This window comes from Thermobia domestica, chromosome 9 (genome assembly GCF_964235325.1).
Source record: "Thermobia domestica chromosome 9, izTheDome1.hap1.1, whole genome shotgun sequence".
Taxonomy (NCBI): Eukaryota; Metazoa; Arthropoda; class Insecta; order Zygentoma; family Lepismatidae; genus Thermobia; species Thermobia domestica.
Window position 1 is genome coordinate 133,668,644 of NC_137462.1, and position 72,089 is coordinate 133,740,732.

General features: G+C 36.6%; 1 protein-coding gene across 1 annotated transcript; it reads left to right on the forward strand.

Moving 5' to 3' along the window:
• Positions 1 to 33,031: 33,031 nt before the first annotated feature.
• On the forward strand, positions 33,032 to 39,404 carry LOC145661026 (uncharacterized). Its single transcript, XM_081726464.1, has 2 exons — positions 33,032 to 33,191; positions 36,658 to 39,404. Exons 1-2 carry the CDS (start codon positions 33,032 to 33,034, stop codon positions 39,402 to 39,404), a joined length of 2,907 nt encoding a protein of 968 aa, XP_081582590.1.
• Positions 39,405 to 72,089: the final 32,685 nt, after the last annotated feature.

Below are 72,089 nucleotides of genomic sequence, written 5' to 3' on the forward strand. Positions count from 1 at the left end.
TCATATTAAATGATATTGTCTAGAGCGGTCTTGTTCACATTTCGATTATATTTTTACCTATTTTAAGATATCACATAATTAATGTAAAATTAGCGGTATTTTAATTTCGCCGGGATGAGGCCTCTTACAGTAATACCAACATCAGTTTTCAACGCTAATGGCGTTGCAGCTATGGTGAAATAGGCGAGAGAACGTGATCAGATCTTCCTCACTATTTGAAGCAGCAATGGTATTACTTTTCATTTGAAGACAAAATAAAGTAGGCAATATATGGAAAACTGAAGATTAATCCTTTAGTGATATTGGAAACGTATTCATATTCATAATTCATTAAGTAAATGATTTTCCAATACAATTTTAGAAACAAAAAAAATGAGCTCCTTCTTAGTTATGTGGTTAGCGTACGCGTCTTTAGCGTGGAAGACCTGGGTTCGATTCCCGGATGGTACTTTTGTGGTTCAGATTGCATGTAAGGTGTAGGTTCACGTCTCAGAAATATATAGAATTTTGCCAATAAAGAGACACTAAACTACAAACTCATTCAACTTTCGTAAAAATTATTCGACTTTAACACTGCATTATCTATATCTCATATTTTCTGTAGAGCGACTCGATTGCTCCTTTTGAGCTTCATTGTGGTTATATAAACGTGCTTTTGGCACGGAGACCCCCGAGCTCGACTCCGCTCATGTGGTTCGGATTCTGCGTCAAGCTGTAGTGAGTGCCGTACCGTGAGGGTGGCGAGCAGGGCAACAGCCCAGGCCGCCGAAGTAAGGGGGCGCAAAATTCAGGAGTTAAAAAAGGAAATTAAAAAGAGAGGAAAAATTACTGGGAATATTCTAGATGAACAGCTGTATTTTCCAATCTAATATTTAATTTGCATGAGCATATATATATAAACTGGAAGGAAAAAAAGTAATAAAAAGTTCTCGAAATCAAGGAAAAGCAGAGTTCATTTTTTTAAATTTTCTTAAGTTTCACGCCAACCATGGTGGTGCTTCCCAGCTGGTTTGTCGACCTCACTCGGTGTACGGGGCCGCCTTTGTATATTCTCGCCCCGGGCGCTTATTTTCAAAGGAAACGGCACTGGCTATAGGTTCACAACTCATGAAAAAAATCTAGCTCTTAGAGCTTCCATAGTAGCTGAACAAGAAGTGTAAGGCTTGTTAAATTGATTTGAAATTGGAAAGAGGAAAGAACTTGAAACTCATAAACTCATGTACTCATCATGAACAGATTGTACCCGTGTTTACAACCTAAGTTTCTCAAAAAAAAAAAAAAAAAAAAAAAAAAAACGTCAAGCCCTAAAAAGCTGTATCAATGAACTTTAGATTTCCTTCAGAGAAACAACATGACCTGATTACTTTAGATACTCGGTCCGTTATGAATTAATATCTTGGAAATATAGCGCTGTGGAATTACAAAAATACGGCATAGAGTTGTACGATCCTTTTTGTAGATGAACGTTAGAAAATTGGTTGCACAAGAAACTGTATAATCTAATCAAAAAGGCAAACATAAAAATATTTCGTCCAACAAATAATATTCTGCACTTGAAACTACGATAAAATATCTCAATTGTAATGTTAATTTCTTTTTAAGGTTTTTGCAATAAGTAGGAAGAGATACCTTGATTAGGGATGCGCACGAGTCCAGTCGGGTCGAGATTTAAGCCTGTCTTGACTCGTCTCGAGAAAATATTGTCTCGACTCGAAAATATGTTTCTGTCTCGACTCGACTCGAATTAAAATATACGAGTTAAAATATACGCACACATCAGCCAGATCATTATGACTACCTACCTAATTGTCAGTATGTTGACCTTTGGCACGGATAACAACGGCGACACGTCTTGGCATGCACGCAATGATCCTTGGTAGATCGCTGAAGAGAGTTGGCACTACATATGCACACACAGGTCACCTAATTCCCGTAAATTCCGGGGAGAGAGCGATGCGCCCTGACGTCACGTTCAATCACATCCCAGATGTGTTCGATTGGGTTCAGATCCGGCGAGTTGGGGGGCCAGAACATCACTTGGAACTCGCTTCTGACCTCCTCGAACCACCCCATCACACTCCTGGCCTTGTGACATGGTGCATTATCTTGTCGAAAAATGCTATTACCGTTGGGAAACATGATCATCATGAAGGGGTGTGCGTAGTCTGCAAGCAGTGTGCGATACGCCTCGGCCGACATGGTGCCTTGCTCGAGCTCCACTAGACACATGGATGCTCAAGTGAATATTCCCCAGATAATAATTAAGCTGCAGCCAGGTTGTCTCCGTCCCGCAGTACAGGTGTACGACGGATTCGCACCCTCCCATCGTCATGATGAAGAAGTTATCGGGATTCATAAGACAATGCAAGCTCTGCCAGTATACCAAGGTCCAGTGGCGATGGTCACGTATTCATTTCAGTCGTATTTGCTAATATCGTGGTGTTAACATTCACACATGAATGGGTCGTCGACTGCGGAGGCTCATTGTTAGGAGTGTTCGGTGCACTGTGTGTTCAGACTAATGTTGTAAAGGCCTCAGATAAAACGGAAATTTTGGGTTAAAAAAAAAAAACAGTTTCTTACGGATTTCCCGAACTTGAAAAAAAAAATGGAAAATTTGGGTAAAATTGAAATTTTCGAATATTTTATTATATTATGCTTTCAAAATTAAAAATATTTTGTATTTACTAGTTTAGAATTAAGATAATTGAGTAGTAATTTTTCTTGTATTAGAATAGGGAAATTCTGTGCACAACTCATCCAAACACTTCAAAGTTAGCACCGTGATCGAACGGAGTTATGGCTACAAAAGAAACTAAAATATAATCCTAGTTAGTTTAATTAGTAGAGACGCATTAAAATTATATTGAGGAATCTTATGAAGTTCCCCGTTGATGACAGAGAAGTGTTAAAATAAGAGGGCCAGAATAATCTTAGTTACTATGTTAAATCAAACATGTATTTTATAGAGATGTCTTCCTTGTTCTATGCAAAATTTCCGGAAATTTTAAATCCATTAGAAAAAAATCATTTGTCTGGAAATATTGGCAAAAACAGGAAAATATAATTTAAAAACTATTTCTTGGCCGGACGCTAGTCATCTTACTTGCTGTAACATGTCTGCAACATATACAGAAGGAAGTCGAAAATCCGAACTAATTGGGACCACAGGTAATTCGGATTTTCGAAAATGACCAAGAAAATGCGATTTAGGCTTACACATACTGTACGGTATGTTCTTCTATCGATACTGTGGTTATGCAGTACATACAGTAATTACAATATTTTACGAAAGGCTACTTACATTTAATGTTTCTGAAGAACTTGCTCGTACACTAAATTACACTGATCTTGTAAGTCACACTTAAACTTATAGGCCTAAGAGAAAATAAAAAATAAAAATATGCATGACAAACAATTACGAATGAATGAACTTTTGTAAAAACACTGACTTCACACAACGTCGACGGACACACTATTGTTTGTTTATCGCTAGCGTTATATTAAGACAAAATGTAAAAAGTTTCTAGAGACCGCGTTCGGATATTTGACGTTGGATTATCGACGTCCTACTGTATATACAATGTATTTCGCTATCGGAAAAATCTTTAAAGCAACAAGATTTAATTCTACTTTTGTTTTCTGATTTCTGGTAAAATCCCTTTTTATTCTTTGTATATTTTTCGAATAATTCAAAAAGAGCGATGATCTTATTTACATATACACACATATACCGCACAATTGAGTAAATTTGAGCAGCGAGAAATAAATTAAAGGGTTGAGTATGTGAAACTTCCGTTCGCTATTATTACAGACTAGCAGAATACCCATTTTCGGCACGGGGAGAAAACGTTTCATTTTGGACACAAAGGGCACTAAAAGTGTCACCAATGAACTTATGGAGCCCCAAAACTATGAACTCGACATTAATATCCATAATTTTAAATTATCTTTACATGTCACCATTCCCCCTTAGAGTACTAATGGGACTGAATTTGGATTTAAACGGCCGGAAGTGTCACTGTTCATCTCAGCGACACCGAAAACTATCGATTCGACACTAATATCTGTCATTTTCCCCTCTTCTCTTCCCTCAAGTTGCACCTTCAAAGTGAAATAAAAAAAAAAAAAACATCCCGAACCTCATCTATGTTGAATATTTTATCGAGATCGGTAAAATTTCCAAAAATTTTGAAGCCATTAATAAAAAATAATTTGTTCGGAAATATTAGCAAAAACCGGAAAATATAATTTAAAAATTATTTCTTCGTCTGATGCTAGTAAACTTACTTGCTGCAACATGTTTGCATTATTATACAATGTATTTTGCTAACAGGAAAAGTACTTAAAACAACAGATTTTAATTTTACTTTTTTAGTTTTCGGATTTCTGGTAAAGTCTTCCCTCTTTGTTATTTGTATGTTTTTTTTAATAACTCAAAAAGAGATATGATCTTATTTACACATACACATATATACGGCGCAAGTGAGTAAATTTGAGCAGCGAGAAATATATTAAAGGGTTGAATATGTGAAACTACCGTTCGTTATTATTACAGACTAGCCGAATAGCTTGTACGGAGAGAATTTGGACATAAAGGGCACTAAAACTGCCACCAATAAACTTATCGCGCCCCAAAACTATTAATTCGACACTAATGTCGATAATTTTCAATTACCTTTACCTGTTCCCGCCCCCTCTTAGTAGTACTAATGGGACTGACTTTGTGGATTTAAACGGCATCTTCTGTTCATCTCAAGGACCCTGAAAAGTATGGATTCGACCGCCATTTTCGTTCATGTATATATCTATCTTCCTTCTCTCTCTCTCTCTCTCTCTCTCTCTCTCTCTCTCTCTCTCTCTCTCTCTATATATATATATATATATATATATATATAGTGTTTTTTTAATAATAAAGGTGCCGGTACGCTGGACCTCACATTCACATCTTGGAATGTTAAAAAGTTGGAAAGTTGGTTGCATACCTTCCAGGGTAATAATAATAATAATAATAATAATAATAATAATAATAATAATAATAATAATAATAATAATAAGCACAATGTATAACACAATTAGCTCCCAACGTTCCGACTTCAAACCCTACACTTTTTGGTAGACCAGCATTTTTATAAAAGATAATTGAAATATAAGCACTTACGCAGCAATTTCTTCGGAAGAAAAATGAAATGAAATCTTAAAGTTTTACGTCCCACGCTTATGCTGGTTAGGCTAAAGGTGACGGTGATAATGAGAAATGAATGAAATGGTGGAATAAAGAAAGTGGAAGGAAACGGGAGAATTGCGAGAAAACCCACGAGCGCGGTGTTTGTCCACCACAAAGTCCACACGGCGCTAGCTGGGATCGAACCAGGGATCCCAAGCACCGGAGGTGAACGCTCTACCACTCAGACACCGCGCTCCCTATTTATTTTGGAAGGGTCAAAGGTATTCTGGGAAGTTCAAGTTCAATTTGAGGATAAATTACATTAAAATTTGTAAACTTGCCCCTAGAATTAGACAAAATTTGCACAAAAATCAGGATTTCGGGGGCTCCGGACCCCCAAATTCCACCCCCTGCGTTCGTCCCTGATAAAAACCATCCAGAACCTCATATATGTTGAAAATTTTATCGAGGTCGGTCTGATGATTCAAGAGTTACTAAATTAAAAACCTTAGTAACTTTCATTTTATTGTAATAGATAATCTGTAGCACTAGAAAACATGTATCAACATGCACGGCAGTGCATGGCAGCCAAGTTCCGCGAAGCAAATGAAAATTGGCCTGCACTGCCGTAAGCATATTATACACGAACAAGAGTTTTGGGTAAAATCGCCGATTTCGAGGCTTTGTAAAAACGATTCTATTAAGGGTAGAAACATGAAATTTAGAATGTAAGAAGATATTCCACAGATGTACTCATATGCCAAATCTCACATTCCTACCTTCAACCATATTTGAGTACTGGACCCCCAAAATATGCAGTTTTCAGGCTCACTGACTCACTGACTCACTCATCAAATTGATTAGGTACTTCCCAATGAGATAGAAACGTGAAACTTTGCATAAAGGTACCCTACAACAATTTGAGTATGGAAAAAGTCCAAAATCTTAGGAATGTTCTATGGGAAATTTTTTATGGGCAAAAAACTGTCCTTAGCCAGGAAAAAAATCGTTTCACTCACTCATTCATCAAATTGATTAGGTACTTCCCAATGAGATAGAAACTTGAAACTTTGCATAAAGGTACCCTATAACGACCTAAGTGTGGAAAAAGTCCGAAATCTGAGGAATGTCCTATGGGAAATCTTTTATGGGCCAGAAACTGTCCTTAGCCAGGAAAGAAATCGTTTCACTCACTCACTCATCAAATTGATTAGGTACTTCCCAATGAGATAGAAACATGAAACTTTGCATAAAGGTACCCCACAATAACTTGAGTATGGAAAAAGTCCGAAATCTGAGGAATGTCCTATGGGAAATTTTTTATAGGCAAAAAACTGTCCTTAGCCAGGAAAAAAATCGTTTCACTCACTCACTCATCAAATTGATTAGGTACTTCCGGATGAGAAAGAAACCTGAAACTTTTCATAAAGGTACCCTATAACAACCTGAGTATGGAAAAAGTCCGAAATCTGAGGAATGTACTATGGGAAATTTTTTATAGGCAAAAAACTGTCATTACCCAGGAAAAAAATCGTTTCACTCACTCACTCATCAAATTGATTAGGTACTTCCCAATGAGGTAGAAACCTGAAACTTTTCATAAAGGTACCCTATAACAACCTAAGTGTGGAAAAAGTCCGAAATCTGAGGAATGTCCTATGGGAAATCTTTTATGGGCCAGAAACTGTCCTTAGCCAGGAAAGAAATCGTTTCACTCACTCACTCATCAAATTGATTAGGTACTTCCCAATGAGATAGAAACGTGAAACATTGCATAAAGGTACCCCATAATAACTTGTGTATGGAAAAAGTCCGAAATCTGAGGAATGTGCTATGGGAAATTTTTTATAGGCAAAAAACTGTCCTTAGCCAGGAAAAAAATCGTTTCACTCACTCACTCATCAAATTGATTAGGTACTTCCCAATGAGGTAAAAACTTGAAACTTTGCATAAAGGTACCCCACAATAACTTGAGTATGGAAAAAGTTCGAAATCTGTGGAATGTGCTATGGGAAATTTTTTATATGCAAAAAACTGTCCTTAGCCAGGAAAAAAATCGTTTCAGTCACTTACTCATCAAATTGATTAGGTACTTCCCAATGAGATAGAAACTTGAAACTTTGCATAAAGGTACCCCACAATAACTTGAGTATGGAAAAAGTTCGAAATCTGTGGAATGTGCTATGGGAAATTTTTATGGGCAAAAAACTGTCCTTAGCCAGGAAAAAAATCGTTTCACTCACTCACTCATCAAATTGATTAGGTACTTCCCAATAAGATAGAAACCTGAAACTTTTCATAAAGGTACCCTATAACAACCTGAGTATGGAAATAGTTCGAAATCTGAGGAATGTGCTATGGGAAATTTTTTATAGGCAAAAAACTGTCCTTACCCAGAAAAAAAAATCGTTTCAGTCACTTACTCATCAAATTGATTAGGTACTTCCCAATGAGATAGAAACTTGAAACTTTGCATAAAGGTACCCCACAATAACTTGAGTATGGAAAAAGTTCGAAATCTGTGGAATGTGCTATGGGAAATTTTTATGGGCAAAAAACTGTCCTTAGCCAGGAAAAAAAATCGTTTCACTCACTCACTCATCAAATTGATTAGGTACTTCCGTATGAGATAGAAACCTAAAACTTTGCATAAAGGTGCCCTATAACGACGTGAGTATGGAAAAAGTCCGAAATCTGAGGAATGTACTATGGGTAATCTTTAATGGGCATAAAACTGTCTTTAGCCATGAAAAGAAAATCGTTTCACTCACTCACTCATCAAATTGATTAGGTACTTCTTAATGAGACAGAGACGTGAAACTCTGCACAAAAGTACCTTATAATGATTTAAGTATGAAAAAGTCTGAAATTTGAGGAATGTTCTACGGGAAAGTTTTTAGAGGTAAAAAAAACTGTCCTTAGTCAAGCAAGAGATCGATTCACTCACTTATTCATGAAAATGATTAGGTACTTTTCAATGGGATGGAGACGTGAAACTTTGCATAAAGGTAGCCTATAACTACTTGAGTATGGAAAAGTCCAAAATCTGTGGAATGTCCTATGGGAATTTTTTTATGTGCAAAAAATGTCCTTAGCCAGGAAAAGAATCGTTTCACTGACTCACTCATCAAATTGATTAGGTACTTCCTAACGAGACAGAGACGTGAAACTGCACAATAGTACATTATAATAACCTGAATATGGAAAAAGTCCGAAATTTAAGGAATGTATAATGGGAAAGTTTTTATAGGCAAAAAACTTTCCTTAGCCAAGCAAGAAATCGTTTCACTCACTCACTTTTCAAATTAATTAGGTACTTCTCAATGGGATAGAGACGTGAAACTTTGCATAAAGGTACATTATAATGACTTGAGTATGGGAAAAGTCCGATATGTGAGGAATGTGCTATGGGAGTTATTTATGGGCGAAAAACTGTCCTTAGTCAAACACAAATCGGTTCATTCTCTCCCTCATCAAATTGATTAGATACTTCCCAATGAGATAGAAACGTGAAACTTTGCATAGAGTTACCCTATAATGACTTGAGCATAGAAAAATTCCGAAATGTGTGGCATGTGTTATAAGAAATTTTTTATTGGCGAAAAACTGTTATTAGCCAAGTAGAAATCGTTTCATTCTCTCAATCATCAAATTGATTAGGTAATTCCCAATGAGGTATAGAGGTGAAACTTTGCATAGAAGCACCGTATAATGACTAGAGTATAGAAAAAGTCCGAAATGTGATTAATGTGCTATGGGATTTTTTTTATGGGCGAGAAACTGTCCTTAACCAAACATAAATATGTTCGTCTTCTCACTCATCAAACTCATTATTTACTTCCCAATGAGATAGAGACGTGAAACTCTACATAAAGGTACTGTACTTTATAATGGCTTAAGTGTGAAAAATTCCGAATATGAGGAATGTGCAATGGGATTTTTTTTATGGGTGAAAAACTATTTTTAGCCAAGCAGATATCGGTTCATTCATTCACTCGTCACATTGATTAAGTACTTGTTTATGAAATATTGACGTAAAAGTCTGTATATTGGTACCTTATAATGACTTGAGTATGGAAAAGGTTTGAAATTTAAGTAATGTATTAAAGAAAATTTTTATGGGTGAAAACTGTCCGTAGCCAAGCAGAAATCGGTTCACTCAATGATTGACTCATTCATAGCATTAATTAGGTACTTCCCAATGAGATAGAAGGATGAATCTCTGCATAAAGGTACCTTATAATGATTTGAGTATGGAAAATGTCCGAAATTTAAGGAAGTGCTATGGAAAAATTTTATGGGTGAAAACTGTCCTTAGTCAAGCAGAAATCGGTTCACTCACTCGCTCATCACATTGATTTTGTATTTCCAATGAGATAACTCGTGAAACTCTGCATAAAGGTATCTTATAATGACCTGAGTATGGAAAAAGTCCGAAATGTGACAAATGTGCTATGGGAATTTTTTTATAGACGAAAAATTGTCCGTAGCCATTAGGTACTTCCCAATGAGATGAAGATGTGAGTGTCTACACGAAGGTAGCTTATAATGGCTTGAATATGAAAAATATCCGAAATTTAAGGAATGTGCTATGGAATTTTCTATGGGTGAAAAATTGAACTTACTCAAACAGAGATCGGTTCATTCACTCACTCATCATTAATTAGGTGCTTCCAAATGAGATAGAGATTTGAAACTCTGCATAATGGTACCTACCTTATGTAATGACCTGTGTAAATAAAGGTTCCAAATTTAAGGAATGTACTATGGGAATTTTTATGGGCGAAAAACTGTCCATAGCCATTCTTCTTAATGAGATAAAGATGCGAAACTCTCCATAAAGGTACACTATAACAGCTTGAAAATGAAATTTGAGAAATTTGCTACGGAAATTTTTTCATTAGCAAAAAAGAAAAAAAAACTGTCCTTACAATCAGAAATCGGGAACGATTCCGTTATTGAACACATCATGTGCATAGTGATAATGTTGTCAATCGTCTGAGTGCCCTCCTCGCTGGTGTATTGGCTATACTTAACATACGTTATCCATATGTTACATACGCACTGCCCTCTTTCCCGCTTAGATGTTACACAATGTCGTTGCAGGATATCTTACATCTAACAGTCTTCCGTACATTACGTACGTCAGCTATAAGTTACATACGGCCATCTGTATGTGAGATCCTGACCGCCTACATACAGTCTTTTCTTTCGTGTGGAAAGTACGTGTGGAAAGTACGTTTATTCGGAATACTTATACGGAAAGTACGTTCAAATATACTTTTTCAGTTATACGTTTAGTGTACGTTAAGTCCAACAACTACGGGATTTAGACATGTAACAAACGTTTTTACGTACGCCATATACAGTTTTTCTCAGTGTGCGAGTAAAATAAGTGAAAGCTAGTAATAAGTAGTTAACCAAGTTAATGAAGCACGTTCTGTGAATCAGTTAACTTTTAAAACCGTGGGCTAAGACACGTACATACTGCCGTAAATTTCGTGGTTGGAAACCCAGACAAGGAAAACCAATATTTTGTCTTTTTTCGGCGAATATTTTTCCTTTATTGCAGTCATTGGTATTAAATAGATATTGAAATTAATCTGATAAGTAAGATAATGTAGAGGTGAGAATGTTTAAAATTAATGAAGTTTTCGAAGAAATGAGAAATCCAGTTGTTCGAATTTATGTGAGACTAGCAACAAAATGTAACCGAAATCGTAAATATATTGGTACCAGAGTTATATTGTAGTTACCACAGTCGTTATGTAAAAATGTTCTTGATACTTCGTGTTTCTATCTGTGAACAGTGTGAGAATCTCTTACGTATCAGCCTTTTCATCAACAGTGAATTTCGTGCCTTTTGCTCTTCATATTTTCTGAATTTGCCCTTCGGCGGTTCGCCCCCACACCCTTGCCTTTGCTCGTCCTACTTCCTCACATCTCTTAAACTTACAATTCCCGAATTTCAAGTTTCTTTTCCTATTTCAACTATCTAAAAGATAAGAGTTTGTATTCCAGGAAAACGAATACGCGACAAAACGTACTAGCGACAAAACGTACCACCGACAAAACGTACCACTTACCCTGAGGGATGCTTGTGAAGGGTTTTCTAAAAACACTTTAAATAATGACAAGCGACAAAACGTACCACTTGACTGGAGGGCTACTTGCGAAGAGTCTTCCAATCAGCCATCAAATAATGACAGGCGACAAAACGTACCACTTGATAGGACGGTATATAAGTATATATATATCGGCCAAAATAAGGTAAAAAGTTGAACAGATTGGTGGTTAGAAAAGTACCGATGCAAGACCAAGACTAAGACTAAGGCTAAGACTAAGACCATGCCTGCAAGATTCTTGCAACACCAAGACCTTACCTGCAATATTCTCGCCAGACCAAGGCCAGCAAGAATCTTGCATATGCAATATTTGAATATTTGCTGATTTCCATCACACTTTATTCAGGCTTTGGACCAGGGACGGATAGGCATTATTAGAGGGGCGCGAGCGCTTTCTCCCACAAGGGCCACCAGCATCTCAATGTCACAAATCAATTTCACAGTTTTCTTTCTACAGTAAGTCAATAGTATTAACAATTGACAATTAAAACCTGATATTCTTTCATCAGTACATTATTCTGAATTGTTCAAAATATTATATGAAGTTCAAGGAGAACGTATACTATATTAAAAAATTAGCAGATGTTTTAGTGTACTAATTTTTGATGCTACTGTATCTCTCACTTTTCCATTCGAAATATTTTTTAATAAATCTTTTTCAATAGATATCAACATAAATGTTTTCAAATGTTTCTGAGACATGGTACTCGTTAGCCTATTTTTAAGGTATTTCAGTTTATTTCAGTTTTGAAAAATTTCTTTCACATGTTATCTGAGTTATGGGCAAAGTCAATAAAAATTTGTATGCTGGAAACTTGGATAAATATTACTGCAAAATTTACAATTCTGCAAAATTAAAAGCAGCACATGGGACAATTTTGCAACACGTTTTGCATTCGCTTTCTTTGTAAACAAATGTATTTTCTCCTAATTCTGAATCACTTGCAACATCAGCAGTCATTTTTTCTCGGTTGTGTTCGTCATCAAGACTGACTTTCAAGGATATCCACGTCCTTCAAAAGTTCAAGAGAATACATTTATAGTATCCTTGGAAACTCCTTTACTGAAGTTTTTCAGAAAATATGTAAGCTTATCAAAAGGCACGTCTGGAAGTTCTGTTACTTGGTTGAAGTGTCTAGGGTCCAAATAATCCATAAAGTACATTGCTTCTTGAATCTTGAAGAAATACTCGAAACTACCATGTCCAATATTGTGTTGAATGCGTCGATGCAGTACCTGGTCATTGGATAGAATCAGCTTCATTTTCATATTTACAGGAAAATCTTTGTCCATCTCTGAAGGCGAATTGTCGACAGGTCAATAGAAAAGAAAAAAGAAATCACGTTCTAAGTCTTCAAATTTGTTATTGGCCCATTCTGCAAAGCTGAATGCTGCATTCTTAACGGATTCAAAATCATCTCTCTACTCTTTCACTTGGAACAGAGTAGTCTGCACCATCCGATAGGACTACACTAGCAGCACCCTCTATTTGGAGATAGTTTGACAGCGAGGTCGTCACTTGAAATATCTTAAGGAATATTTGTGCTGTCCGAGTTGTTTCGAACTTGAGAAGATCTTTTATATATCCTTTCGCTTTACACCTAGCTTTTGCTTTGATATTTTCTGTAGAAGCAATTTTCATAATTATTATGGTCGACTCTATATACAAAGCACTTTCTGGGTTCGAAAAATGACCAAACTTTTTCTGAAAAACAGTGTGTTTTCTACCATCTTGTTTCCGCAATAACTGTAAGACGCCTTTGTTAACATTTGATCTTCCAAATGTTCATTTGCTGATAAGACTCGCATAAATATCGCACAGCGATTCAGCAGAACAATGACACAGAATCAATGCATTTTTTTGTCAGATCACATATGACATGATTGAGTATATGAGCGTAACACCACACGTGTAACTGAGTTTCTTAGTGGTTAAGCGGTTAGCGCATGCGCCTTTGTCGTGGGAGACCTGGGTTCGATTCCTGGCGGGAACTCATGTTGTTCGGATTTCCCGTAAATCAGTATGTCCCGTCTCATATAGCCTCGCTGCTAAAGGGCCGTTAAACTCAAAATCAACTGAATCACATGTGTAACTGATCACAGGTGAATTGTAAAAATCCGAATATTGTCCTTGCATGTTACTTGAGCCATCGGTTGAATTTCAAATACACTTCTTAATATCAACTTCTGCAGAATTTCCAGCAGTAAACCGCAAGGACACTGGCCTGCGGTAGATATGCATTTTACAATGACAACAATACTTTGTTTAACAACCATAAAACAACAGAGCGCTGGCCTGAAACTACTATATCTTGAGTAGTGTCGAATAGAACAGAAAATATTGAAGCTTGAGAGACTTCTTTCGAAATATCTTCTCTGATAAGTGTGTTGATAGCATTCAAAACATAATTCACCGTGTTTAGTAAAAGTTATGCGACCACTATCCTGCTTACTTCCTTGTATATGACTCTTCTCGGTGACCTTATCTAAATTACTTTTAAGCGGAAGATCAAATTTGCTTAAGAAAGAAATAATATCCAAAAAGTTTCCATGATCTACAGCTGTGTCTTTCAGTTTATAGGCTGCTACATTTCCTCTGTAAATGAGTCCTCTTTTACCAATGAGTTTCTGCACTTTGACAACTCGATACATTACCTGTTTGTTCTTTTCAACCTTATACTGCCGTTGTTTTACCTGTTCATGAGGAAGTAATTTCTTAACATTATGTTCTCTTTTGTTAGATATGTAAGCACCCACATTGGTCCAATGTATTTTGGAAGACTCGTGTTCTCTTACTCACTGATAAACGTGTTTAATGTTACGTTTGTCACGTACAGAACCTTTAAGAGAAGTTTCTTCGATCTGGAGAATAATCTGTGAACACGCTGAAAAAAAATGCTTGAAGTGGTACGTTTTGTCGCAGATTAAATATTCGAAATGTTTTAATTAGTCCAAGACAGGTTGTAATTTAAATAAGTGGTACGTTTTGTCGTGGAACAAATAACAGAAATGCTTTAATTAATCCATGACAGGTTGTCATTTATGACAGGTTGTCAAAAGTGGTACGTTTTGTCGCGAAAATTCAAGTGGTACGTTTCGTCGCTGGTACGTTTTGTCGGGACACCCAGGAAAACGCCTATATAAATAACATGGTGATTTCTTAATCTTCCTTTAGACTCCTTAAAAATTAAAAATATTCAATTTTAGCAATTTTCCCGTTGGTTAGTCCCGAGAGGATACAATCGTGCCAAATTTCATCATTCTAACCCTGCCGGAAGTGCCTAAACATTTTGGGGCTTAGAAGACGTCCAATATAAATAACATGGAAAAGTATTTTCTGTTCCCCATAAAACCACTCTAAATTTGGATATTTTCATTTTTACTGACTTACTTAGGTAATACTAACGAAAACGTTGAAGCATACCGAATTTCACATTTGTATTCCAATTTTAAGCACCTAAAATATGAGATTATACCTATTTGTCCAAAGAAAGGCCTATTTAAATAGCATGGGGAATTTCTTCATCTCCCCTTTAGACTCCCTAAAAATTAAAAATATTCACTTTTGGCAATTTTTCTGTCGGTTAGTTCCGAAAAACTACAATCACGTCAAATTTAATGATTGTAGCCCTACAGGAAGTGCCGTATAATTTTGGGGTGTAAAAGGTGTCCCATATAAATACGTACCATGGGAAAGATTTCTCAGTTCCTCAGAAAACCACTCTAAAGTAGGAATTGTTTATTTTTACTGATTTACTTAGGTAATACTAATGAAAACGTACACACATACCGAATTTCAATTTTTTATTTCAATTCCAAGTTGCTAAAACATGAGATTATATGTAAAAAAAAAAAAAAAAAAAATTAAATAACATGGGAAAATTCTTCATCCCCCTTCATCATTTCAACTTTCCACGTCAACCGGAAGCACCCCTTTAATTTATGCCAGTTCATGTAGCTTTATATACAGTTAGGGTATGTTGGTGGCAAATGTTATTAAGTTTACAAGCTATTTGAAAGGTGTATATCATTGGAAGGAAAAACCCAAGGCATATGAAACTGCGCAACATGCGCATCATGTAATGAACTCTGTAATTTCGCAATGTGAAAAGGTAGAGAACAACTAGGTATATTGAAACACCAGCTATGTCTAGTGATGTAGCAGCGAGGATTCAGCATCAAGGGTTTTGGGCCCTGTTGATACTCTTCGTTTTTAGGCAATGAAAAATGAGATGTTAACGATCGTGATTTTGTAGTTCGGGTAAATGAATTGGAATCTCGTTGGGACATAACGCTCTGACAGATATTTGATAGAATAAATCCTCCCCGCTGTTCTAGTGGCTAGCATGTGCGCCTTTCTTGTACAGGTCTTGGATTCGATTCCCGGTGGGAGAGCCCTTGGGAACTAATGTTGTATGTGACACATTATGACTCCTTTAAAAATGTACAATTTTAAATTTAAATTCAGCAATATGCCACAATTGAGAATTCCAATATACGATATTGACATGGTGAACTGCAAAAAGAAGTGAAATATGAACAAAAACACCAGAGGTGCAAAAAGTGCAGCCAAGTTCGTCAGCCTCAAAAAGTGTTGAGATGAGGATGGATGAGCCAAGTTCCTTGGCCACTGCATCTGAAAGGGACACTGGAACTTTGGCGCGAGGTGTCAAGGAAAATGATGTTAAGGAACCTTAGGGATAGTGGTGGTGGACGTGGTGGGTTTGGGACCACCATCAACCTTAGGAATACCAACTTTGCTAATGAGCTAAGGCACATATACAGAATACTGCAGTAAGATTGGTGGTTCGAAACCCAGACAAGGAAAACTTATATTCCTCTACGAAGTGTCAAAGTAAATTATGTTAACGAGCCTTAGGGGTGGTGTTTGTGAGCGTGGTGGATTTGGGGGTCACCACTAGCCTTAGGACTGAAATGTCCCGGCCGTGAAACAAGGAATAGACATCTTAATGTATTCGAATATGTTAGACACCTCGCGCCAAGTTCCAGTGTTTCTTTCAGATGCAGTGGCCAAGGAACTTGGCTCATCCAACCTCATCTCAACACTTTTTGAGGCTGACGAACTTGGCTGCACTTTTTGCACCTCTGGTGTTTTTGTTCATATTTGTCTATATACAGGATTTTGTGCATAAACTTTCTATATTAAAATATTAAATAATAGTAATTATATGTTTTAGTGCATGAGTATTAGTGAAATTTGACTACTGCTCTTTCTCTGAAGAAGTAATTTGGTTAAAATTAACAAAACTTCACCAGACAAAAGAGCATATTGAGAACTGAGTTTTATTCAAGAGACCTATTTGTTGCAACAGAACACTTCATGTTGTTAGGCTTGTATGTAACTGTAATTAATGCATGTAACTGTGTGTAACTTTAACTGTAACTTCTCTAATTAATGCACATCCACGAATAAAGCACATAACAGAAATAAGTGCAAACTATTAATTTTCAACTAGCTGAACTTGCGCTCTCTACACAGCGCAACCGTGTCATGCGAAAACGAACTAAGCGCCAGTTTCATACTTTTAAGAAAATTACATATAAAGGTTGATGTCCAACATAAATGTAGCCGTAACCAAAAGTGAAATTATTTTTTTTTCTTTTTTTCTTTTTCTTTTTTTCTTTTTCTTTTTTTTTTTTTTTTTTTTTTTTTTTTTTTTTTTAGGAAGGTGTTGGCTTTCCTCTCTTTTCGATTGTGCAAAACGTTCTAATGCGTATCAGGAACCAATCGTTGCATTTACGTGGATTTTCAAAATTTGGCGCTTAGTTCATTTTTGCATAACACGGTACAATGAGCATGAATCTCCTTGTCATTCCTCATATCTGTACATGTCCCTTTACAGATACAAGTGAAGAACGCCTTCTTAAAAATTGGCAAGGGGTATCATAAAGGGGAAATTTTTTTGACTACTTTTTTTCAATATCTCGCACCGTTTGCAAGATTTGAGCCCCTTGTGGTTGGAATTTCTAACTCATATATGACCAGTGTTTTCTTTCTTTTTGCATGCATTATGTAATAAGTAAATAAATTACACACACAATTAATTATGTCAGTTAAATACGGAGTTCATTAAAAAAAACTCTCAAACAATGAAGATTCATCTTAGACTTGAGAAATGGCTATCCTTCGTTTTCTTATCATTTGGCCATGAAACAAACACCTGAGAGATATACAATCCCTATATACAACTATGTGAGGTTGGAATATATAACTCGTAGAGTATGAAGCTTTAAAAAATATCAGTACTTCCAGTGTACCCCTAAAAATTTAATAAGGAATTAATGGCCATGTTTTTTAAATATTCATTAGAACTGGACAATTTACACAAAATTTGGAATCAACCCATGAAAATGACACGTTTCTAACACTTGTGGGTTCAATATCTCATTGTCGAAAGGACTGGAGACAAACATATAAACTTTTCTGTGAGGACAAACACATACGCGTAAATCTAGTATTTTAATACAGATAATAATTGGAATAGTTTTATTTTCGAGTGCTATATTTTAATATTCGCAATATTGAAATTTTTGAACTTATATTTTTCACGCGTTTGAAAAAAGATATCATTACTAGTAACATTAACCTAATACAAACATTTTTTATTTTTTCAATTTTTCCAATTTTTCCGGAAAGAAATCGAAAAAATAGAGTTTTTTCCAACAGGTTCAAAATTTCCGGAAATTTTACAACACTAGTGCAGACACACTTGTACTTGGCCCAGTATTAAACTCTGATGTTAGTTCCGACACAGTTCGCTGCCTGTTCTGTTTTACCAGTCTGCTCAGCCTACAACGTCCAACATATGTAAGGAGGTGGAGGACGCCCAACACCTCGACGAGTGGACGTCGTTTCCCCTTGGTTTCGCCACTTCTTGAAGACACTCACCACAGCACTCCTCGAATACCTGACAAGTTCTGCAGTTTCCGAAATTCTCGTGCCGAGTGTTTCTGAATGAGTATTTTCTTTAAAATAATAGTAAAAATTATAGAACGATTTTCGAGACATTCGAGACGAATCGAGAGTTTTATAAGTTGTCTCAACTCGATTTGTGTCTCGACTCGAAAATTCGAGTCGAGAAATACTTTTGCCTCGACTCGTCTCGGATTTTATAAAGTGTCTCGACACGAATCTCGACTAGAATTCGAGTCGAGATTCGAGACATGTCTCGACTCGTGCGCATCCCTAACCTTGATTTTCATAATTTTTTCGACACGAAGATATTACACATCCTTCAACATTGTGAAGCTTTACTACCATCTTAAAAGTTAAAATAGCTGGGAACTTGGAGAAAAGCAATAATGGCGTGATTTTTGGAGGGCTTTGTGGTAATGCAGTGATGTATGATGGTGTTCACGTTCTTCAACCTTGAAAAAAAACACAGGGTATTTAAATCTGCTGTGATTGATGGATGTCAAAAAGGATGTAGATAAGAGGATCAATAAAAATATTTTTATTTTAATTATGTTCTATTTATTAAGAAATTGCTTTAAAAGGCACATTGTTGTTTTTTAAATGACTTTAATGAAATGCCAAATCTTTTATTGCCTATTTTCTTATTCATTTTCTTTCAGTGATGACCCTGATTCTGTAGTTTTACGAGGCTACACAGAAGTTTTGATTTAGTTTACAGCAGATGGAGCTCCTTATCGGCAGAAGCAACTTTTTGAAATCCTTTTGTATTTTTTTTTATAACTTACGATAGCCATAAATAAAACATCAATTATTGCATGGAATTTCAGCGTATTCGTATACCCTGTGACCTGAATAAACATTATATCCAGAAGTACAATATTTTTTTCATTATTCACCAACCCACTCTCAAGGCTAGAAACTTATATATAATGAGAATTATGAAATTCTTTATTCAATTTGAGAAATGCAATAAGCTCTTGGTTCTTGAATAGAATATGCAGAAATCTCAATACAACTAGAGCAGGGATGCAAGTAACCACTCGCCCGAGGCGAGTGGTTCATCGATGCGGGCGAGTATTTAATATTATATCGAAGGTAAGTAAATGATTTCTATTGTGGAATGTAGGCTAGTAGCTTTCGTCTTGGGCTAGTAAAATTTTGTTGCTTATTTGCAACCCTGAACTAGAAGTGTATACCTTTTCCTGATTTTTGAGAAATGTATTGGGTATAGAGTCATGACCCAGAATAATATTAATGCGACCAGTAGTAATAATAAATATATTTGTAATGATGGTAATGAAACTAAGTTCGAGTGGAGGTGAGTTTTTAGGGTATTCAGATATTGTTCAGAATCCTATTTTTGAACATGGCTTCGAAGCAGATCGCCGATTACGTGAACCTTTGTACAGAAGAAGTGCAAGACGGAGAGTAGTCATAAATATACTGTAGAAGTATTATATGTAATTTACCTTTTTAAGATAGTCTTTCTGTGCACTTCAGTAAACAAGCTTCTGAGATGGAATATATAGCTTTAATCAATGAAATTAATTCTCTAACAATTATTTATGGTTCTAATACCGAACTTGTATTTAAATTTATTTTGAAAGTAGAATATATTGTCAGAGGTAAGATCTTACCTTCAGATTTGGTAATCGTTGACTGCCTTCCACATATTAGGGTTTAAAAACAAGAAATGATTCACTCACTAGTCTTATCCGTGGTAAACTGTATGTAGCAGAATCATTCACTGTTTTTTCTTAACAGTAGTTCGCATTTATAACTGTTATTTTTGTTCTAGTCCTGATTCTAACATTATATTATCTTATTCAGTCATAATGAGTAAACTAAATTGACATAATGCAAAATGTCGTTTACTGTATACCTTCTTTTTATAAACTTTATGATCCTTAAAAGGTAGTTGACATTATGTTTAACCTTTCTTCTGTTTCCATAGTAATATACAAATACATCGTCTTGGTGAAATATAAACAACAAAACATACATTGATTTTATAACAAGATATCTTTCCTTTTTCTTCTTCTTCTTTTTAACCTAGCTGGTTAGTGCATATTTTATAGAAAAGATCACACATTTTGCCCAAAGAATACAATTAAAAATACAACATATCGTTGTATTATGGAGCGCGAACATATGGACTTTCTTTTATTTACTTTACAAATAAAAGAAAAGAATCCTGGACCGTTAGGATTTCTACACTAATCGTCAATACTTTGCGGACATTCCTCGTATAAAAAAATCACTTATTACTTACATATCATTATTAATACTTCATTTTACATTAATCTTATAATCATTAATATATTTATATTTTTATAATATATTAATAACATTGATAAGGAATTCCGAATTATAAATCTATAATTAATAAGTCCATTCAGGGCCGTATAATGTTTATTAACAAATTTAAATCATTTGGGCAAATTGAGAAGAACTTGATATAAAATGTATTTTATATATTATGTCAATTATCCTTTGGTCTGATACTCAAGGTCACAATGCCATTTAAGTAGCTGTCGTTATGTCTAACCCGACTACCTTAACAATATTGTAATATTTTGAAGAAGAAATACATACATACATACATACAAAAGCAATTTCATTCCCATCCGTAAATGGGTGGGCCACAGAAGGTTACGCCTTCTCTCTGGCCAGAGGTTTGAGTGATTGTAGATGCAAGAAAAGAGAGATGGAAATCAGGGCAAGTATGAGTTTGGAGTAGAAGATTCAGCCTTAATGGGCTGTATGATTGTTAACTATTGTGGCATAGCAAAAGGCGACAAAATGTAGTGGACGAGTGAGGTGCCAAGAGAATGAGGTTTAAGCAGGGTATATGTGCGGATGGTCTTGATATATGCGGCGAGTTGGATTATAGTCCGCCGTTTGAGCCTCTCTTTCATAGATCGCCAGCAGATGATCGACAGGTGGGTAGATGCGACGAGGAAAGGTAGGAGTCTGATCTAAAAGGTCTACAACGATCGGATGAGCATTTGTAAGGTGGTGGATGATGTATCGGGTTCGGAGACGATAAATGTGAGTAAGGAGAAACGGCATTGTCGTTTGTTTATAGACTAGTGCGGTTGGTGTTCGGGGTGGCAGTGAAAAGGCTATTCGGATGGCTCGGCGTTCTAAGATCTGGAGGCGGTCATAGTAATATTGATTGGCTGAGAGCCAGGCGAGATGTCCGTACGTGATTGCGGGCCGAACAAATACTTTATACGTATAAAGTAGAAGGTTGGAATTTAAGCCCCATGTAGTACCCTTTAAACGGCTCAGTAAATACAATCGCTTACGGATGTTTTGCTCCACAAGTCGTAATTGACATCGCCAGGTTAAGTGGCTATCAAAATGCACGCTGAGGTATTTAATACTAGTGCTAAGAGGTATAGGTGAGCCCATGACGGTGATGTGTAAACGGTCCGGATTTCTAGAATGACAGTATTTATGTTTTTTAGGCCCGAAGAGCGTCATTTGCGTTTTAGCTGGATTTATCTTGAGTTTCCATTTGAGGCACCAGGCGAGCAGAGCGTCTATTGCAAGTTGTAGTTGTGTTGATATGCGATCCACGGACGATCCCAGGGCAAGATAGGCCGTGTCATCAGCATATTGAAAGGCATGTATCGGTGAAGGTGGGAGAGGCATGTCAGAAACATATAGGATATATAAGAGGGGGATAAAAAGGACCCCTGTGGTACTCCAGCCTTTAAGGGAAAGGCAGTAGATTGTGCGTTATTGATCTGGATGAAGGCTCGCCTATGAGACAAAAAATTTGAAATGAGGCGCACATATGGAAAAGGTAAAAGTTTTTGAAGTTTATAAAGCAATCCTTCATGCCATACCGTATCAAATGCCCGTTCAATGTCAGAGGATATCAGGACCGCAGGAAGCAGGAAGATGTTGAAGAAGAAATAACCATATCACAAATATATTCAAATGAAACATATATTAGGATTAAATTATTATTAAATGCAAAAGCAAAATTCAACAATAGGAAATACAATTGACATAGATAGATAAATTATTAGGTTAAATATAAGTTTAGAGATAAAATAACAAAAATTACAACACAATAAGTTAGAATAAATATAAAAAAGATTCTTCGTTTTCTCTATTGAGATTACATACCATCTATCAAACGTCGTTTAAATTTACATTAGTTATAACTTCAGAAGGAACGAAAATCTTTCGGTAGAGCGTTCACCTCCGGTGCTTGGGGTCCCTGGTTCGATCCCAGCTCGCGCCGTGTGGACTTTGTGGTGAACAAACACCGTGCTCGTGGGTTTTCTAGGGGTTCTCCCGTTTCCTCCCACTCTCTTCATTCCACTATTTCACTCATTTCTCATTATCACCTTCTCCTTTAGCGTAACCGGCATAACCGTGGGACGTTAAACTTAAAGATTTCATTTCATTTGCAGAATATATTAAAACTATTAATTGAGAGCAGATTACATTCATGGAAGAGACAAATACGATTTATTTATTTTAAAATGTATCGATATTTTAATTTATCTTTAAAACTAATTTTGTATACGAAAGCAGATTTTTTTTTTTTTTTTTTTTTTTTTTTTTTACAATCTATAATAGGAATAAAAAGGATAATTAAAGTTCGCAGCTGATCTAACCATATTCATTTGTTCAACATTTTGTTAATGCAGTTATCTTCTAAATCGTTTTGTTTAAAAGTGTAGTAAATTAGGGTTCGTTATTCGTTCCAAGGACAGACTATAAATAATTAAGGTAAGAATTATTATTGTGAGGTTTCGATTTCATGTTTATTTCTGAGTGTTAAAATGTGAAACTGGTAGTATGAGGAAAAATTATGACATTTTGTTAGCTTACAGACCCTTTTTCCTTGTGCAAGGACGTTGATTGGATTCTCGTAATGTATCCTTGTTTTAAAAATTAGTTTTATTTCTCTTATAAGTTTCCAGTTGCGCATTTGGTTTTAAATTCAGTTTGCCTTCCTTAGTTTGAGAGTTTATGATTGTAAACTCTTGAGGACGATTGCTCCCTAACGTGTTTGTGAAAGAAATTTTTTGATTTGAGGAATATTTCATTTTTTAGTTAGTAACGTAATTTCAAGATTCTGTTATTTATTAATTAAGCTATTCTTTCATTTTATTTTATTTTATTGTAATTATTTCCAAACTTTCTATAGTACCGTGCTACTCATATAGCCCTTTAGATATATGTACTAGATTTCGATTACAGTTAGGTCACGTGATGAAACAAAACAAAACATAAAAGTACATATTTTGTTATTATATTACATGTAATATTATGTTTTTAATCGTTAAAGTTTGGGGTTTAACCCTATCGGATATAAGCAAGTTAGAATTGTCGGTCGCTAACAGCGAAATTAAATTTCAGATTTTAATATTGAATAAAGGAGGAATACATAGAGAGTTATATTATATTATGGTTGTTCCCCATTAGGGTAGGCCAATTCTAATGAGTATAATTTGTTTATCTTGTAAAGCTAAATCATTTCTGTAAGGACATTTGTGTTGACTGAGTGGTTTTTTGAAGTGTATGTCAATATGTTAAGGCCAAGGTGCGTTAGGTCTTCAGCATGCTCAACTGTAGTTTTAATTTGCTGTGGAGAAAGCTGTGAATGTTACTGCTTCAATTACTGAAACTGTTACAGGTATGTCACCCAAAGGCTTGATTGTTTCCGAATGTCCGGTAATCGAACAAGGTACTGGTACACAAGAACTTGTTCAGAGAAATGTTACCGCAGGTAGTCAAGAGCCTTTAGCTCTTGATAAGACCACCATGATGAAACAATTTGAGTTTCTCAGTGCGAGCATTTCGCAACAAGTGATTCCACACAGTCAACTTGTCTTTCCCCTCATAATGTACACCGGAACTAGGAGAAATGTCATCACCTTCATCAGAAGATTGTTCACTATGGTTGTCATGTTCCATAATAATGTTTTCACCTGCGTCAGAACCTGCAAAATCATCAAATTCTGGCAGCATATCAGAACCAACTTCATTAACATTATCTTCCTCCAGTAATCATTGCCGTATCTGGTCAGCCTTTGGCTTCATTTTAGCCCGAAATCACGTAAGCACACCATCAGAAGGTCGAAAACATACAAATGCGATAGGTAACTTGTGAAGGATTCCTTCACAAACAGAATAAATCCTTTAACTATCAAGGCTCTCAATCATACTATGCACGTGATTGGTCGCTGACAATTTGTCTAATCACTCACAGTATTCGAATCTCCAGTAGGCGGCAGCGCAGGTCAGTAGACAAAAGTTTTAAATATTCAGAAAGGAAATAAAAACAAAAGTGAGGGATTCCCTCACAAATTAGCGAAGGTAGGTTAATAATATGAAATTTAAGTACAACGCAATTATTAATATTTTGTATTAGAAAGTGTATCTATTCCATTCACCCAACATTTTTTTTTTTTTTTGGTATCCATGAATAAGAACAGTTCTTTTAAAGAAAAGTCACGACAGCATCCTTCCTACGGCAGGAAAACTACGATATTCTTGAACTGGGAATCACCACGACGGGGAATAACCAAGGGCCGTTTACAACAAGAACCTTCAATCAGTAGATTTGAAAACAGCTTGTTGAGTGCGTTGTTATTGGAAACAAAAAGTTACAAAAAATTGATAAAAATTAGTAAATATTCTTTAAACATTCTTTAGTCTTTGCAACAAAACTCTTGGTAAAATTGCAACATAATAAATTTAAACATAATCATGTGTGTATACGTGCATATGTGTTAAATGACAGCAAACACAAGTTTTTACAAATTAGTCCATTTTCCATAAGCACACACCAGCTAGCATGTTAGGTTTAATGTGAAAAGGGCAATACATTTACAGAACAAATTCCAGAGAAGATGCTGAGTATGATTCTAATAATGGGTTTTAAGTGTGATTTTTATAGCATGTTCAAATGATATTATATTTTTGTTCATAGCATGTCATTTACGTCCTTTCCTCCATTCCTTCCATTCTACTGTTCAGTCTATGATGTCTTTTATTATGTTCTTGTATTACAAATCCTAAACAAAGACAGTAATACGACAAAAAACATACGCACATATTTTCTTTTCGTTTCTTTTTTTGCTTCATACATTAAAGATTACAGCTCGAGGTAATAACACGCGAATGACAAACGCACTCTAGAAAATAATGTATTTTAGAAATTAGGTATGCGGAATACTTTTATTTTCATACCGGAAGCAAAACTTTCTTCTTGTGTATTTTCCATAGCAACATGTATTTTAAAAGTCATATTGGGTTTAAGCATTACATACTTGTGTGTTAAATTATATCGATTACATGGTTTTAGTTTTGTTGGAAGCATTTCCTGTAAGTTGTAAGATTTCAACATTTTGATTAACAATTCAGTAGATATCAGGAAGGTCGCAGTTTCTATCTAAGGTATACTTATTCTGGATTCATTTTAAAACGCCCGTGTAGCTTTTAAGATAATGGATAAAAGTCAATGAAATTTTGAAACGTAGAATTATCAATAGGAAGGCATTCTCTAACATTCTCCGCAATACCAGCAGATCAACAGTCTTACCAACCCAATACAAAGTTTCATTCTTTTAAATGGCACTTGATCAGGTTACTAACTGTCTCAAACCTCCTTATTAAACCAAAACTCACAATATTGCATTTATTAATCAGTGTTTCAAGCTAAAGACGCTACAGCATTACGAATATCGGTTAACACCCAAAATTTTTGAAGCCTTTACAACAGTAATAACTCAAGACAAAACGCATATATAAGTAGACATGAGAAGTACCTACGTGTCAAGCATGATATAGCGTATTTCAAATAAGTAGGAACAAAGTCATAAGGCGCTTCTAGTGTGTGCGGGGTTCTGGGTTCGACCATTTTTTACCCTAGCGAGGTTGGTATTATTAGACGCTCTTTCACATCTAAATATCAAACATTACACCTTAAATGTCACCATAGACAGAACAGGAATACTTGGTAGAACATTGGGTTTGCTCTAGTGAGGTTTCCATTGTTATAATCCTAGTGTAGATTAATTTTAAGGAATATTTTGGTAACAATACGGCTTTATTGTGTAAAACAGACTACAAATTGATCTCCTAAAACATTGCTCCTCGCTACAACTAATTTTCTTTATCTTTTTGGTAATACATGGATTCCACGTCAATTGAATGATATATCTTTAGAAGCTATGCACAGATATTTTATGGTATCCTCATAAGAATTCTCACAAGGAACGGACATGGATGTGTCATCCGGACATCCGAATCAAACCTAGTCCACTCAGTAAACATACACATACACAAAAACATGTTCATACACAAAAAATTATGTGCCATGGACAACGGAGTAAATTCCTGGGGCCCATTAACCCTGTTAGTACAAAAAATATCGTAGACTCGTAGTGAAATAGCCATTGTATCAACACTGTTCGTAAGAAAGTTGTGGTTTACAATTCAGTCTCTTTAGCATGGAACAAGCTTCCCAGAGGTTTTAAGTATTGGTGCCCTTAACGTACCTAAACTGGTAAAATCGGGATAATGTCAGGAAAATTCCCTCCAAAGATCTCTCCCACCAAATTTGGTCTCCTTCTGGAGTGGCCCCGTTTAAAAGCACATAATCTAAATGTAACTCGAAAAATACTGTAAGGGTTAGGAAATGGGTGTACCAAGTTTCGATTTAATAGACGGAATAGGTATGAGGAGAAATGTTGTATAACAATACGCTCTGTACATACGAAACCAAACCCATGACCTGACCTATCAAGAGAACATAATAGGAAAAAATATAAACATAGTACTATTTATCATGTCATTTAAATAGTACTGCGTTTAAATTTTTTCTATGTTGTTCTCTTTATATAAAGGTAACCAAGAAAGTTCTGTCGCTTTTTGTAGACCTCTGTGTTTCATTGGCCCTCACACCGTGGCGAATGGATATAAGGCTAAGGCCAATTGTTGGTATGGGTATATCCAACATATTACCTGGTTGTGGCAGTTCAGCTATCGTCGTGAACTTGAGCAAGGGCAGAGTAAACATGGCCGAAGATATACCAGCCTTTGGCGAGGGTGTCTTGACTACGCGGACAGTGCAACGCTGGTTTAACAAGTATAAGGACGGTGACTCCCTTACACTCGAAGACGCAACACGTGCTGAAGATCAATACATGTACAAAATGAAGATCTACAGGCACCAATTGAGGCGAACAGTGGCCAGGCATGTGAGGAACTGGGACTACAATTCAGTGTGAGTGGAGAAACTATTCGGCAGCACCTCCATCAACTTGGAAAGCACTACAAGTTGGTTCGATGGGTCCCACAGGATTTGACTCCTGGCCAGAAGCCAACGCGAGCACCTGTATTTTCTTGGTGTCTCGTCTGAGAAAGGAACCATTTCTGAACAGAATGTTGACATGTGATGAGAAGGTGATCCTGTTCGAAGCTCCATGGCGCCGTCATTGGTTAGCATGCCTTGAACCAGTTCCAAAACAGCCGAAACCAGCACTGCACTAGAAGAACATCCTGTGTGTTTGGTGGACTGCTCGCGGCATCGTACATCGGGAACTGTTACCAGCTGATCAGAGCATCAATGCAACCGTGTACTGTCAGCAGTTGACCGTGTTTAAGAAAAACTCAAAGCTCTGGAGCAGCATTCCTGAATGGCAAATGGGTCCTCCAGTTACTGGACAACGCTAAGCCTCGCTGGCTAGGATGACCCGGGACAGCATTCTACGCCTTGGATAGGAAACACTATTGCATCCGCCACACTCCCCGGACATTGCACCGTTCGATTATCACCTGTTCAATTCCTTGGACAATCACCTTAGAGGACGCCAGTTCAAATCTCTAGTAGAGGTGCAAAATGCACTTAATACCTTCGTCGCTTCACGGCCCACCAAGTTCTACCGTGATGGACAAACTTAATATTAAAGTATTTTATATTACAATTTCTAAAATTGCCCTTAAAATTAGGATAAATTTAAACAAAAATCGAAATTTCGGGAGGGGGAGTTCCGGACCCCCAGGACCCCTGCGTACGTCCCTGGTGATGGAATCCATGGTCCTCCAGAACATTGGCAGAAGGGCGTCGATACTGATGGGGACTATTTTTGATCTTTCAGGTACGTTTCAGGCGACATATCGATGTTCGAAGATGGTGGATGAAAAATCAACAGAACGTTCTTGGTTACATTTATAGGTCAGATTTTAGGTTCGGATTTATATGCACAGAGCGTATTGGTATGCAACCTTTCCCTTCATACCGATTCCGTCTATCAAAACGAAACTTGTACACTTTCTTAACCCCTATTGTATTTTTCGAGATACATTTGAATTGCATGCTTTTACCCAAGGCCATCTAGAGGGGGCCAAAGTTGTTGGAAGGAATTTTCCCTGCTCAAGTACGTTGTGGGCGCCAATACATAGAACCTCTAGAAAGCTGGTTTCATGCTGAAGAGAATGACCATGACTTTCTAATGAATAGTGTTGACACAATAGATATTTCAGCGCGAGTCTACGATTTTCTTTATACTAACAGGGTTAATGGGCCTCAGGGAGTTGTCCGTTGTCTATGGCATCTAATTTTTTGTGCATGAACATATCTGTGTTATGTTTATCGAATGTACTATGTTTGATTTGGACTTCCGGATGAGACGTTCATATCTGTTCCTTATCTGACGGCTATGAGTCGTCGATCAAAATAGGTGGTAATCAGAAGGAGCAATATCTGACGGCGTAATATTAGAAAACACCAGTTTTAAGTGCTTCTAAAGTTTCTTTTACCAATTTAGCAATATGAAGCCTACAGTCAGTGGCGGCGATTGGACGTTAAAAGTGAGGGTCAAGATATAATCTGGATATTCAACGAAAGATTGTATAACTAATAGAATACTATCTTTTTCAGTTAAAATATCGTATATCGTATTTCATATTTTGATAAGTAAATTGACAGAGTAATGCAAGTAGGTACTAGCCCTTTGTAGGGATGGGCACGAGCGAGTTCAAGCGAGTTTTCATTGTAACTCGACTCGACTCAGAACAGACATCTTCGAACTCGACTCGAGAACTCAGCCCGAAAAATTTCCTCCAACCCGACTCGAATTTGTCTCGAGTTTCTAGTCGAGTCGAGTTAAAACAGCCAAATCGAGCCAAGGGCTATGTGTAGCTCCAGGTACTTTCTTCAAGTATCCTACTTAGGCAATACAATTTCTATCAATGATTCTTACTACTACTACTACTACTAAAATACTACTACTACTACAACTATTACTACTACAACTTTATCATCATCATCATCATCATATTATTATTATTATTATTATTATTATTATTATTATTATTATTATTATTATTATTATTATTATTATTATTATTATTATTCTGTTTGTATATGAATACTAAAACCTAGTTGACTGTTGACCTCTTTAGCCGTGAAGTCTAGGAGGCAATGACATCGTTCACGAGGTTCTGGGTTTGAGTTCCGGAAGAGCAAGTATTCGGGTTCGTGCCAAAAATTGTTAAAAGTTATAGGGTGCCGGCTAAACATGTACAAAACTGTTCGGCCCGGGTTTAGGGTTTTCAACGGCTCGAACGCCTTGACTCATAGCTTATTTACTATCGAGCCGAGCCAACAGATCACCCAACCGAGCTGGCTCGAGCCGATGGATCATCTGAACCGAGTCGGTGGCTCAACATAACTGAGCCGGCTCGAGCTTTTCGCTCAGTTGAACCAAGCTGAGCCGGTTCACATACTTCCCAGTTTGGGCTTTTGTTTTGGATCAAAACTTTGATCCTGCAGGTCTCAGTCTTGATGATAAGAACTAGTCTACATACTTATATTGGTGCTCACGACATTTGAGGCTGTCTCATTATAAAAATTTATTGTCGTCTCGTTAATCGAGACGAGACAAGATGCGAGAAACACTAAAAATATTATCTCTTGAGCAACACTGAAAATATTCCACATTACTTCTTACATTTCTTATGGCTTTCACTTTTCAATTTAATCCGGCAATGATTTCGAAACGAGTTAAAACGACCTGAACGAGCGAGCCATTTATCAAACTCGACTCGACTCGAAGCTAGACCTCAAAACAGTGACTCCACTCGAGAAAGTTACCTTTGATTCGACTCGAAACTCGACTCGAATTCGGTTCGAGTTTCGAATCGAGTCGAGTTTTATCTCGACTCGTGCCCATCCCTAGCCCTTTGTACTCTTAAAGAACAAAAGTGTAAGAATTGATTTGATTCGTTGCTCATGAACATCTTAAAATTCAGTCTGGAAAATTGTGTGATTAGGTTATTTAATAACAAATTTGAGAAACAAATAAATGGAAAGGATAAAATTAATCATAGTAATAAATAATGAGGCTTGTTTTGTAGAAGTTATATTGAAACTGGGGATTAATGTACAACTTATATTTTTAATTCCACGTATGCCATTAAATGTATGTTATTACTCTTAGAAAATGATAAACCGTAGAAAATGATAAACTACAAGCATATGCTACGACATTTAAAGAAATAAGCAATTGCAATATTAATTGCTTTGGATTGCAATTAAAATGCAATTGATGTAGCTATCTTAACTCCACTTGAAGACAAATAACCAATACGTACTCACACAATAACAAATATAATACGGCACCATTCTTTTGTATGAACCAGTAATACATAGAGGGGTTCTACTGCAGTTTATAAAAAAAAATTTTTTTCAAATAAAAATTTGTTTATTACCCTAAACTTTTGTGATAAACAAATTCAATTTGAACTCATTATAAGTAGGCCTTAAACAAACCGTTTTTCTTGGAACCATTTACAGCGTTACATGAGATATCCCTATATAATGCGTAATTAGTTACATTAAAATATAAAGAAAAAAGGAAAATAGACGTAAAGTACAAACAAGAAGACAGTTAATTACCCAGTGTAGTTGTAATTTATGTGGTGACGTGATAATATTAGCCATCATTAACTATAAGATATAAAAATGAAATCTTCCAATTTCACATCTACGGTTACGTCATGTAGGCTAAAGAAGACGACGGTAATGAGAATAAATGAAATTGTGTAATGAAAAAACTGGGAGAAAATAGGAGAACCCCGAGATAACCCACGCACACGGTTTTTATCTACCTCAAAGCTTGCTTAGCCCGAACTGGCATTGTGGAGTTTGTATCTGGCAACATTGTGAAAAGTTCAAAAACATTTGACTGTAATGGAACGTAGTAGTTGCGGCAGAAGCTATAGAAAAGGTTGAAGTAATGTGTACCGGTAACATTTGTAATTTTTGAGGACATTCAGTCAATTTGTATGGTTTTGGTCTTGTTTGTAGAATGATATAGTAATGTGTGATATTTAATGGAAAATAGACAAAAGATAGAAAGTTGTGTTTTGATTCTTAAACACGAATTGCTTTTATAGACTGTAACATTTTTGGCACACCAGCGTGAGGCGGGAAAAAAGGACGAATCATGGATAAATTAGTAAAGACTAGGAAACCGGTGCAGATATCGTTTTCAAAGGCTTATAATAGCTTAGTGGCTGAATGTGAAAAGGACAATGTAAATGTGGAAAGTGTCAAGTTATATTTTACGAAGTTGGAGAGACTTATAACCGAATTGTCAACCTATGATGAAAATATACTTGAACTGTTGCTTAGTGATACAAGCAAAAAAAGTGAAGCACGTTATATGGAAGAGTACAACAACGTGGAAAGTTACCGGGAAATGTTCGACGAAGCGCGTGTAAAACATGAGAACATTTTGAAAAAAGTAGCTCCTTCTAGCAGTTCAGGTGGTCATACAGGTAAAAAGAAACTTAAGTTACCGAAAATTGAGTTGAAAACTTTCAGTGGGGAAATAAGTGAGTGGATAAGTTTCTAGAGCCAGTTCAAACGAATTCATAACGATGATGAAATCGAGAAAGAGGACAAGTTCCAATACCTGCTACAAGCAATTAGTACCGGTAACAGAGCATGGGACGTAGTGAACAGTTATCCACCCACAGCCGATAATTACGATAAAGCTGTGGAAAGTTTATGCAATCGTTTTGGTCGAGAAGAATTGTTGATAGAGTACTACATACGTGAACTGTTAGGACTTGTTATACAGAATGTTTCGAACGACAAAAATAAGTTAAAATTGTATTCCTTATATGATAAACTTGAGTCATATTTACGTGCGCTAGAATCAATAGGTATGACTAGTGAAAAATATGCAGCTATGTTATTCCCCTTGGTAGAATCTTGTTTGCCTGATGAAATCTTGAGGGTTTGGTTAAGGCATACAGCGACTGCCAGTGTAAGTGACAGTAATGCAAATACGTATAGTGAGAAACTAAAACAGTTGTTACAGTTCCTGAGAAATGAAGTGGAGGGAGAAGAACGCATTGCGTTAGCTCAAGCAGGATTTAAAGTGAAACAAACTTCCATGGTGAATTTTAAAAAGAATAAAGAAGAAAAAAGGGTGCCTACTGTTAATAATCTGTTTTCTGGACAAAATCAGGTAAAAGAGGACAAACAGTGTGTTTTTTGTGAAGCGTATCATTTACCACAAAAGTGTGAAAAGGCCAAGAGTATGAACCTGGAAGAGAAAAAGAAACTTTTAATGCAGCAAAAGTATTGTTTTCGGTGTTTGAAACCTCAAAAACACAAAAGGAGTCCCTTAACAAATATAGTATATTTGTAGCTGATGTTAATGACAATCATTCGTGTAGGATGGAAGTTTTAGAGAAACCAGTGATTTGCGGTGAGATACCTTCTCTTAAACGTGGATCGTGGTTAAAGAAATGAAGAAGAGAAAAATTTGGCTGTCCGATTTAGATAGTACGGAAGAAATAGAACTGTTAATTGGTGCGGATATGGCTAGTGAATTTTTAACAGTAGATATGTTAAAGTTAGAGTCAGGACTATTTGCTGTTAGAACAATGTTTGGATGGACGATAATGGGTAAGTTACCGTCCAAAAAATGTTATGGTATCTCTGCCAATGTTGTGATCACTTTATTGTAGAGATGCAAGGGCTCGGAAAAAACCGGCTTTTTTGAAGAAAAAAAAACTCGGTTTTTTCTGCTTCGCTTTTTTGCTTGGGAAATGTTGGGCTTTTTTGAAAATTTTGCTTTAAACTGATAAAACAGACTTTATTTCGGTTCTCTACAACAAAAAAAAAACTCATTTAATTACTGGTTGATGCAGATAATAATATGAAACCTGGAAAATAAACCATGAATTAAAAAAAAAAGTTTTTTTTTTTTAAATTCTTAACATATCTGTATTATGAATTCCAAAGGATTAACCAATATATGTAATAATATTTTAACCTCTTATATATAATAAGCACTTTAAAAATTATACACAAATAACTAGCAAAATTGTTTGTAGTATTTTTACTTCAAAATATCACACACTCTCTTTTCGAAGCAAAATAAAGAAAAGCATGAGAGAAATCTGCACATCAAGATCTTCGTTTCGGACGGTTCTGTACATTCTTGAAATTTCTCAGTTAAATTTTAACTTTCATATACATTGTATGAATATTTCGAACAAATTTTTCACTGATTGATCACAAACATAATAATCTGTTACCACCTATCAGGTGTTTCGGATCTGCAAAATCGGTAAAGCTCCAAATTCTGTAATGCACTGATAGTCCCTTAAGCTTGTTCAGAATCGGGAAAGTATCGAATTTTCTGTTCATGGATCATATACGTAATAGACGGTTCATCTGAGCGTATGGTTTCCTAGGCTGTAGAATATATAACCACCATCACGGTTTACCCAGTCCTGAAGGTTTCTAAATTTTTAACAAGAAAATTCAACATATCGTTACGAAACTTTTTTTTTTTTACCAAGAAGAAAAAAACTATGGAATACATTTAAAAAGAGTGGAAGAATCAATCACTGTTCCAGTTCACAAGAAAGGAGACAACAGTGATTATAATAATTATCGAGGCATTTCTCAACATTATATTATAAGATTGACCCCATACGGAGATGAAATTATTGGAGATTATCAGTGTGTATTTAGTCGAAATCGATCAGATATTTACAATTCGACAAATACTCGAAAAGAAATGGGAATATATTACCCAGTACATCAACTGTTTATTGATTTTAGAAAGGCTTACAACTCGGTTAGAAGGGAAACGTTGTACAACATTCTTACAGAATTTGGAATACCGAAAAAAACTAGATTTATTAAGTGTTTAAATGAATCCCAGAGTAAATCCGAGTAGAAGAATGCGAGCTTCCACGTCGAGATTGGCCTGAAACAAGGATATGCGTTATCGCCGTTATTATTCAGCTTTGTTCCGGAGTACGCTATAAGAAAAATCAAAGAAAGGAACCAGAGCCTAGACTTGAATGGTATTCACCAGGCTATGATGTATATTGATGATGATGTAAATCTAATAGGAGAACAATCAAAAGAAATGCATAGGCTTTATTAAACGCTTGCAAGGATATGAGTAATGGCAAATTATGAGTGCGTTAAAATATCAGTTAATACTTTCGGCATAGTGGATATATTCAAAAATCTTGAATCAGTATTACCAGACCAAAATCATACCCACAAAGAAATTAAATGTCGACTGAAGTCAGGAAATTCTTGTTATTATTCAGTTCAAAATATTTTGTCGTCGCGAATTCTGTCAAGGAATTTAAAGCTTAAAATATATAAAATGATAATCATGCCTGTTATGCTTGATGGTTGTGAAACGTGGTCGTTTACGCTGAGGGAAGAACATAGACTGAAATTATTTGAGAATAAAATTCTGAGACGAATATTTGGACCCAAGAGGAACGGGAATGGGGAATGGCGGAAACGTCATAAGGAGGAACTACATAATTTATACGGGTTACCAAACATCGTTAGAGTCATCAAGTCTAGGAGGATCAGGTGGGCAGGCCATGTAGCCATAATGGAAGAAAGTAGGAACGCTTTCAAAGTTTTAACTGGAAATCCAATCGGGAAACGTCCATTAGGAAAACCTAGGCCCAGATGGGAGGAGAATATTAAAATGGGTATAGCAGAAATAGGAGTACAGAGTAGAAACTGGATTGAATTGGATAAGGACAGAAGTCAATGGAGAGCTTTTGTGGCCATAGAGAAAGAGAAAGAGAGAATACATTTAACTTAAGCACAACAAACATGAGTGAGTGGTTAGCTTTCGCGCTTCTATCGTGAAGTCTGGGATTCAACCCCGCATTCGACCATTTTGACAGAAGTTTTCTTAATCCCATCTGGGAATGTAGAGATAGTGCGTGTACTGTGTGTCCTGGCCGATTTCCTTTCTAATCCTTTTTAAATCTTTGTTATTACTAATTACCAGCAGTGATGGATTTGCAAAGAGGGTTAGGGGTGGGGATGTCTTTCGGATTGAAGCCTCTACTCCGAAATTACGGAATTTCTAAGACAAACTTATTATTAGTTTTGCCTTTACTCATAAACTTCAAGCTGTCCTCAAATAAAAAAAAAATAAAAAATAGGAATTTTTAGAAAAACTAAGCATTAATAAAAAAAGCCCCTCTCAAAATACTTTTCTAAATCCGCCACTGATTATCAGTATAAAATGGTCTTCAAGGTTGTATCTGAAAGATTATAGCTGAACATACAAACGAAAACGAAATATTTATTATGTCTGTACTCATAAACTTAAGCTCCTCTTAAATAAAAATTAGGAATTTTTAGAAAAAACAAACATTATTCAGAAAAACCCCTCCCAAATATTTTTCTACATCCGATACTGATTATTTCTATCAAATGGTATTCAAAGATGTGTCCGGAAGATTGTTGTTAAATCATTGCACAGCTACAGTATAACGGAAATGTGGAAGTACGCTCTGATGGATATATTGAAAAACATAAGTTTAATTATGTGCTAGACGCTAGGGTTCTAAGCTCCAAGATATGAAACACGGATGACTAAAAGGAAATGATCTGGAGAAGAAAAAAATGTCGATGATTTAGAAGTTAAAATAAGATTAAACAGCTTCTAAAATTGCCCTCAAATACTACGTAATTTATGTTTACTTTAATTCATAAACCATGTGCTCCATTCATCATGATGGTGAATTCCAAGCGAAATATTGCATTCAGGTCATGAAATCTTATTTAACTTTAGAGTATACTACAAGAAAGCTATTTAAACAGAAAAATCATGAAAATGAAAAAAGTCAAAATTTCCAAAATTCTCGTTTTTTTTTCCAAAAAAGCCGGCTTTTTATGTGCAAAAAACCATCTATTCAAAAAAGCCGGCTTTTTTGCATCTCTACTTTATTGTCAATCAGTGACCGTATTGCGGATTTGTGGAAATTAGATACGTTAGGCATCACTGACCCAATAGAAGTTAAGACTAAGAACGAAAACCATGAAGTAATTTTAAGACATTTTGAAGAAACTTTGTGTGTGAATTCAGATGGTCGTTACGAAGTTAAATTGCCGTGGAAGCAAGAACCTATGGAACTACATGACAACAAGGAACTAGCTGAAAAGAGATGTGTGAAGATGACCGAGAAGCTGTGGCAAGAAGGAAGATACGAAGACTATGATAACGTTTTTCGAAACTGGTTGGAAGAAGGAATCATAGAAGAAGTACCGGAGGAGGAGCTGGACAATCTAAGTTACTATTTACCACATAGGGCAGTGATAAAAGAGAATTCCACTACCCCAATTAGGTCAGTTTTTGATGCGTCTTCGAAAACAAAGGGTGCATATTCATTGAATGACTGTTTAGAGAAGGGTCCAAACTTAATTGAAGAAATTCCGGCACTTATACATAGGTTTAGAGAGAAAAAGATAGGGATTATATCAGACATTAGAAAAGCTTTCCTGCAAATTTCGGTAAATAAAAACGATCGTGATTATTTAAGATTTCTTTGGTGGGAGAATTTTGACGAAAGGAAGTTTAAAACTTTTAGACATATGCGAGTTGTTTTTGGTGTGAATTGCAGTCTCTTTCTGTTGGAGGCCGTGCTTAATTACCATTTAGAAAATGCTCCCCGTGAATATGAAGAAATAGCTAGTAAATTGAAACAATCCCTTTATGTCGATAATTGTATCACGTCTGTTGACAATGAAGACGAAATGTTTGCTTTGATCGAAAAATCAAAGTCGCTGCTCAGTGAAGGTAAATTCGATTTACGAGGATGGGTATATAGTGGTTCTTCTACAGGCAGTAATGATGTTTACACTCCAGTTCTAGGTATGTTATTGGACACATGTATAGACATTTTATTGTGTGATACAAAGAATTTAGGCAGAGTAGAAGGACCAGTGTCCAAACGAGTTATTTTATCTACTGCTCATAAATTATTTGATCCTCTAGGATTTCTGTCACCTGTGACGTTGATTCCAAAATTGTTACTTCAAGAAAGCTGGGAAAATAACAACTCTTGGGACACACCAGTTTCTTCAGAAATTTCCAGGAAATTCGACAGGTGGTATAAAGAACTGGCGATGTTGGCCGAAATAAAGATTCCTAGACAGTTTGCACAAGATGTTACAACGAAATCTTGGACGTTACATGTTTTTTGTGATTCTAGTAAAAATGCATATGCATCTGTCGTGTTTTTGAGAAGTGAATGCAATGGAGAAGTTAATGTCCAGTTGTTATTCAGCAAAGCACGTGTTGCGCCATTGAAAAAGTCAACTATTCCACGTTTAGAATTAATGGCCTGTTGTATCGGAGTTAGACTTGCTGTGTCTGTGATTGAGAGTTTAAATTTAGACATTCCTGTGTTCTATTGGACAGATTCTTTGGTGGCGCTTTACTGGATAAAAAATGATGAACCTTGGGGAGTGTTTGTAATGAATAGAGTGAAGGAAATTCGAGCTCTCTCCGATGTAAATTGTTGGAGACATGTACCGGGAAATTTGAACGCAGCTGACCTACCCTCAAGAGGCTGCAATGCTGCAGCGTTACTGAAAAGTAAATGGTGGGAAGGACCTTACTGGTTACGGCAGACGGAAGAATTCTGGCCGAAAACTGATATGAAACCAAATGCGCTTGAAGTAAATAATGAAAAACTGAAAACAGTTGTTTCATTAAGTGTTGCAAATGAGCCAAAGTGGTATATGCAATATTTTTCAAATTATGAGAAATTAATACGTATGGTTGCATGGATATTGCGTTTTATCCATTATTGTCATTCAAAGGAAAGTGAAAGGTTAACGGGTGAGCTATTGGTATTTGAAATAGAATCAGCTGAGAAGGTTATAATGAGAACTATCCAGAAAGAATGTTTTGTTAGTGAACCAGATCGTTTGAAACAATTGTGTACTTTTGTTGATGGTGAAGGTTTGATTAGGTTAAAGACTAAAATTGCACGTAGACTCGATGAAGATGATTTTCGGAGTCCTATTGTATTACCACCTGAGCATGAAGTTGTGAAGATGTTAATATTGAAGGAACATTTGAAATCATCTCATGCTGGAGTTCAAGTATTATTGACAAAGTTGCGTGAAAGGTTTTGGATTCTTCGTGGGAGAAAAACTATAAGTTCTGTTGTTCGAAGATGTGTTAAATGTAAACGGTACGATGCAAAAAATATTAATGTTACACCAGCTTCCTTGCCAGAAGACAGAGTTAAAGATGCATTAGTTTTCGAAATAACCGGAGTAGATTTAGCTGGGCCTCTCTTCCTTCAAGATGGGAAAAGATGTTGGATTGTCTTGTTTACTTGTGCCGTTTATCGTGCAGTGCATTTAGAACTGGTACTATCTTTATCGACCTCTAGTTTTTTGTCAGCATTAAGGAGATTTATTGACAGGCGCGGAAGGCCGAAGGTCATTTATTCTGATAATGGAACGAATTTTGTCGGTGCAGATAATCTCTTTAAGTTAATCGACTGGGAACAAATTTCTTTGTACTCATCAGTAGAAAGAATTCAATGGAAGTTCATTCCACCTACCGCTGCCTGGTGGGGTGGATGGTGGGAGCGAATTATACAAATGATCAAGAAACTTCTTCGTAGAACGTTGGGTAGAGCGTCTCTAAGTTATGAAGAATTGAGTACAGTGTTCTGTGACATAGAAGCAGTTATCAATGCACGTCCGTTGACTTATTTGTCAGAAGATTCAAACGATCTCACACCCATTACTCCAGCTATGTTTTTACAAGATAATTTGGAGATAGGCGCACATAAGAACACAATTGAGAGATAGATTTCGTAGTGAGTATTTAAGTCAGTTAGTACTGAAGCAAACCGGAAAGAAAACTTGTCGAGAAATAAAAGAAGGAGACGTTGTACTTGTTGGAAGTGACAATAAGAGAAGACTAGACTGGCCTTTAGGAAAAATTACAAAGGTGTTTCCTGGGAAGGATGATATTGTAAGAGTGGCTAGGATTAAGACTAAGAGTGGAGAAATTATAAGACCTGTTCAGCGGTTGTACCCCTTGGAAGTGAGTTTTGTTCAAACCGAAGAAGGTGTTCTGCAAGCGAAAAATGAAGAGGAATGCCCGTCTAAAACCTTGACTTTAGGTAAAATTGAAGAAAAGGGTGAACGTGTTGTCACAACAAGAAAAGGTCGAAAGGTGAATATACCTGTACGATACTTAGTATAATTTTGTTTTGATTTATTTGCCATAAATCAAAAGGTGGGAGGATGTGGAGTTTGTATCTGGCAACATTGTGAAAAGTTCAAAAACATTTGACTGTAATGGAACGTAGTAGTTGCGGCAGAAGCTATAGAAAAGGTTGAAGTAATGTGTACCGGCAACATTTGTAATTTTTGAGGACATTCAATCAATTTGTATGGTTTTGGTCTTGTTTGTAGAATGATATAGTAATGTGTGATGTTTAATGGAAAATAGACAAAAGATAGAAAGTTGTGTTTTGATTCTTAAACACGAATTGCTTTTATAGACTGTAACAGGCATCGAACCTGGAACTCCGTACACCAGAATTGGACGCTGTACTATTGAGCCCTCTCGACCCAGCCATAATTTACTAATGGTAATAACAATAATCATAATGAGGTATTGCTTCTACTGTTGTGCTTGCAAGTTAAAGCTTCCAAGAAATTATGAAAGACTTTTCTTTTTCTTTTTTTTAACATTGCTTTTAATGCGTTTTCGCTTATCGTCATTCCATAAACAGATGCTGGTAGGAACAGAGGAACTCTTGCTGCAGCAGCATTTTACAATACTTTGTCCTCTGTTGCATTGGCCATCTGTGACTGGCTATTTATTGGTAATTTAGCTTTAGCTATGACCGAGATTTATTTGCTAAAATGTCGTAAATTGTATGGATTACAGGTACTTCCCTTTAGTTGTAGTTAGTAGCCATTCTAACTATCTTAAGAACGTAGTATCGTGGCTATAAGATAAAAGTTAAAAGTATTGCATATTTCTTGCAGCTTATTACACAGTATGACTGGTGTGACAATTTCATCACAGTAATTATATATTTGGTCTAGGAATTAATTCGTGCGGGTGGACAAGAGATGGCGCAACGAACGGAGCGTCCCACAGTTCCGTGTATCCACACTTGTGTTGCAAACCCCTGTCATCGCGTATCGTTCGTAGTATAGGGCAGTGGATTAAAGCGTCAACAACACCAGTTTGTAGTTAAGTGAACATGGCGCAATTTGTGCCTGATAAAGTGTTTTTGCGGGGTGTCCTGCTGCATTACTTTAACATGCAGAAAAGTGCGACTGAAAGTCATCGTATTTTTGTGGAAGTGTATGGTGACCATGCTCTAGCTGAGCGAACGTGTCAGAAGTGGTTTGCACGGTTTAGAAGTGGTGATTTCGGCTTGGCAGACCAAGAGCGAGCTGGACAGCCAAAAAAATTTCAAGACGAAGAATTGACAGCATTGCTCGAGCAGGATTCGTTTCAAACGCAGGAACAACTTGCAGCAGCATTAGGCGTTGATCAAACAACAGTCTCCAAACGCTTGAAAGCCATGGGAATGATTCAAAAGATGTCACATTGGGTTCCACATGAATTGAAAGACAGAGACGTTGAAAGACGAAAAACCATTTGCGAATTGCTGCTTCAACGACAGAGCAGAAAGGGGTTTCCGCATCGAATTATTACGGGTGATGAGAAGTGGATCCATTACGAGAACCCTAAACGAAAAAAGGCCTGGGTGAAACCAGGTGAACCAGGTCCATCACAACCAAAACGAGATATTCACTGTGCAAAGGTTATGCTGTGCATATGGTGGGATATGAAAGGTGTGGTGTACTATGAGCTGCTGTAACCGGGTGAAACTATGAATGGAGAACGTTATCGACGACAATTAATGCGTTTGAAGCAAGCTCTGGCCAGAACACGACCAGAATGGGAGAACAGACATGATGAACTTATTGTTCAACATGATAACGCTCGCCCACATGTCGCAAAACCGGTCAAAACCTATTTAGAAAATGTCGGATGGGAAGTTTTACCCCACCCGCCGTATTCACCAGACGTTGCTCCTTCGGACTACTACTTGTTCGATTGCATGAACAACGATTTGATTGGACAGCGGTTTACTTCTTCAGAAGATATCGAAACATGGGTCTAAGACTGGATCGCTTCCAAGGATGAGGACTTCTTTCGCCACGGAATCCGTACATTGCCTGACAGATGGGCGAAAGTGGTGGCTAGCGATGGACAATATTTTTCTTAAGGTATTTATGTATTTTGTGTTTGTACTACAGCTTCAATGTGTGCGTACCAACCGCACGAATTAATTCCTAGACCAAATATATGAGGTGTAATAAAGTATGTGCTAATACACCTTCTATTCAATGGCAAGTTATTTGCCTTAAACAGTGTTTAATATAATATATATTTTTAAAGATGATTAGCTACATATTGAATCAAAAAATATTGTCCATTACAGTTCATAGATATTTTTCGTAATGTAAATATTTAATTGGAATAACGTTTGGTAAATGACTTGATGAATGGCTGTACTTCAAATTCATCAGTCTGTAGTTTGATTTAATAATAGATTGCTATAATGTATGTGGATTGAATTTCAGACCCTCTTCTTCTTTCTGATTTATCAATGCCCTTAAGTATGACAGTTATTCATTAAGTCTAAGGCCCTACACATAATAGTCATTTAAACTTCAAACTGTAGTTGGATATCGACCGTACCCATGTAAAAATTCGCGTTTATGTAGGATAAAGGATCCATTATTTAGTAGCTTGCACATAATTTCACAAGGGAAAGTTTAAATATCCAATCAAATATCGTTTCTGAATATGCATAAATTTTAAATTATATATCTTTGTAACGACCAATATATTTAATTTATATACTTAGTTACACTTTAGCCCACAGTCCGAATATTTATAATGTAGTCTACTACTTTTACCAAAATCCACTTAAATACTCCATCTTGATATTACCTTTTATTATAATACGTAATGAAGTAAATATTTACACCTTTTAAATAACATACATGTTGATTCTACAAGATGGATCCTCTGTTATATATTATGTTTTTCGTTTCTAAGGTGATCAATAGCACATATCGTCAAATTATCATGTTAACATAACATCAATAATAATATCAGAAAGAAAAACTTCTATTTCTTTTTATATTTTCCTCTTTTTCTTTTAACTAGCTTGTGCATATTTCAATAGCACATATTGCCCGTAAATACAAAATATAATTTTTAAGATTACACGAAAAATATACAACATCGTTATATAATGACGCTCGAACAATAGGACTTTTGTGTTTACAATTAAAAAAAAGAATCCTGGACCGTTAGATATTCCATGTTAATTACCTAAGTTTTTGAATGACCCTCGTATATATAAAAATTACAATTCATATAATTATATATCATATTCACTTTATATTAATATCATTTTCATATTTATTTTAACTTTCATAATTAATTTTATTTTAATTATTCATACAATTCAGCGACGATAAGAGAAGGTATATTCAAAATATGGTATACAAGCTATTTATTTTTGAGTCCTAATTTTTTCATTTCGATGCCATTAATACTTATTATAAATCGAAAGTTAACAAAATCTAAATTATTCTCTGGGGCCTACTAAGGAAGGTTTTGAAAAAGATATTATTATGACATTCATATAATTGTTCTTTTGAACGAAAAATAATCAAATACATTATATATTTAAATTCAAACAACATTCAAATTACAAATGAGATATCGACAATGTTTAAAATAAAACAAGATAATCAACATCATAATAAAAACTAACAAAAATAAAGAAATTATCAGATTAATTATTAATTTAAGGATTAAATGTCATTTATGTTAATCTTGGATACAACTTCAGAAGAAACCGATGTCTTAACTAGCTGAATCCATTTACATTTAGTATATTTTGAAGGACGCCATAACTTTAGTTCATCAATATTGCGTAAACCCAAAAGTTTACCAGTTTTCACATCAATTAGTTCGAAAACTTTAGGATTAATTTGTTTGATACATAAAAAGGACCTATATGCAGGACTTTTGCTAATTATTTTTAAGAACACAAATTCATTATCAAGAACATACAAATAAAGAAATTATTATATTAAGAATCAGCATAGTTATCATAACTTTGATAAGCACTATTCGTATTCATCTACATTAGTACACAATGAATTAAACATTTATATTACCTGTATAGAATTTAAATAAAGTACGAATAACAAACAAAATCATAACGATATTTAAAGCGAAATAAAGCAAAAATCAATTGAATACGGTTCTCTCGGATGTAGTAACTTTAGCTTAAGTTACATGACCAACGAATTCGTTTAAGTTGCATTGAAAGTCATAAACCGGAATACAGTCTTCTTGTGCGTTATTTACTTCTACAGTTCTTTGTTTCCTATTTTGAGAATTCTTGCCATTTATGACATTTCTAAGAAATCCAATTTGAGGGAAATTAGATCCAATGACTCTCTGCTTCCTAAGTGTATTACGATTCTTATTATTGTTGCTACTAAGATTAGGTTCGGTTACATTACCGATAAAATTGATAATGCACTGTTTCGTATTCGTGTCCGATAAGTGTTTCTCATCAATCCAGTCGAATGAATTGCTTCTGAAATTAGGTTCGGTTCTATTACCGGTAAAATTAGGTTCAGTTCTCATTCGTTTTACGAGTGGCAAAATGTCGTGACTACTAACAGAGCCGTACTTGTTCCTTACACGATCTGCCGTGTCGCGACAAAACGTTGTAACTCGAGTTCCATTGTTTTGTCGCTATAAGCATTTTTGAATTTCCCGCACCGATATTTATGTCCACCAGGCCCAGCATTGAGCTGAGTCAAATACTTTTGAAACTATACCAAAGAGAATTTCGATGTAAGTAGGAAATTAGCCGGTCTGTAGCGACTTTACGGCTCTTTTTCTCAAAACTGCTCCGCAAAAGTTACAGCGTTTTGTCGCGACAGGGCAGCGATATTCACGGTAGTCTGTCCTACCACGGTTTGTGTTCCAAGAAGAATCCCTCTGGGCATCCGATTTGTCTCTGTCCTGTTTCTTAGAAACAGCCTCATCAATCCAGGGCCACGTTGTCTAAAAGGAGCTTCATTATTTTCCTCATCGTTATCCCGATCTTCCACTAACACACCAACTGAATGTGTAACTTTGCTTCAATTAATAATTTAGTCGAACTAAACGACAATCCCGTTTGTTCCATTTTCTGACGAAGAGTCATTTTAATTCTTGATGGATTCAATCCTATTTGAAGAGTAACCACAGCGGACTCATTGTTCATCACGCCTTGCACCTCTTCATCCGTTATTTCTTGAAGTTGATAACTGGAAACAGGAACTACTGGGTTTTCTACAGGACGTTCTGAATGGCTACATAACTTGTAGACTCAATAGGTGGAAGATCTCTGATCGCCTGCTTCAATTTACGATCACTCTGATCTAATTTCGAAAGTAACTGTTGTGTCATTTGCTTTATCTGTTAATTTGTCTGTTCTATCTGTTGTGTCAACACTTCCCCAGGTTGTCTGATAAGGTCAGCGATGTTCGTGGATGTATTCATTTCTATATTACCCCTTTCGCTACGTAATCTTAAAATCAATCTGAAGGTTTACCTGTTCAGTAGACTAGTCTCTATTAATTAACGTTATCTTATTCTTAAAGTAGGCTATACCTACTATACTTCAGCACAACTCCACATAAAAAATAATCCTGCGGCGGAAAACACTATTTAAAATGTAACGACCAATATATTTAACTTATATATTTGTTTACACTTTAGCCCACAGTTCGAATATTTATAATCTAGTCTACTACTTTTACCAAAATCCACTTAAACGCTCCATTTTGATATTGCCTTTTATTATAATATGTAATGAAATAAATATTTACACCTTTTCAATAACATACATGTTGATTCTACAAGATGGATCCTCTGTTATATTTTATGTTTTTCGTTTCTATGACGATCAATAACACATATCGTCAGATTATCATGTTAACATAACATCAATAATAATACCAGAAAGAAAAAATTCTATTTGTTTTTATATTTTCTTCTTCTTCTTTTAACTAGCTTGTGCATATTTCATAGCACATATTGCCCGTAAATACAAGATATAATGTTTAAGATTATATGAAAAATACACAATATCGTTATATCTTAATTTGGTAAATTTTCCGTAATATTTTGTTAAATGAAGGGTTGTTAAAGCCTTGAAATCCCCTTTACATACGCCACTGATATTATTTACAATAGTGAAGAAAATTAAATTTTCCAAATTTTCTTCTAAGCTTGATTCCCATATATGGAACTATGTGTAAAACTACTATTAGCAAGTAATATCATGCATACAGATGAACTCGTTTTCATGATATGTAAATTTCTTTATTAGCTATTTCTGTATTAGAGGATTTTAATGTGAAGGTAGAGCGACAGGATGTTTTTAAACTGGTTATAGGGAAAGAATGTCTGCATAAGGAAAGTGATGACAACTAACGGGGTTAGTTTCGTGAACTTTGGAACATCCAAAAACTTAAAATTTTAACAAAAATCTAATAATATTTATGAAAGTATGAAATAATATATGAGTTTTACGACGTCCCTTGATTATGTCCTGTAGGTTAAAGGAGACGTAGATGACCAGGATGGAGGAAATGATCGAATAAAGAAAGTGGGAGGAAACGGCAATAACGCGAGAAAGCCTCGTGCACAGGATGTTTTGTATCTTCTTCTTCTTCTTCTTCTTCTTCTTCTTCTACTTATTATTATTATTATTATTATTATTATTATTATTATTATTATTATTATTATTATTATTATTATTATTATTATTATTATTATTATTATTTGTAATGTGGAATTGTATATTAAGCAACTCATTGGGTAAATTTTAAAGAAAAGTTTCATTCGCGGCGAGGTTTTGGCCATGCGATGTTTTGGGTGGCAAGGTTTTGGCCCGGCGAGATTTTGGGCGGCGAGGTTTTGGCAACGCGAGGTTTTGGCCCGGCGAGATTTTGTCCCGCGAGGTTTTGGGCGGCGAGGTTTTGGCCACGCGAGATTTTGACCCGGCGAGATTTTGGGCGGCGAGGTTTTGGCCACGCGAAGTTTTGTCCCGGCGAGATTTTGTCCCGCGAGGTTTTGGCCGGCGAGATTTTGGGCGGCGATGTTTCGGCCGCGAGATTTTGTCCGTATCCCGTATAATTCATAGGATATGATATCTTCCTTTTTTAGAAAATTTCAACACTTCCAGTGTACCCCTAAAAATTGTAATAAAGAAATAACGGCCATGTGTTTGTAAATATTCAATTAGAACTGGGCAATCTACACAAAATTTGGAATCGACCAGTGGAAACGGCACGTTTCTAGCACTTGTGGTTTTCGAGATCTCATTGTCGAAGGATTGGAGACAAACATATAAACCTACCATTTTAATATATAGACTAGCGGAACCTGTGCTGTCTACTCAGCACTCCGTTCTGTTATGACCATGAATCTCCTTCCCACTGTGCATGTCCCCTTACTCACACAAGTAAAGAATAAGAGACTCACAAAGTAAGTGAATTGCTATGTATAGATGTTGGAGTGAGTTTGTAACAAATTTGTAGAAGAAACACGATATAAAGTGGAAGTAATTTTTTTCTAATAAATCCATATCCGCTCGAGTACGCCTCATTTCGTTTCTTGAAGCCATTAAAGTTACCAGCATGTAATAGGTTATGCATTCAGGTTTAAGCAGAGCGCCTGCAATATCCGTCAACCTGCCATACGGATCTTCTCTGCTGGTTGCCTAACACCGTAGTTTCGGACTGCAACAATGTTAATCTTATGGGCTCAAAACGGCCTCTAAAGTGTTGAATAGAATAATGACGACACGGTCTTTGAAAATTTGAATGAGAACTGGACAATCTACACAAAAGTTGGAATCGACCAGTGAAAATGGCATATTTCTAGCACGTGTGGTTTCGAGATTCATTTTCGAAAAGTTTGGAGTAAAACATATAAACCTAGCATTTAAATATATAGATACATATTCCTGGGCAATACCGTCATCTTCCTTAAGCCCGTTATGAATGAAGAATGGCGTCCCTCAACGAGAACACTATCTGGAGAAGGTAAAGGAATAAAGGTATGAGGAATGGAGGAAACCCTTGTGACCTGGATATCAGGCGCCATCCTGGCATTCGCCTGGTGAAATGAGGACAACTCTGGAGAAACTTCGTTTAAAATAGGACCTGAAGAAGTTGTTGCATCTTACTAGTGAGTGTTTCCACCGGGAGTTGAACCCTGGACCTCATGATATATAGAATTATGATGAGTGTGTAAACCTTTAATATGTTTTTCTTTCCTTTCTCGTTTTTGCAATACCTCCTTCACTTGCATTGTCAGTTGAAAGTAAAGTGAGGGAAACAAGGAAAACATAAGGAAAAGCAAAAACGTCTCCACCATCTAAATTCCATCCTAATACACGATTCATGTTACATAGCATAATTTGATCTTTTTTTAACTTTTAATTTTTCCTGACAATGTTCCATGTTATATTGTAATTGGATATGGTAATATACTAGGCTCAGAGAGATAGGAAGAGAATATTACAGTAGCGGCTTCCGGATTTCTCTGTTACGAACAAATGAAACCCCTTGTTTCCACAGAGTGATAGATGTTAAAAGTAACATAAATCGTTGGTATTTCTTCCGTCGTCTTACCTCGTCAACCGGAACCTATAATTACTAACGTCAGTCTATCTTTCACGTGGTCTTTGGCAGCCTTAAAGAGAAAGCCTACGTCACGTTGATCCAACAGCTGAAGAAAATGACCACTAACTTCACGCAACTATAAAGAAACGGTATTACGCAGAGTTAATTGATGACTTAACACCTCCGGAAGAAAATAAAAATTAATTAGTATTCAAGCTCTGTCTTAATTAATTCCACTATTTATGGAGAATGGATGTAAAATAACTTTAATATTCTTTGTGTTATTAGAGCGGAACGCAAAGAGAAAAAGAATGAATTTATTTAGGAAAGACAGTTTAGATAAGTGTAGTATGTTGAACAGGATTTTTCGATTATGGATGGCAGGTCACATCTCCAACACTATGATTTAGTTTTTTTGGGCGTGTGTTTGGAAGTGTAGCGTTCTTTTTCAGCACTGAGGTTGTGTGAGACACAGATCTTGAGTTTAAGGGGGGAATACAACTACCGTTATGCGTTCAATGCTCTACAACCAGGAATTGCTAGAATTGTATTCAGAACCCTGTGAACTAAAAGCACGGGCGGAAGCCACTACACCAGCTGGGAAAGCTGTGGTTTCGTTCTTTTACGCATTATTGTTGTTTGATAGTTGCGAAATTCTCACGGTTATAAACCTGTAACATTTGAAGCAGTGTTTGGTGTTACATCTGTACCTTTACTTTTTACACTTTGAAAAGTGTTATAATTAACCAAAGTTTTAAAACAGTATTGTTTCATCCCAATAAAACACGGACAAAACAAAACAATTCCAAATTTACAACTTTGTAACAGTATATTCATATGTCAGCGAGAGAAATGAGTTCATAGAAAGGTGGAAAGAACACGTTGAAGACTTATATGAGAGTAGGGATAGACCGTGTAGCCTAAATATTGAAGTAGAAAATGAAGTAGGCGAGGATGATAAAGGATTTAGTATTCTTAGGGATGAGTTTGAAAAGGCTATATCCGAGATTAGGAATGGAAAGGCAACCGGAATAGATAACATACCAATCGAATTCATTAAAAATATAGGATACAAGGAAAAGAAAGAATTGTTCTGACTACGCAATGAAATATATGAAACAGGAGAATGGCCAAAAGGCTTTCTGAAAACGATCATGATACCGATGGCTAAGAAATCGAACTAAAGAGATGTGAGGATTATAGAACTATTAGTCTCATATCTCATGCAGCTAAAATTCTGCTCCGAATACTGAACAGAAGGTTATATGAAAGAACAAATAAAGAAGTTGAGGTGGAGCAGTTCGGATTCAGAAGAGGCAAGGGCACAAGAGATGCAATTGGATTATTAAGGGCGATCGGTGAAAGATTTATAGAAAAAGGGAAAGAGGTGTATGTTATATTTATTGATCTAGAAAAGGCTTTTGATCGCATGAATTGGGAATCGTTGTTGGGAGTTCTAACGAAGATAGGGTTGGAATGGAAAGATAGAACACTCATAAGAAACTTATACATGAATCAACAAGTAAGTGTTAGGATAGGGGAAGAACTGACGGAAGAGAGTGCAATTGGAAGGGGAGTTCGACAAGGATGCTGCCTCTCGCCAACACTATTTAATGTCTATCTAGAAGAGATAGTGAAAAAGAGCCTACATGATGATGATGGCATTTCGGTAGGACGTAGAATGATTAGATGCATAAGATTTGCAGACGATATGGCGCTTGTTGCAGAATCTGAAAAGAAAACCAATAAAATGTTAGAAAAAATTAGAAAGGGCTTTGAAGAATATGGGATGAAAATAAATGTTAGAAAGACAAAAGCTATGGTGATTGGAATGAAGAGGTCTTTGTCAAATATAAAAGTAGGAGGGGAGAAAATAGAACAAGTGAATAGTTTTCGGTTTCTGGGTATTATTCTTAGTAATAACATGAAGTGCAAACGTTAGAAATGGTGGGTGAGAAAAGAACACTTTTAGATATTATTAGGAAGAGGAAGAGAAACCGGTTGGGGCATTGCCTAAGAAGAGATTGTATCATGAGAGACGTCCTAGAGGGTATGGTGGTGGGAAAGAGAGGGAGGGGGCGAAGGAGATTACAATTAATGGATGATATAAAAACAGAAAGATCATACGTGAAGACGAAGAAGTTAGCGGAGGACCGTGGAGCATGGAAGCGTCTCAGCTGCGGCAAGTGACCTGCCAATAAAGGCAGAATACCTATGATGATGATGATATTGGAATTTACAATTCCAAATTGAAAGCGTTCAACATGACCATAAACATATGATGGTTAGCATACACGTCTTTGGCGCAGGAGATCCGTGTTCAATTCCCGATTAGAACTCACGTGGTTCGGATGTCAGGTTAAGCTGTACGTTCACGTCTCATTAGGCTCACTGCTGGCAGGGGTGCTAAGTTCCAATCCAACCAATGAACCAACTATGATACTCTAACGACGCCCTAATGTATCCATGATGCTCTAACCCTGGCAACAGAATATACAGAGTACAATAATGTGAAACTGATAATACACGTTCTGAATTTAATTTTTTCAACGTGCTATAAATAGCGTATTGAATATATAACTAAAGGTGTCATATAATATAAATAAAAGCTCTCTAAAAATATCATATAACAAGGAGTACAGCTCATATAACTAAACAGTTGCCATTAATTGAAATAAGCACACCTGTCAAACAATTAGTCATCTTCCTTAGAAATTACCACACACCCGGTGTCTCCGGCCTGGGTTCTATTTGGAAGTGACTCCACAAGGTATTACAGGTATGTCACATAAATGTGAAACCATTCGCTCATCAGAAGATCCTAAAGTTCCTTCAAAATATAAGGATGTCCATTTCTGTGTTTCACCACTACTAAGAATAGTCACACATATTTTTAATTGGATTTAAATCGGGGGACTTTTCAGACCAGACTAGATGCGTCAGAGTACCTGACAGTTCCATTCTTTGAACCTTGTGAACATGGAAGTTATCTTGAGGGATGGGAATGTTCGCTGCATATCCATCCTGAAAATGTTCCAGAAATGACAGTATCTATAAGGGTAACCAAGAAAGTTCTGTCGTTTTTTCACAAACCAATTTCAAAAATCAACTTGTCACCTACGACGTACCTAGAAGATCAAAAATAGTCTCCATCAGCATCGACGACCTTCTGTCAACGTTCTGGAAGGCCATGGATTCCATCGCGGTGGAACTTGGTGGGCCGTGAAGCGAAGAAGGTATCAAGTGCATTTTGCACCTCTACTAGGGATTTGAACTGGCGTTCTCTGAGGTGATTACCCAAGGAATGGAACAGGTGATAATCGGACAGTGATAACAGGAGGACCCATTTGCGATCTAGAAGTGCTGGCTCCAGAGTTTTGAGTTTTTCTTGAGCACGGCTCAACTGCTGACTGTACACAGTTACATTGATGCTCTGATCAGCTGGTAGCAGTTCCCGATGCACGATGCCGCGAGCAGTCAAATAAACACACGGGAAGACATTCTTCTGGTGAAGTGCTGGTTTCAGCTGTTTTGGAACCGGTTCATGAGATGTTAACCAATGATGACGGCTCGTTAATCTTCGTACAGAATCCACTTCTCATCACATGGCAATATCCTCTCTATAAATGATTCCTTCCTCACATGAGACAGCAAAGAAACACGGGTTCCTGCTCACGTTACCTTCTGGCCTGGAGTCAAATCATGTGAGAACCACCGACCCAACTTGTAGTGTGAATTTGATGGAGGTGCTACAGAATGGTTTTCCACTCACACTGAATTGTAGTTCCAATTCCTAACATGTCTGGCCACTGTTCGCCTCAATTTCTGCCTAAAGGTCTTCATTTTATAATTTTGTGTTGGTCTTCCGGCACGTGTTGCGTCTTCGAATGTTTCGTCACCATTCTTAAACTTCTTAAACCATCGCTGCATTGTCCGCCTAGTCACGAGACCCTTACCAAAGGCCTGGCACATCTTCCGTCCCGCTGCAGCGGCGTTTGACCCCAGTTTGAACTCGCACAGCATACAAGCCCTTATGAAGCTGTGTTGAGGTATCATATTCACTCTGTCCTTATGGAAGTTTACAGTGTAACTGAACTGCCACAACCAGGGAGTACGTTGGATATACCCACACCTACAACTGGCCTGCGCCTCATCTCCATTCGCATTCAATTCACGGTGTGAGTGCCATTGGAACACAAACCTTCAGAAAAAGCGACAGAACTTTCTTGATTACCTTTTTAGTTATAAGAACAATTACAAGTAATAATAAATAACAACTAAACAATATAGAACATAATGTAATTTGTTAATTATTATGTACTGGATTCCGTAGAGATAGTGGTCCTTTTATTATTAAGTAAGGTATTACACAGTTTTTTTTTTTTTTTTTTTTTTCACTTGCATCACTGAAAATACGTTTGCAGTTGTGAATAAAACTAGCACTGTGTGTTCCGGCAGACAGTCTTACATCTTGATTCAGCATCAGTGGATCCACTAAATACCTTTAAGTTGTATTTCGATTTTGTTGTATTACTGTTATTTTTCTTAGTTAAATTTATGTAGAACAAAGTATTTCGATTTCTTTTCGGATAAAAGGCATCGTACTTCACGTATCTAGATATTACTGGGGCTATATTTATTATTTTATTTTTGTTTTTATTTTCCATGTTTTATTTTATTATTATTATTTACAGAGACAGAAGAGAAAATACTACTAAAATTGATATTTTTTACAAGTGTACACTTTCTTAATAAAACTATACTTATTAAGCAGAGAAATGGTTGATATAGCATGATTTCATCTGTACTCTTTCTTTTCTTACTGTATAAAAACAATCTGCTTCTACATTTTTGTAAATGAAAATATAGGTGCCAGTGCTTAATAATTACTTAATGTATTCAAGACTCGACATATTTTGTGTATATAGACTAGAATACCCCAAAAATGTGTTCACAGGTAACAAGTATTCATTGATATACTTTTTAAATACAAATAAATACCCGAGTTTAATTGTTGCGAAAATATAGAGTATGAAGTTGTTTTGATAGACGCGTCAATAGTCACTAATTACAACTATCATGCAGTAGGAGAGTGTCTCGATGTGAGTTTGCCAGGACGCTGGATGTGGCGAAGTGTACAGTTGAACGATCTTCGATGATTTCTTCCGAATTGTAGCTGATTCTGTAGGATAATCAGCTATATAGGTAGGGTTGCCAACTGGCCGGTTTTTCACCGGCCTGGCCGGATATATTGCTGTTATTTTGATTAAAATCCGGTGACCGGTACAAACTTTTTACCAGTTCCTTTATGACCGATTTTTTCAAATTTGTATCTAGTTCGAAGCAATTTCATGTAGTTCCAAGTATAGATTGTAAAAGTAATGTTTTATTCTGTAAATCCAAAACTGTCACTTTTCACCATTTATCAACGATTAATATATTTTGTTCAACTGTTTAGATAATTTTAAAGAGATGACAGGGACTGTATTAGGGAAAATTTGAAATCTACTTGTAACGAATTTTATAGCTACATTTATTGAGAGTGAAAAAGGATTTCTTAAAGCAATTTCCTGTAGTTGAAGTATAAGTTTCAAGAATAAATTTCATTTTCCAAATCCACAATTGTCACTTAAAAGATTAATATCCTTTAGTTCATCTGTTTCGATAATTTTAAAGAAGTGGGAGTTACTGGTAAATTCAATAAAATTATCAATACGGATTTCATTTTCTCGTTTATAGCACAATGTATCTATTAAGCTTTATTAGTGGATGTACTAAGAATATGCAGAATACAGGTGCTAATGCACTTTTGTTCACGATAGTACATTTCCTTCCCATGAATGGGTCCTAACAGAGATACTTCACACTTAGACCTATATCATAGGGAATCTTAAGGAGGTGCCAGTTGCTTTATTTTCCATACTTGGTAACCCTATATATAGACCCAGGAAAACCAACGAATGTACACAGAAAACCTGCTACATTGGCTGTATTTTGGGGAAGAAAATGATTTGGAGAAGAAAATGTTGTCGTTAGACTAAAGCTTGTGTACATTGTTGTACTGTAATTAGTGTCGTTTCATGCAGTAAATCAATACAACCTGAAGTGCCTGCATATAAATGGTAACCAATTTGAAGATGTTATAGATGTGTCAGGCCCTGTTTTGGAACATTGTAACATCGTAATTGACTGAATTATGTTTTAGTTGATTTGCAACACTTACTATGCACTTGATATTTTTATATGCGTTACAAATACAGAAGAGAAAATTTACTATTTATAATTTATATTTGTATTACAATTTTCTAAACAAGAAAATACGTACTGAACAGATATATGTGAAAATTCTAAAGAGTAGGGCCTATATCTATTTTATTTACTAATTTCAAATTAAGAATACTCTCCTCCCTGGTCATATGATTATGCGCGTGCCTTTGCTGCATCATAAGGTTACAGACAATTCCCAGCGGTAGAGCATTTAATGAACCATTGTGATTCAGATCAAACTCTAAGACTACACATCTTGCCTTTCTAGCCTCCCTAATGATAAATAATGTAACTACATTTCAATCAATCAAGTATGGAAACCTGTGAACAGAATTTATTTTGAAAACCTCAGCTTACAACGTTAGATGAGTCCGTTTTCAAACACCTTTAAGTATACTTATGGAAATCAACTGGAGAAAAATGTTCCAAACTTTCAACTTAGACAAATCACATTTCAAATTATTGAAGAAGAAATTGGTCAAATGCTATACAAGATGTTTCAAAACAGCACCTAAAACGTTTGGGAGCTGATTCCTGACACCAAGATAAAACAAAAAGTATAGGCCGACCAGGGTGCACAAATGCTTCCTTTCGAAGTTATAGGCTGCCGAAAATATGAAAAATGGACTTTAAAGAACTATAGCTCCAAGACTATGAGAACTATCGTAGTCGGATCAAGCCTTTACTCAGGAACTAATATGTACCATATCTAAAAATCCATGTTTCAGAATTCTAAGGTACTCATACAACAATTTCTGTAGAGGAATTTTAGCTGCGGGCATATAAATTGAAGTACTCACTCTCTATAAAAAATGTTGCAGAAGTACCTTGGGATTCTGAAAATGGATATTTGGATAGGGTATACTAGTTCCTAAGTAGTCTTGACCCGATTACGATAGGTCCCATAGTCTTGGAGCTATGGACCTCTAAAGTTCATTTTTTTCATGTTTTCGGCAGCCTGCAACTCCGAAAAGAAGCATTTATGCATCAGGTTGGTCTTAACTTTTTGTCTTATTTTGGTGTCAGGAATCATCTCCCAAACGTTGTCGGCGATATTTTGAAACACCCTGTACATGAAGTATTTGACTATATGGTTCAGAGACTTGAACATTACGGAAGTTAGAGAAGAAATATTTAGAGAGCTTCGAAATGTAGTGTCGGAGAAAAATGGAGAAAAAATGGACAGAGAGAGCAACAAACGAAGATGTTTTGAAACGGATAGTACAGAAGAGGACGCTTTGAGCCAGCATCCTTCGTAGGAAGGCCAATTGGATTGGATACGTCTTGCAAAAGAAATTACCTTCTTCATAGCGCCATAGAGGAAAAGATAGAAGGAAAGAGAGTAGTAGTAAGAAGAGCCAAACTGATCGATTTGAAAAATAGAAGAAATTATTAAGAGTTAAAAGAGAAAGCTGAGAATTGAGAAACATGGAAGAAATATTATCGGACAAAAGCCTGAAAAATAATCATTATTCCCATGACCTAGCAACAGGCAGTTTGATATAAAATACAATGCTATACAATGCTATACAGCTATGCAGCAGCATTTGTACTGGATTTTAAATAGTAACTTCAGTTGTATATGAGTTAAAAGTAATCATCATTACAGTAAGGTTCTATTCGATTCTCAATGCATATTGCAAAAACAAACACTATAACTTTTACCAATCATACAGCCTTAATTTTCAATTGCTGAACCTAATTTTAAATCAATACTCTTCCGTTTCATTGTATTTATGAACGGTTAATTGCGAGGGTGGATCTTGAACCCAGACTTTATCAGACATTCTTCCTTCTCCTACGAAGTTGTTTATAAGCAAAAGGTTAGGAGGCAAATATCCCAAACTATTGACAGCAGAACAAGGTGTAATCAAGAATTCTTTTAAGCTGGGTGATATCTGGGCGTGGTATCTTTCAGCCAGTCTGTCTTGTTTCTAGCTTATAGGCGGTTGGCTGGGTGTTTGACTTCCATGAACTCTCAGACCTTATTAAAGCCAATTGAATAAGATTGACGGTCATGTTCCTATGTAAAAGACCGCCATTAACTAGTGTTGCCTTTCTTTTACGACGAAGCGTTTAATGGAGCAAACAAAAACTTCCCGACAGCACGCTGTTTAGTGGTATCTGATAATTTCGTTTGAGAAGGTAGTGAAGGTTGGCTTTTGGCAATTCCTTTTGTACAAGCAAATTATACTGTAAAAGGCATGCAGAATATACAGTTACATTATAATGTACAATAACAACGTTATTATATGCATGAAAATCTATGTTACAGAGTGGAGGTACTTCATATGAAAGATTTTTCAATAAAACACAAAGGGTGATTTTCAAATGATAATATATGACATGTGACAGTTGCTCTACCTTTCCAATTAAGTATTGAATCACTTATTCTTATAATCTTTAGAGTACAATTTCAAATATAATTTTTGAATCCTAAAATTTTTGCATCGTACTTTTGGTTTCTTTAAACCACGTTTTCCCTGTATTCACTTCCTAAAGGTCTTCAGCTATAGAAGAGAAATGGGCATCTAGGTAACGAAATAGTGTGCAAAGTCCTTTATTCTCCATGGCCACCTACAATCAAGAAAGAATACAAGAAAGATAATCTGATCAAGATTATATCCAGAGATAATCTGACCAATGCCTCTGGTGAGACGGAGGAATATTCATAAGTACATAGTAAATCGAGAGAAAGCACGCCGTGGTCATAAACAAAGCTACGAGTAAAAGTCCACTAGAAAATCCTAACATATGAGAAAACAAATAAAATAAAAGGACAATGCATCAACAACGACCTAACAAAAGCTAAATTTTAAATTTTTAGAACGGGATTTAGAAGAACAGATGTTTTTGGAAAAAAGAGGACTTAGCGCAGGGTGCGAATTACCGGGGGGGATGAGGGGAATTTTCCCCCTCAATCACATTTTGTTCCCCCCAAAGAAGTCAGCTGAAGTATCCCCACCGGGGATGCTCGCTTTCCCCCTCAAACTATGCTTAGTATAACTCCAAATTTCACTGATTTTTGTTATTTCTTGTAAATTTAATCTTCTAGCTGTATTTCGAAATGATCGATGTAAACTTTTCAGTTTTGGTCATTTCTACTTACCACCTAATTACCCACTATTTTCAAAGTTGTTTAGTAAAACTATATTATTATGACCACGGTTGTTACTTGCAACTGTACCTTCGTACCCTTCAGTTCGTCATCGTTTGTGAATTTGAATGTACTAATTGCGTATAACAAAGCCACATAAATGTTCTTAGCGGTTGGCCAAGAAGAAGTAAACAAATAGCTTCTTCTACCATACTTGGCGAAGTTCGGATATGTCATATTCATCCTCTATATTTGTATCGATTATCATCTTATTTTAATTTTTGTTATAACATGTTATTTCATTTTCCAGTGTACTCTTTGTTAGCACATGGTCTTCATTCCCTAGTAGGTTGTGTGTATGCAACTCAAGAGTTGCATTTAATTTGTGATAATTAGCATAATAATCACTGCTTTTACAGTTTAGGGAAATGAACTTTTGAAACTGTACTCAAAATCTGTCGGAAGTATATGTTAACGTACACGCTGGGGGATACGCTCCTAGTGAGCAGACATGTTAATGAAGGTGATTTTTAGGTGAATAAGCGAATAATTCAAGATTTGTTTCAGCATTTGTTAATACGACTGATTCTCCGTGTCATTGTCAGTGTCTGTATAAGCATTTCAACTGGAGCGGGGTTTTCTTAAAGTTAACCCTTCATTTTTCCATCTTTTCGCTGTACAGTTTGCTGTCCACGCAATTAATGTTGTCTGAAAAACTTCAGTGTAATGTTTTACTTTATTTGAATAACGTAGCCCATAGTGAATCAACTCATCTTCAACCTAACAGTAAAGTAATTTTTAAGTGTTGACTTTCCGTGCCCTTCACGGAATCGATATTTGGAGAAAAAAAAAGTCGTGATAAGCACAGCTTTAGCGGGAAATAGAAGCACAAGCTCGAAATTTGAATTGAGAGATTTTAAATATTTGGCCTTCGATTTGAACTTGATGTGAGAAATCGGGACCAGCAACAATCCATTTCTTATTTGATAGGCTAATATCTAGATTTTCTGAAAAAAAATGTCCGGTTTAACTGATAATTTTAGTGGTTTTCTCAAGACTGAAGTAGGTTTCTTTTCGCAACCTGTATGTATTAATGCAAAGTGGAAGCTTTCAATATGAGTGGAAAAATTAACATATGCTTGTGATCATGGCTATCGCTCGAGCCGAATTATTAACTAAATAAACCTTAGAGAGCTACGGGGACAAGAGTGAGTACAACATTAAAACACGTTCAGAAAAATTTAGTGGGGTGTATGTATGTCACACAATATAGGCCTATATGTGCATAATTATTGTCGGTAGATTTATTAAATTAATAAATCTCTTATTTATTACACATGCCACCCACCCACACCCACCCACCCACACACACACACACACACACACACACACACACATATATATATATATATATATATATATATATATATATATATATATATAGATGGGGGGTAAGGCATTTATTGTCTCATTTTGAAATTTGAACCTTCAGACTATGTCCTTTGGCCTAATTTCATCCCCCCCAATATAGGTTATCTAATTCGCACACTGAGTTAGCGTTCCAAGGTACAGAAAGGAAGTTAGTTGAGTTCGAGAATCTTTGAAATGTAATCTTTCAGTTTATCGTTCCACGATTATGTATGCCCTTTAGGCTAAGGAAGACGGATGATTAAAGCAACTGAACGATGATAGAAGAATTTGGTAGAATAAGAATAGCAACTGAAAGAAACGGAAGTCCCTTGAGAAAACCCATGATCACGATGTTGTCGACCACAAACTCACTTGGACTTGAATCAAACAAGCGATCCCACGTAGGCCTACCTGAGGTAAACGCTTCACCACTGAGCCACCGTAGCCCCTAATTGAATTTGAAGGGTGATACCTACAATAAGTGAGGGCTACATCACAAATACACACACACACACACACACCGTAACATCGCATCATTTAGCGTCGTTAAAACTTTACATCATGAGTTGCTAAAGGAATTTAATAGTACCGGTACCGTGCAACAAGCACACGCATTACACTGATTCCTTTAAATCAATTACTACGTTCTCAAAATATAACACATTATCTTTGTTTTACATCAATTTTGAACGAAGTGCAAAAGCTTTGATTTATTATTATGGTTATTGTTTGTGTAAAATCCAATACATCATTAATGTGGTTTCTAAAGTCAACATAGGCTTACGTACACAAACTAATCCACAAAATGAATTTAGTGCTAATATACATATTTGGTGGTGACTTTATTAGTTGAGTGTACCAAACTCAAATACAGCAATTATTTTGTCTCAGAAAACCTGTGACACCTAGATATGAGGTAGAACCTAGATTGTCAAAAGTCTGATGACGACGCTCCAATCGTAGATCCAGAGACAGCCACAGAACCGAAAGAGAAAGAGAGTTCGGCATAGAGATGCAAAAAAGCCGGCTTTTTTGAACCGATGGTTTTTTTTCACATAAAAAGCCGGCTTTTTTGGGAAAAAAAACGAGAATTTTGGAAATTTTGGCTTTTTTTCAACTTCATGATTTTTCTATCTAAATAGCTTTCTTATAGTATATTCTATAGTTAGATAAGAATTCCATGACCTGAATGTGATATTTCGCTCTGAAATTCACCATCAAGATGGATGGAGCACATGTTTTACGAATTAAAGCTAACATGAAGAACGTAGTATTTGAGGATAATTTTAGAGGCTATTTAACTTTATTTTAACTTTTGAGTTATCGACATCTTTTTTCTTCTCTAGTTTGTCATCCGCGTTTCATTTCTAAGAGCTTTTAGTACTCTAGCTTCTAGCGCAAAAGTTAAACTTGCCCGTTTTTCTATTTATCCGTCAAAGCGTACGTTTTTCAATATATCCGTCAAACCGTACTTCCACATTTCTGTTATACTGTAGCTGTGAAGTGATTTAGCAATAATTTTCCGGACATAACCTTGAATACCAATTTATACAAATAATTAGTAGCGGATTTAGAAAAGTACTTTAGGAGGGGTTTTTCTGATTGCTTCGTTTCCTAAAAAGTCCTAATTTTATTTGGGAAGTGCTTGAAGTTTATGAGTACAGGCATAACTAATATTTAGTTCCGATTATATGTTTAGCAATAATCTTCCGGATACAACTTTAAAAATCAGTTTATACTGAGAATCAGTGGCGGATTTAGAAAAGTATTTTGGGAAGGGTTTCTTACTAATGTTTAGTTTTTTTAAACATGCGTAATTTTTATTTGACGGGAGCTTAAAGTTTATGAATAAAGGCATAAATAATAGATATTTCGTTTGTTGCAGACATTCCGTAACTTTGGGGAACGGGCTTCAGTGCGAAAGACCGCCCCCCCTAACCTTCGCAAAACCGTCACTGCTGGTAATTAGTAATAAAAACGATTTAAAAACAATAAAAAAGGAAGTCGCCCAACTCACAGTACAGGCACTATTTCTACATTCACAGATGGAATGAAGAAAAGCTTTGTCAGAATGTTCGAAACTTCCCGATAGAAGCGCAAAAGCTAGTCACTCAGTCATGTTCGTTGTGCAGTTGTATTTAGCTTAACTTAAATATATCCCGTAGTCTTTTTCTTGGGGGGGGGGAGTTCCGTAATGATATGTTGAATCCCTCTTGTTAAAAATTCAGAAAACTTGAGGATTGGGTAAACTGTGATGGTGGTTCTATAAAACTTTACTGTAGAATTTCAAGAATATACAGAACCAAAAGCTCTAGATGTGCAGCCTTTAAGTGTATCATATAAATCTAAATATTTCTCTTATGATTTATTTTAATTTTATTTTGTTTCAAAAAGAGGGTATGGAATATTTTGAAGTAAAAATACTACATACTATAAATATTTGGCTAGTTATTTGTGTATTCTTTAAAAAGAAGTGTTTACTTTTAGGGTTGGCTGGTTTACACCAACTTTTTTTTTAATAACTGGTTTAAACCACAAAAATAAAAAGAATGAAAAATGCGAATCATGTGAACTTCATGGTGACGTTTCCAGATATCAAACCACCTGCAATAGTTTTATTTCCCTTTCACCTTTTAATCAAGGTGTCCCATGTTCAATTCTCGGTCGAACCACAAACCTTTCATGCGTAACCCAAGTAGCGGTTCGGATGTCAGTTTAAGCGAAAGTCTTCTCCTTGATAACCTCGGTATTTCGTAAGGATGTTAAGCCTAAATATACGAAACAAACCAAATTGTATATTTCTGCATGCCTAAATGCGTGTTGTTTTATAAAGAAGCCAAGATTGCTTAAATATATTGATAGAAATTGGCAAAATTTATCGATTGCCTACATAGCTTCCAACATTAGCTTGGATTGTACTTTCAATGATATCTACGTACTTAATTTGTAATTTAATACCTCAGTTTTAGCGTACTGATTATGGTAAGTTGACCTTTAAATTTTACATGCAAAGCAATAACAGGATTGCTTAGTTGCATGCATGGAGAGCATGCCCGCGGCCGTTCGGTCTATTTGATGGACTGGTTTCACCAAACAAGACACCGCGCCAGTAGTTCCTCGATACTGGATTAGTATCCACGTGCACGAAGTGCACCATCAGAATTTGACCCCTAATTCAGACTCGCTTAAGCGATGTAACCCCCATTCTCTGAGAGAGTGGGGTACGCCCACTGCGCGGCCAGACCGAAGTCCTGAGTGCCTACCAGTTAACCTACTGGTGGAGGCAGATTGATAGCGAGCCAGTCCTACCGTGATCTGCAGGAATGGCACCCGAGCGTTATAAGGCAAGCTTACCTCCCGTCAGTGCTCGCCGTTACTCAGATTTCTGGGATTGGCTCCCACAGGCTACCGAATCCCAAGGTATGACCACAGCCCGGCAGAGTCCAACCCAAATCCGGGGCCCCAGGCGATGCCCGAGGGAGATTGTTCAATCCCGACCCTGCCTACTTCTATTGTTCAACTGGCAATCGCCTTGTCGTGTAGAGGTACCACGCAAACGTCGAGATACTCCCGTATCTCATCCCGGACCCAATGGTACGTGTTAAGTAACCATTTGGGCTTGGTGCCGGTCCATATCCTACAGAGTTTCCTCTCTTCCACGGGTTCAGAACCGTTACCCAGATTCCTGGGATTGACCCCAGCCCCACCTCCGTTCAGTCTCCCAGGAGTCAGGAATCCGACACTCCACCCCGATAGAGTCGTTCAAGCAACACGGAACTACCTCTAATTACGCCAGAGGTACACCGTACATTACCAGACCCAATGGCTGATGTAGACTGTCTATCTTAAAGACAATGGTCATTTGGGAGTTGCGGCTCCCCTGATAGAGTCATGGCTCCTGCACCCAGTGAAGATGCAAGCCTGAGACGAAGGAGTGACCCACTTCCTCAGCGCTCCTGAGGTACGAGTGTGCGTTAGAATACTAGGTATCCCATTCCGGACCCAAGAGCACGCGCTACACGCTCTTTGAGGGCAGTACCTACATCATCCTCCCGGTAGGGCGCTGGATCCGCCCACACTTTGGACACACCAACTACCCACTCTTTCATACTTCTTCGGGTACAACGTAGCCTTATCTCCCGGACCCAAGGGCAGGGGCTAGTTGCTCATTTCGGAGGATACCCGAGGGCTCACCTCCGCCGGTAGGGGCGGCAGCCAAAGAACACCTACCTCGCTGAAAACTTGACGAGGTCACATGTACTCTCCCAGATACAATGGCACGAGTTAGTCGCCCATTTCGGTGGATGCCCGAAGGCTCACCTCCCCCGGTAGGTTGTTGTCCTGCTCCAGGTACACACCTGTTCACAAAAAGCGGGAAACACGTTCAGAAACTAAGTCCGAAAAAGTGAGCCTAGATCCGTCACAATTCCCACAGATCTATACACAGGGAATTGCATGTTCCCGCCGTTCTTTATATAGACACTAGCTGCAAACCGTACTGTCATCCGAGCGATATGAAAATGTAAAAACAAAATCAAACTACTTATTTCTGAGATTAATATTGATTGCACACCTCATGCACAGTTTCAATATGCAAAATCAACCATTATCTTAAGTAGAAATTGCTGAAAACGACAGAAAATGGATATTTAAACCTCCAAGTAGGAACATGTACTTGGAGCCATACTATTATCAATATTATAACACAATCTCTTGTAAGTTGCGTCTGTGGTCAAGCGGGTTTAGTACTGGTATTGACATTTCTGAAACGAAGAGCGACGATTCGAGCCTCCGTGCGGAAAATTAAAGTTTTTCTTCCTTTTTTTAAATACATGAAAACTTTTTTTTTTATAAATATAAATTTATACTGTGAAGTGATTGGAAACACATTATGCGACAAGCTGTCACTTTTCAAATCCCTGTCACATTTACTAGCCAGTCATGTCCATAATTCATATACGAAAACGCTAAAACGAGAAATGTGAACACAGTTGAATACCCAAAACCATACGTGAAAAATGAAAATTATTGATATATATATTTCGGGGAGCTTTGCTAACTTCATTCTTGGAAATATGAACATTCTACAAGATATTTCATTCACTTTACAATATTTTATTTGAATAGACATAAAATTTCTGGGGGGATCAAGCCCGGAAATCCCCTAAATACACATATATATATATATATATATATATATATATATATATATATATATATATATATATATATATATATATATATATATATATATATATATGCTTGTATTTTTTGTATTACAAAAACTTACGGTACCTCATAATCTGGATTCTTATAAAGCAATTTGAACAATTATTTATAAAATATGTACTGCTTAAAATCGGATTAAATCGCAATGCCAGTAATCTGTAATATCCTACATTTTTATATTTACATTGAATGTGTACTTGTTTTGTACTGTAAAGCAGGAATATTAGCTGCTACATAAGAAACAATTATCTATAATTGAATTTAAGTAGGAAATTGATATAGTTATTATAAGAAGAAGCTTGTGAAAATGAGGTGTATAATAATGGTTGTATCTGAAATAGATGTTGCGTAATAGTGTAATTGGTTACCCCGCCAGGTTTGGAATACTGAGGTCTTCAAACTGTCCATCCTTAGGGATGCGCAGAATCGAGTCGAGACAGAATTTTCCTGACAGAGTCGAGTCGAGACGCAGCTCTTCCAATAGAAAAATATACATTTTTCGAGTCGAGACATCACTTTTACAGCATATTGTCGAGACGAGACAGCCTCAAGTCTTCTCTCGTGCGCATCCCTATTCATCCTACCTACATAAAATCAACTTTGGATGCTAATATTCAATTTCTTTTAACGATAATTGTAATCTACGATACAGATTGAAGTAAGATATTGGCTTAAACTGCTTTATTACCCACTTAACCTTCGTATACTGCAATTATATCTAAGTCTGGCATAAATATTTATTATTATTAGAATGTAAACACTGAAGAATAGATATTAACACACAATGAGGAAGAACTCAATGCTCGTAGTAATTAACAAATTGGTTGCATGTTTATTTAAAGTTAACTCTCTTGAAATCTAAATAATCATTTTTAGAAAGAAAGCAAGAGAACCGTTTTGTTAATTTGGACATATTATAAGAGATTGAGGAACGTGTATTTAATCGAACAGAATATATAAAACTAAATGAAATGGCATGTGGAGCCGAACTTGAAAGGGGATAGGATGTGTAAATGAAAAATGAAAGAAAGCAATAGTTAACAGCAGTAGTCACTATTTACAGCAGATGAGTGAAATCTATCCCCCCCCCAAAAAAAAAAGTTCAACAATTCTGAAACATAAGGGCGTCACATTTTCGTCGTTTCCTGACAAAATTGAAAAATGGATTTTGCATATTTTTTTATCTATATCCCTTCAATATAGTTAGCTAACAAACCAAGTACAGACAACTGATTAGACATCAGGTGAGTGAAATTTATATAGGAAGTTTCGATACAGCGTTCACCGAAGTGACGCAGACGTGGTGTTGTAGCTTCTGGTAGGTCCTATTTCGTAGTGAATTTTCGGCCAGTGAGATTTCTTTATAAGTATCAGAAAGCTCTTTAACTCCATACTAAAGGCGTATCGTATGATTTATTCAAATCGTCAGGTATTCGGACAACCATAAGCCCAATTCGTTTTGCTTCACTGCTCACAAGTTTAACTTGAAATAAATTCTTACTTTTCCAAGGAAACACAAACTGTTTTAATGCTCAATTTGTTATGGGTGAAATGTATAATTCTGCAAGTAATAAAAATGTTCATGTCCATCTCCGAGATTTGATCCCTCGTCCTTTGGCTCAGCAGTTCGACACGTAGACAACTTTTTTTTTTTAAGTATATTTACTTGATATGTATACAGTTAAGAAAATGACTACCACTTTAGGGTGTTACTTGTGTTAATTTACTAGACTAATTGTCGTTGTCTAACAGCTTGCAAGAAAATCGGTTTGAACTGCACGAAGGAAATTGAGGGTATTGATTATAGCTGGATTGAGGCAACTACCATGTTCTCTCATGTAGACATAATTTCGAAATACTTTATCCTTAAGTATGACAATGATGAATTGTTTCCACAGTACAGTTAATAACTGATCAAAATATCCTATTACAATTAAAAGAGGAAAATACAGATTTACTGAATGTTTTCGATTGTGAACGTTGCATTGTAGATTCAAACCTATCATCTTTGGTTTACTGTTTCCCGAAGATACGCAAAGTTGAACTTAGGAAAAGTTTGCCTCAAAAGACCAATATTACTCAGTCCAAGTTCAAAAACTAGTTCTTATAGCAACTATAGTAATTTCCTAATTAAAGTTAATTTAGAGTTACCCCGTGCCGTAAGCGTCGGTGGACCATCGATGGGTAACAAGCGACCTCTCGCCAAAAATTGAAATCCCACTGCAACGATCCGCGGTGGACCCATTTCTGTTTTGAAAATTATACCACCAGTGAGCCACGGGTGGCAGAGACGAGACGAAATGCCAATGAATTACAAAATTACTCCACCAAAGTATGTTAAATAGCCTTTATGCATGATTCATTTATATTGAGATGAGTCTAAAAAGCACTTACAAACTATATATAAAATTCTCCCGGAATAGCGCGAAACAGCAACCTGTTATGTAGAAGCATGGGTTACTCTTGACCCCGGATGTCACTTTAGGAACATTCGTCAGGTAAAACAAATATATAATAATACACGCATGCACATGACTGGCGATAAGACGTTTCGGTCCCTTTGCCGATTCTCCGCGACGAATAGAAAGACGGACCGAAAAGAAGTCATCGCATCTACGTGGTGGTAACTGCAACACCCCTACTCTAGATGTCTGTTTCGACTCGACGAAACCCTGCCGCCAGGGACACACTAGCGGCAATCTTTCGATTCGTCGCTATATCGACGATCGACATTTACCGACAAATAGGCCACTAGATATTGGCGACGTTAACGGCATAGGGTCAAGTTTCATCTCACAAATGTGAGATATTTTATTTTTGGCATAAATTTTAACTCCTCTCCTCTGTTAGAATACGCATTTTAATAAAAATGGCATGACAACAAGCCAGGCCGCGCATTGTACCCTAAAATGTTCTAGAGGAGCTATCTTCATAGTTGCTATATATTATGTTTGGTATTTCTGTTTGTATACATTTCGTGAGTCAGAGGGTGGCCCACCGTGCCCCCTTCGGGTGCCCATGAGTCAGAGGTAGGTGAAAGTGTTAACTAATAAAAATCATTTCAAACGGTTAAGCCATTTTTTGTTCTGATAGACGACGTCTTTTTCATTTATATCCTATGTAGATAGATACAGATTAATAGCATTATTACTGTCTTGTTATTTATTTCATTTTTACCATATACTTTTCTCAACGTTTAAGTCCTTTAGGCTAAAGAAGACGGGTGATTCATGCAAATAAATTTTAGTTCAAGTAAAATTTTAATGAACCCTTAACGGGAATTGAACCCGCGACTATAAGACCCAACAACGAACGCGCTAGGCATTACGTATTAAAACAAAACTGACTTATCGAACGTTTCTCAGTAACTGTTTTTTATTTTTAATTGTTTTACTCGGTTTTATAGTTTTAGCAGTACCTCTAACAACAGGGACACGGACACAAAATCATCACAGATAGGTAAAAACACAAGCCTCTGCCAGCGGGAATAGAACTCGGTACCCCATATACTAAAGGCACACGTACTAACCACTGGACTATCTGTGTAGGGTAATCAAAGGAGCAGAAATAAATATATATTGCACATTCCGGCGAAACGCAAACGTCCCAATGAAAGCAATGTTAAAGGAAAAATGGAAAAACTTAGTGAGCTCTTGAAAGAGCTCGAAGGTTGTCTGGGTATGAAGACAAATCTTTATTCAGTATTAATATCTCGTATAATCGCCGTTAGCTTCGATGACGCATCTTAATCTTCTTGGTAATGAGTTAACCAAGCTAGCGACATATTGATTTCACTGTGCTATTTCTTCCCACACGTCAGAAACTAGCTCTCAAAGTGCGTCAGCTGCCCTTGGTGGGAGATCAGGCCAATTTTCGTGTAGAGATCTTGTAACTTCCGCCCATAGATTTTCCATTGGGTTCAAGTCAGATTCTCTTGGAACCCAGTCGACTAGCTCAACATTGGGTTCCTCTTGAAACCAGATTTGAGCTAGATGAGAATCAGCTATGATCTATGATGTATTGAGCTATGATCTTGTTGAACTTCTGCAATGTTGTTTTCAAATAAATTTCTCGCAGCCTGAAGCAAGCCATACTGCACAATATCCAAATACTTCTGGCTGTTCAATCGGCCTTCTATACGGTGTAATTCACCAACTGTATCCCTACACAGCCATCCCCAGCAGTGAGTAGTAACATGCCCCATTCGATGCGTTCTGTGCATTACTGTGGATCGTAACGTTTTCCTGTGGGTCTATACACAAGTCGAGGACCATCATTTGCTGAAGAGAATATCTTTTCGTCTGTGAAGATTACGTGATCCCAGTTACGACCATTATTTGCTTCAGCAAATGCTAGTCAATCAACTTTATGACAATCCGTCAATTACTCCTTACACGCGGCTCGATATGCGTGAAGCCTTGCATCTTTAAGGCATCGCCGAGCGGTGAGGAAGGAGCCAGGAAAACGAGACGCTATCACTAACTGTCGGGATGACATGAAAGGATTGCGGCGGCTTACATCAACTAGGGCCCGATCTTGTGGCGTTGAAACCCTTTGAAGGCCAGTGCCAGGTTTTCTAGACACGTTACCTGTTTCTGAGTATTTCTTCCACCAAGTATATGCTGTAGAACAGAGAACACGAAGACGTTCGCTAGCTTGTCTCACACTCATAGTACCGTATTCAACATGAGCAGTAAGCTGCTCGCTAACATTCTGACCACGATGAGCCATGAGTAATGAATCAATTGCAGCTGTTTGGCTGTAAGTGATTTTGTTACTCGTAGGCTTAAGTGAAGGAACTCGTCTGCTGCGCCAAGGCATACGTCATGTTTTCGTAGTTCAGCATTTTTCACAAAAAAAGTGTTACAGAGTTGTGTGACACACAACACACACACATATATATATATATATATATATATATATATATATATATATATATATATATATATATATATATATAACGAATTTTCCGCACGGAGGCTCGAACCGTCGCTTCAGAAATTTCGCTGATTGAAATTTCTGAAGCGACGATTCGAGCCTTGACACTTGAAGTTTTAAATAGTCATTTTCGGTCTTTTTCAGTAATTTATACTTAAGATATTGATTGTTTTTGCATACTGGAACTGTGCATGAAGTGTGCAATCAATATTAATCTCAGATATAAGTAGTTTGATTTTGTATTTACATTTTCACATCGCTCGGATGACAGTACGGTTTGCAGCTAGTGTCTATATAAAGAACTGCGGGAAAATGCAATTCCCTGTATATTGATCTGCGGGAATTGTGACGGATCTAGGCTCACTTTTTCGGACTTAGTTTCTGAACGAGTTTGCAGCTTTTTGTGAACAGGTGTGTACAACCTTACAAGAGAAGATTGACCCACACACACGACATTCGAGATAGTAGCCTGTTCCCAAGCCCACACTCGATCCAATCTTCCACCTCGAAGCATCAGGCTCTCGAGAAGGCATGAGATAATCTGTGTGTTGTGAGGAGGTCTCTCCCCCTTTCTCAGCACGGACGTGGGACTGACAATGGCGGGGTTACAAGGTACAGTGTACGATTGTACATACAAGGTACGATCGTCCCAATTATTTAAACAGAAAAAAGTATTGTAAGGATAAAAGAAACTAATGCGCAACTAGATAACTTATCGAGAATGATCTGTTTGCGCAAACGCCATACAAACACATCTTCATAATTATGAAGTAAAATGTTGCTTGAAGTAAAATAATGGGAAAATACAAGGTAGATCATTTATAAGTAATGTAGGCCAAGCTAGTTATTAATATATATATATATATATGCTACCATAATATTTGTGTATATGCAACAATCTCTTACATGTGTAAGTATTGTTTAAGATTTAATATCATCATTGGATATTACTATTACATTTAGGTCTACTTCCATTATACGGGGGTACAGAACTAGTGACGTAATGTAGGCAGTTAAAGTTAAATCGGTGCACTGTTCGAACAAATCGGCACACTTTTACCTTTGATTAATCTAAATAATCAAGTCATGACTTCCTGGCATTCGAAATCATCTACTTTCTTCTTTAGTCGATTGTCTATTCCTCCAGCTTAGTTATTTCTTTACTTCCTTCTCATATGGTTGTTAAATGAAACACTGTTTTCTAGATCAAATAATTTTCTTGTTACTATAGGGTTATATGATAAATATATACGGCAACCAAGAAAGTTCTGTCGCTTTTTCACCCACTACCTCCGAACAATATCTCACCTAAGACGTACCTGGAAGATAAAAATAGGCCCCATGAGTATCATGGACCACCTGCCAAAGTTCTGGAAGGCAATGGATTCCATCGCGGTAGAACCTGGTGAGCCGTGAAGTGAAGAAGGTACCAAGTGCATTTTGCACCTTTACTAGGGATTTAAACTGGCGTCCTCTAAGGTAATTATCCAAGGAACATAATAGATGATAATCGGACGGTTCAATGTCCGGAGAGTATATCGGATGCAATAATGTGTATCGTCCAAGGGTTAGAATGCTGTCCCGGGTCATCATAGTCACGCGGGGCTTAGCATTGTCCTGTAACGGGAGGACCCCTTTGCGAATCAGAAGTGTTGGCTCCAGAGTTTTGAGTTTTTCTTGAACACGGCTCAACTGCTGACAGTACACAGTTGCATTGATGCTCTAACCAGCTGATAGCAGTTCCCCATGCACGATACCGCGAGCAGTCCATCCACCACACAGGGCCTTCTTCTGGTGCAGTGCTGATTTTGTCTGATTTGGAACTGGTTCATGGGATGGTAACCAATGATGACGGTGCCTTGGAGTTTCGTACAGGACCCACTTCTCATCACATGTCAATACCCTGTCCAGAAATGGCTCCTTCCTCAGACGAGAGAGCAAAGAAACATAGGCATCTGTTCGCGTTGGCTTCCGGCCCGGAGTCAAATCATATGTGATTCATCGACCCAACTTGTAGTGATTCCCAAGTTGATGGAGGTGCTGCCGAATGATTTCTCCACCCACACTGAATTGTAGTCCCAGTTCCTCTCTGGCACGTGGTGCATCTTCGAATGTTTCGTCACCGTCCTTAAACTTGTTAAACCACCACTGCATTGTCCGCGTAGTCACGAAATCCTCATCAAAGGCCTGGCATATCTTCCGACCCGCTGCAGCGGCGTTTGACCCCAGTTTGAACTCATACTGTATACACGCCCTTATGACGCTCTGTAGAGGTCCCATATTCACTCTGTCTTTACGCAAGTTCACAGTGTAACTGAACTGTCACAACCAAGTGGTATGTTGGATATACCCACACCAACAATTGATCTTAGCCTTATCTCCATTCGCATTCAACTCACGATATGAGGGTCAATGGAACATAGACCTCCACAAAAAGCAACAGAATTTTCCTGGTTACTTTATAAAATAAAGATGTCACGCATATTTAGCTTCTATCTAAATATCTGGAAACTTCGGTTAAGAAAATAATAATAGGAAATATTGTCCGTGATTTATGTCATCCTTTTTGTAGATACTAAGGAAATAACAGGAATTATGAAATTCTCATCGTCATATGAAAACCAGAGGAACGTAATTCCAAAAATTGGATTTTCCTTTTTCTTTATATATCTATATAAATTTCAAAGTCTTACTTGGTGACAAATCGACGTAACTCTATATCTTCTCCTTGTTAAAAGGCAGTAACGTCTCTCTCATTCACAAACTGATTTTACAGCCAGAGTAGCGTAACATCCAAT

Coding starts and splice junctions, on each gene's coding strand:
- LOC145661026 (XM_081726464.1), top strand. CDS start 33,032: ATGAAGAAGAGAAAAATTTGGCTGTCCGATTTAGATAGTACGGAAGAA. Junction 33,192..36,657: donor GTTTGGATGGACGATAATGG/GTAAGTTACCGT, acceptor GTGTGAATTCAG/ATGGTCGTTACGAAGTTAAA.